The 72,089-nt window shown below is 40.3% G+C and overlaps 1 protein-coding gene and 1 pseudogene across 2 annotated transcripts; one reads left to right on the top strand and one right to left on the bottom strand.

Moving 5' to 3' along the window:
- Positions 1-30,622: 30,622 nt before the first annotated feature.
- LOC120785753 lies at positions 30,623-55,630 on the top strand (annotated as a pseudogene).
- A 1,890-nt stretch (positions 55,631-57,520) lies between these two features.
- gps1 (G protein pathway suppressor 1) lies at positions 57,521-70,046 on the bottom strand. 2 transcript variants are annotated; one of them, XM_040124123.1, is made up of 14 exons: positions 69,833-70,045; positions 67,808-67,900; positions 66,745-66,926; positions 63,246-63,410; positions 62,597-62,732; positions 62,190-62,267; positions 61,820-61,880; positions 61,510-61,595; positions 60,153-60,250; positions 59,951-60,056; positions 59,714-59,794; positions 59,190-59,327; positions 58,971-59,105; positions 57,521-57,955 (listed from the first exon to the last, which is right to left on the bottom strand). In XM_040124123.1, the coding sequence occupies exons 1-14, from the start codon at positions 69,863-69,865 to the stop codon at positions 57,881-57,883; spliced, it is 1,467 nt and encodes a 488-aa protein (XP_039980057.1). In that variant the 5' UTR covers positions 69,866-70,045; the 3' UTR covers positions 57,521-57,880. The 2 variants fall into 2 exon arrangements, with proteins under 2 accessions (XP_039980057.1, XP_039980058.1); XM_040124124.1 differs by having other exon boundaries at positions 57,881-57,955; positions 60,156-60,250; positions 69,833-70,046.
- Between the last annotated feature and the right edge of the window lie 2,043 nt (positions 70,047-72,089).

Raw genomic sequence — 72,089 nt, 5'->3', positions numbered from 1 at the left:
CCGGGGGGACCCCAAGGTTTTCCCAGGCCAGATGAATTATATAGTCTGTCCACTCAGTTCTGGATCTATCCCAGGGTCTCCTGCCGTGGGATGTGCCTGGAAAACTCCAATGGAAGGCGCCCAGGAAGCATCCTGATTAGATGCCCAAACCACCTTAACTGGGTCCCTTGGAAGCGGAGGAGCTTCCAAGGGACCCAGCTCCTTTCCCTATTAGAATGAGACATGAACTCATTTTGACCGCTTGTATTCCCAATCTCATCCTTTTGGTCACTACCTAAAGCTCATGACCATAGGTGAGGATAGGAACATAGATCGACTAGTAAATTAAAAGCTTTGTTTTCCGGCTAAGCTCCCTCTTCACCACAATGGTCTGGTACTTTGCCCACATTACTGCTGACACTGCTCCAATTCAGCTGTCAATCTCACGCTCTATTTTACGGTCACTCGTAAACAAGACAAAATACTTAAACTCTCTTGAAGCAACAAGTTACTCCCAGTCTGAAGGGAGCAATCCACCATTTTCCGACAAAGAACCATTGCCTCGAACTTGGAGGTGCTGACTCTCATCCCAGCGTCTACACACTCAGGTGTAAACCATCCCAGTGCATGCTGGAGGTCACAGGCTTATGAAACCAACAGATCCATGTTATCTGAAAAAAGCAGCGTGGTGATTCTGAGGTCCCCAAAGCGGACACATTCCTCCCCCCGGCTGCACCTTGAGATCCTGCCTATGAAAATCACCAACAGGATATATACACACACACATATATATATATATATATATATATATATATATATATATATATATATATATATATATATATATATACACACACATACAGTACATATACATATTTACAGCATTTTACACCATTCAGCCAAAACTTAAAACCAGTAACTGGTTTTACTGTTGTGACTGACAGCATATGGCCTGTCGGATCTGAACCCATGTGGTGTTTTCTTACTGGACTAGTGCTCGTCATGGATCGGAAGACCTAGTTTGAGCATAGGGTGGTTCATAAGTGTACTTGGAACCAGAACACCCTAGAATCAGCTGCTCCTGACCAATCAGTAGCACCTGACCAGGCTTTAAAAGGTCCTTTCCGCCCCCGGGCATACTGGGACAAATCCCAGTGCTCCACAACATCAGTGGGCTGGTGAACTGTCAAAATATCCATAAAGTTTTTACCAGCCCTGTCAGTCTCTTTACTGGCTCTCTCTGTGCCTGTCATCATAACATGCTGTAGCAGAATATCCTGTGCTGAGCAAGAAACAGAAAAATGTTCAGCCTGTGGCCTCTGCGAAAACACAGAGAAATCCCCTTTACATTACCCCATAGTGTGAATACTCAACCAAGCCTGATGAGGATGACCTTCTGATTCCTCTACTGGTACTCTATTTCACTTGGCGGCAGTGGAGAGAGGAAGGACAGAGGAAAAACTCCCTTTTAACAGGTAGAAACCTTGAACAGAACCCGGCTTAGGGTGGGCGGCCTTCTGCCTCTACCTGGGCTTATAGAGAGAGAGAGAGAGAGAGAGAGAGAGAGAGAGAGAGAGAGAGAGAGAGAGAGAGAGAGAGAGATTTTATTTGATTTTTAAAAAAAACATTTATTAAACCTACATCATCACCCAAAGACCAGAAAGAAAAATAGCAAAACAAACACAATGAAGCAAAGAACTGTCGCCCAAAAGAAATTTTCTCTCAGAAATTAACAATCAGCTCTCCCTCCCCCCCGACAGAACATAAAACCCCTCCGACAGCCCAAATGTGCCTGAAGTCTTGCACATTGTCCATCATTATATAATAAGCGTGTTCCACTCTCAGCCGGGCCTTCAACAGTCCCTGCAGAACCGGCACAGGTTCCACGTTGCCAGTGTTCTGGACCCGGTTCCTGCGCGTCAGCCAGATGGCCAGCTTAGCAGAACCAGATAAAAAGTTCACCAGTGTATGTGCCAGCTTCTTTTTAGTACTGTACCTGGGGCCAAAAATGAACAAATCAAAAGAAATTTTCTCCCCGATACCCTGAAACCACCTTTTTAAAAGCTCGAACAGCGTCACCAGCCGAGGACACTGAACAAACAAATGCTCCAGGGTCTCCGCCTGAGAACAGAAGACACACTCCTCCCCCAGCTCAGGATCCAGGTGCGCTCTGTATCTGTTCGTAGCTATCGCCCCGTGTACAACCCTCCACTGGAGGTCTGCTGTCTGCTTTTCAATGGGCAGCTTGTACAGGGCCCGCCAGCTGCCTTTCCGGGGAGTGCCTGGACCAAAAAACTCAGTCCCCCTCGACTCCCTCATCCACGCCAAAGAGCGCAGGTTCAGAACCTTCCTTTTTTTCCTACAGTCTGGAACTGGTCCGGGTGTGGGGTTGTGAATGTCAGCAGCTGTCCTCCTTCCTGCCACTCTCCCACAGCTGGGGTGACGGACAGAGAGGGGAAGCTGTACAGTAGCCTTCACTCCATTGTTTGCACAGGTCTCTGTTTTCTGCGAATGCTCTCAGGTTTTGTGGCAGGGCAGCACAGACCTCCTTCACCACTCTGTAAATCAGCCCGGTAGAGGTGATGTTGCTCCTCCTTCCCAGGTCTTCCACCGATGTTGCCGTCACCTTCATCAGATGTCCTAGTTTGGTGCAGCCGGCCTCTCTGAGACCGGCTCGCAAGCTGGCAGACTGCAACGTCTGGGTCTGTATAAAGTTGTTGAAAAACAACGGTTCTTCAAACAACTACTTGCCTGGAGTTTCATTAGTATGACGTGTGATCTTAAAGATCTGCCACGCCTGCAGGACAGAGCTGTAAAAAGGTGTCAGTCCAGTTAGGTCCACCGTTTCCAGTTGGAGGAGGAAAAGCTGTTTGTCGTAGCCCAGTCGACCGGCTCTCCCCTCAGCAGCAGATGAGCTGTGTCAAACCAGCTTGAGCCACAGTTGTACAGCAGCCTTTGCGCGGTCTGGAGTCTAAATTAGGTCATTTGGGACTGGATGTTGATCAATCCCTGCTCCCCTTCAGCCACAAGCAGATGTAAGGCTGCTGCTCTGACCCAGTGGTAACCAGACCAGAAGAAGTCCAGGATGGCTTTCTGAATTTCCTCTACCAGGCCCCTTGGTGGCGTCAGAGCGATAACTTTGTGCTAGAGAGTCGAGGAGACCAAGTTATAGCAACCAGAACCCTTCCCCTATATGACAACTGGGGTAGCAGCCAATTCCATTTAGACAACTGAGTGCACACTTTCTCCCTAGCTCCCTCCCAGTTCTTTCTCTGAAAGCCCTCAATGTCCAAGAACACTCCCAGCACCTTCAGCCCCTCCTTCCCCCACTGGAGTCCTCCAGGCAGACTGGGCACTGCCTGATCCCGCCACTGTCTCACCAACAGAGCTTCGCTTTTTTTCCAGTTCAACCATGCAAATGAGGCCTGTTCATAAAGAGTCAGGGTGTCCTGCAGATGTTGAACATCCTCTTGACTGGAAACTAAGATGTAAATGTCGTCTGCATAAGCAGAAACAGTGGGAGGACGATCGAGGTCCGGCAGTGAGAGACCACTGAGCCGACCTCTCAGCCTGCACAGCAGGGGCTCAATAGCTAAGCTCTGTAGTTGACCTGAGATAGGACAACCCTGTCTTATCCCTCGCTGTACAGGGATTGGCCGGCTCAGCCCCGTCCCCATCTTCACCATACATTGTGCACCTTTATACAGTAAACAAACGCAAGCCAGAAAACCATCACCAATACCGAAAGCCCGAAGTGCAGAAAACAAGTAAGACTGATCCACCCTGTCAAAAGCTTTTTCCTGATCTAAAGACAATATCCAACAATTTACAATATAATATTTACAAACATCAATAACATCTCGTATGAGAAAGATGTTGTCCATGATTGTCCTATCTGGTACACAATAAGTCTGGTCTATTTTTACAATTATTTCCAGGACGTCCTTAAGTCTGTTTGATAAGGCTCTGGAAAGCACCTTATAGTCTGTACAGAGGAGGACAACTGGCCTCCAGTTTTTAAGTTGGGCCAGGTCTCCTTTCTTGGATAGCCGGGAGAGCACAGCCCTCTGACAGGAGACTGGGAGAGATCCTATTCTAAAGCACTCTAGAAGAACTCCATGTAAGTCGGCCATGCAAGCCCTCTTCAATTTCCCTAATGTTGGCTTCAAGTTCTTGCACTGCTAACTTGATTATAGCAGTGGAATGGCAGGTGTACTGTTGGCAAAAAACACAAATTTGTGTTTTGCCAATCTCCCACCATAGTTTCAGTGAACTGAAGTCAGTTTTTTTAATTTTCCACTGCTGCCAAAATTGCTCAAAGCAGTGACAGAAAGTCCTGTCTAGCAAGAGTTTGTTATTAAAACTCCAGTAGGATTTAACCCTTTTACCCGGTGAAATATACAAATCTATGCTGACTAAGTGATGTTCAGTGAACCCAACTGGACTAATTGTGCTCTCAACCAGTCTGGAGCTGAGACTTTGGGAGATATAGTTTCTGTCCAGTCGGGCTGCACTGACCGTGTCGTCTCTGACCCTCACCCATGTGTACTGTCTGGACTGCAGATGTGTGACCCTCCACGCGTCAAGCAGATCTAGTTGTGTTATAATGCTGTTTAGGTTCTGGGATGACTACGGGTGGGGTTCCTCGCTTGTCCTGTCTACAGTAAAGTCGACAGTACAGTTGAAGTCCCCACCAATGATGATTTGATCTTGATGGTGTTTCATTAGCTCGTTTTGTAGCTTGTTGAACAACACTACTCTTTTGGCCCCCTGGTTCCGGGCATATACGTTGACAAAGCAGAACACAGATTTCTCTATTTCTGCTCTGACCATCAGCAACCGTCCCTTCACTACTTCAGTAATAGACAGAACCATTGTATTTTTGGTTGGTTTAAACAAAATGGCTACTCCTGCACTGAAGTTGGTGCCATGGCTAAGGGCATATGAACCCTCCCACCATAAACCCCAATCTGCCTCGTCTGTCTGAGTTGTGTGTGTCTCGTGTAAAAACAGTACATCAATCTTTTTTTGAGCAGAGACCTCAGATATTAATGCTCTTTTGTGCTTGTCTCTCCCACCATTGATGTTCAGAGACCCTACTCTGAGGCTCCGCATAGAGGGGACAGAGAAAAGCATCAGACCTAAGACAAGCAGGGAACAGTAAAGAGGAAAAAACACCTTGTGGTACATGATCATGTCAGCAACCTTCTAGTCCTTTTAGCAGTTATACTTTTTGCTTCTTTCCTCAAAGTTGTGATGTGTTTTTTTAGACGGAAGCGTTTCTTTTCATCCAAAATGTCAAAACCAACCAGTTTTTTTTAATATGCCAACAGATCTGATGAATTTGTCAGTGTCTCTGAAATAATCAGTCACTTTAACAGATTTTCCGAATGTTTCATCCAGGAACTGATTTATTTCCTCTAGAGAGTAGAGGTTTGTGTTCCTGTTAGGAGTCTCACCAATAGATACAGCGTCTGACTCAGAGTCATACTCCATGTCTCCTCCTGCACCTGATACCTGGCTACTGAACACACATTTTTCTTCAGTATCATCTTTGACTATTAGACTGGTGGAAGCAGCTTCTTCCGCTTTTTCTTCTGACTGTTGTTTTGCCTCAGCCCCTGCAGACTAAGAGCTGCTCAGGTTCTCTGCAGTCTCAGAAGCCTGTAGCTGGTTGTTACAGTTTGACCGTGAACCCCTCAGTCCCAGCTGCGGGCCCACCCACCTCCCGGGCACAAGACTCGCCCGCCGGCGCCCCGGCCTGGGCAGACCTGCCCGCCGCCGCTTCCACCAGTTGTTGTCTATGCGGACACGCAAATCGTTTGTGACCAACGTCTCCACATTCGAAACATTTGAGCTGGCCTGAGCTGGCGTAGACTAGGTAGTGCCCATCGCCGTGTTTCACCCTGAAAGACACCTCCAGCGTCTGGGTCAGCGAGTCCAGGAACATGAACACCTGCCGCCTCAGAGACTGGACGTGCTGGGGATAAATGGCGGAACACCGGTGATACGCATGGATGGCAGCGGGGAGACCTGTACGAAATTCTCCCTGATAAACACACTGCTCTCGGTCAGACGATGCACCTGAGGCTCGTCCCTCAGGAACACAACCACCGCTCGGTTCATTATGGAGGCAAAACACAGCTGATCGTATCCCACCAGTTGACCGGCAGCCAGGAGAACTTCCACTAAGGTCAAGGTGCTATCCGGCAGGACTATCCGCCCTCCCTGCCGGATAGACGGAGGTGGCGTCTCGGAGGACGCCATCACTCCTGAAGACCTCCTGACAAGACCAATCAGCAAACAAATCAATAAACCAATTTAGAAAAATAAAGCTCACCTGATCATGTACAGAGGAAAAGATGGAGAGATAATCCAGAAACACACACAAAACAATTCACAACTCCCGCCACTCGCATGTCCACCCTCACTCACACTCACAACCGGAAACCGGAAACGGGGGGGGGTAGAGGGGGAGAGAAAGGGAAAGAGAGCAAGAGAACATAGCACAATTCCACATAAGGATGTATAATAATAATAATAATAATAATAATAATAATAAGACACAGATCCAGACTTTGTAGCTCCGGCGGAAGAAATACCTGCAGAAAGCAACAGGACAAGAGAGGAGAAGGATGAGAAAGCACAAAAGTACGGGAGAGAAAATAATCCAGTGTTCTAGTGGGGAAATGGAGTAGTAGTAGTAGTAGTAGTAGTACTATGAAATCTTTAAGATATGATGGTGTCTGACCATTAAGGGCTTTGAAGGTGAGGAGACTTTTGTGAGGATTTTAAATTCTGTTCTGGATTTTGCATCTTCTGTTTAGAGGGACAATGGAGTCAAATGTCATTCACATTGAGCCTGCAGCACTATCAACAAATGATCAGTTTTGGAGAGACTAAAGTTAGCAGAGTCCGCTGTTAAATATGTAACGTAGCATAGAGTTAAGTGCTGATGGAATCAGCTCCCTAAATTTAGCTACAGCACTACCAGATAGAAATCTAGAAAGACATTTTTGCCTAATTGTGTGTAATCCAGCAATAGGAATTCAAAAGTTATTAAATAGTGGTCTGATAAAAGAGGATTCTGTGGAAAAACTATTAAATGTTCAATTTCCATTTCGATGCCATACGCCACAACAAGGTCAAGGGTGTGGTTTATTCAGTCATTAACAGTGAGTGGGTTTATTTACACTGAGAGAAGCCAACTGAGTCTAATAATAGGATAAACGCAGTGCTAAAACTATCATTATCAACATCCACATGAATATTAAACTCACCCACTATAATTGAAAGTACTGGCAAGGAGTGTGGTACACTATCACAAATAGAGTAGGCTGTAATGTTTTCCAGGTTGTGTGAAAGATTAAGAATCAAGGCTTTCAAATGAGTTATAATTAAGTGTAGGTTTAGGATTGATTAATAGACTTGAGTTGAAAATGGCTGCAACTCCACCTCCATGTCCAGTGCCCCAAGAAATGTGGCTATTAATATGACTGCAAGGAGTGGATTTATTTAGGCTAACATATTTCATGACACAGCCAGGTTTCAGTAAGACAGAATAAATCAATATGATGATCTGATATTAGATTGCTTACTAATACAGCTTTAGATGAGAGCGATCTATTGTACATTTAATTCTCCTATTTTGATGTTCTTTTGCAGTGATGGTCTTAATTTTAAGTTGGCTTTTGTGAATAACTCCTCTTCTGTTTATTTCTGAGTTAATTATTTTAGGTGGTTGGGGCCAGACACAGTTTCTCTGACCCGATATATATCAAATTCACAAAAGTACCAGTAGAATCGTTCATTTTCTGCCAGCACTATCTGATCACTGATGGCTTTCACCACCGACGCCTTAATTACTGACTGTTGTGAGCATGAGGTACAATTTCATCAATTAAGATTCTTGGAGAGGAAATTCTGATCTAATCTGAAAAGAATCTGCCCAGCAATTTAAAACTCTTTTACAGGGGTTCATGGTTATTAAACGTATTTTATATTCTTTGTGTGCCATTGAAGATTGAGATGTTGAATTTATTACAGTGATATAGGGATTTGGTGGAAAATTAAACTAAAATGAGAATGAATATTGGACATGCGTTGTGGTGGACAGAAACATGACACTGAAATTGTGCTAATTCAGCTGTGCTAGATGTGTAAATAGACAACTGTTTGTTAAATGTTTCTCATAACAACTTTAATCGGTGTAATGTTCTCAGCTTGTTACACTGTTCCTAAGTGGCAAAAAAAAAACAACATTCATTCAACTTTAACAACCTTGCTTCAAGACCGGTCCCTTTAAAAATGTCAATAAAAAGCAAAACCAATGTCATTCTATGAACAAAAATATTTTACTTATAAAAGCAAATATTAAAAGGTTGAGTTCAAGGTTGAATATGACCTAATACTATAGTTTTGCGGCACATGGATGCAAAGCGTACACAAAGAATGAAGGACAAATAATTTTCAACCAATAATTTCTGGCTTCAGGAGATAGCTGAAGTTTAAGTTTTGTGTTCAACCGAGGCATTTTTTTCGAAGTAACTAACACTGAGTACGACTGAATAAGCTTCAATTCATATATCCCCAATAGCGAGGAGGTCAGACTTCAGACCTGCAATGATCTGAAAATACAGGAGACATCCTCTGATAAAGTCCAAAGAAAAGAGAGTAAATAAAAACTGAGTAGAGACAAAGAGTGAATTTTAGAGAAACTAGAATGAGAAGAAAAGGAAGATAAACTTAGAGACAATCTTGTGATGGGATCACACCAGCCATGATGCCCGTCAACATGTTGACATTCCAACCCATGAGTACTCAGTGGTCATTACTATATTATTACATGGATACTCAGTAGTCATGGATTGGACCACACCCATCGTCGAATTCAGCCTTCATTTTAATCTCAACTACACACCTGTTAACTGTCGTGACTGCATCTTGCAGTGTTGTGATGCTATCGTGGTGACAAAATCTGCCACATACAGACAGACAGACAGACGTATAAACACCTGCCGAAGTCCTCTAAACCACCTCTGTGTTAGTTCTGCAACAGTAGGTTTCTCCAGTTCCACATTTTGCCAGGATGACACACACGCATGCATGCACGCACACACACACACACACGCGCGCGCGCACACACATACACACACACAGACTCACACAGTGAAAACAATACCAGACACATTATTCCAGCTGGTAATAAGACAGGTAGAAGATGATATGAGCCTTAAATAGATTTGTACTGTATCATTTTATAGTTCGTAGTTTTCTAGTTTTCTAGGACAAATAGAAGCAGCAAATGCTTCTCTATCTTTCTTCTAAACACTGTATGGGTAGATGTTCGCAGTATAAATACTATATATGTAATGGAAGGAAGCAAGCAAAATGTTATTTATATAGCACATTTCATTCTATTGAGATCTGGTGTGCTTAGCAAAAAACAAATACAGTATATACTGTATGTGTGCTTTTGGTCTGGGTCTGTTTCTCCTGATTTTTCCCCTTAATTCTTGTGAAAGGAAATATTTATGTTCGAGCATACAATTATATTTTAATCAATAATGTTGTCCCAGCTTTGTTTCAACAGTTTGTGTTTGTCCCTTTCCTGTTTCAAGATGACAGTGCCCCCATGCACAAAGTCAGCTCCATAAAGAAATTATTTTCCCAATTTGGTGTTAAAGAACCTGACTTTTCTGCACAGATCTCTGACCTCAACCCCATCCAGCACCTTTGGAATAAAATGGAACACCAACTGTTAGCCAGGCCTTATCATCCAACATCAGTGATGAACCTCACTAATGTTATGAGGTCTGAATGAGAGCATATTCCTGCAGCCAGGTTCAGAGATCTGCTGGGAAGCCTGAAACCAGAAGAGTGGAGGCTTTTAGAACAGCAGATGAATGCTCATGGTTTTGGAATCACATGTTCAACTATCACGTGTGGCTTCAAGATTCAGTTGTCCACATATATTTGGCCATGTAATGTACAGACACTGCTTTAAACAGTGTCAAATTTGGAGCATTTGCTCTTGGAACCAAAAGGCTAATTTCAGATGTCGAAGTGGTCTTATAGGCTCAGAATAAGGAATGTTGGGTTTCATAGATAATTTAAATTGTCTAATCTATCCTGAAACTAGGGTACAACTTTCTGTTTGGAGTTTGCATGTTCTCCTTGTATCAGTATGGGTTTCAGGTTAGGTGGAGTCTAAACTGACTGTGTGTCTGTGTGTCTCAAAGTATAGACGTTAGTTGTGTGAGCTGGGATACCATCCAATAATTAAACTGTGACTGAATATATTCTTTAAATGCTACAAAGCAGTTCTTTTTATGTTAGTGGTGCTGCTGAAACATACAATGGCTTCAGAAAGTAATCACACCCTTCACTTTTTGCAAACTTTATTGTGTTGTGGTTTAATTTTAGATTTGGTTAAAATTGCTATATTTGCCCATAAATCTACACTCAATAACTCATAATGACAATGTGAAAACACGTTTTAAAAATTTTTTGAAAATTTATTTAAAATCAGAAACCGATATCTCTCATTCCTCTCTCTCAAAGGTATTCAGACCCTGTGCTGTGGCTCTCCAAACTGTGGTTAGGTGCATCCTCTTTGCTTTAATCATCCTTGAGATGTGTCTAGAACTTGATTAGAGTCCACCTCTGGCAAATCAATTGACGTTTTAAACGTTAAAACCGGTAACTGGTTTTAACATTGTGGCTAAGTACAGTCAGGATGACAGTTCCCCTTTCAGCACGACCATGACCTGAAGCATACAGCCAAGACAACACTGGAGTGGCTTTGGGACAAGTTTCAGACTTTCCTTGAGTGGCCCAGTCAAAGCCCAGACTTAAACACCATAGAACATCTGTGGAGAGACCTGAAGATGGCAGTTCACAGACATTTCCCATCCAATATGATAGAGCTTTAGAGGATCTGCCAGAAAGAATGGGATAACCTATCCAAATCTAAGTTTGCAGAGCTTGTAGACTTACCAAAGAAGACTCGAAGCTGTAACTGCTGCTAAAGGGGCTTCTACAAAGTACTGTATTAAGAGTATAAATACTCCAGAATTATACTGACTACTGTGATAATACTAATATAGTTGGATATGTATAGTTAACTGACTGGTAATCAACAAATGTTATATGCAATAATGACAATCTATGATCTGAATCCTTTATTAATGAGAGATTAAAGTTTTTGGTTTCTATAAATTTGCAAAAATGTCTAAAGACAGGTCATTTCATCAGCGTGGGTTGCTGACTGTAGATAAATGGGCAAAAAATTACAATTTAATCCATTTACAATTAAATTTACAGCACAATAAAGCGTGCGAAAAGTGAAAGGGTCTGAATACTTTGTGAGGTCATCGTAATTTCATAATCAACAATTACACCCAGATTTCTGACCTATATGGTACTTCACTGGGCAATAAATTGTAGCGCTTTGACAGTGAACAGTGGGGTGCCACACAGAGTAACATATGTCAAATACACCAGTCAAACCTCATACAAAGAACACATGAATTTAAAAACCTAGCTCATGAACTATCACCAGACATTAACACACACAGACATACACATGTACATTATACATAGATAGACAGATAGATAGATGGATAGATATATAGACCACACAAAGCACAAAATTCACACAAGATTTAGAAAGCATTTACAGTTACTTCAACCAGGATTTCAAAGGAAAAATCTTACCTACTGCAGGTGGCTATTGCAGGTGTAGGCTCGGACACATACACAGACCAAATTAGCAGGGCTGACTCTGCTTTTTCTCTATAGGAAGTCTAACCATTATTTCCCATTATTACCTTCGTATGGTATGGTTCGTTTAGCCATATCAGCACAGGTGAATTGATGTTATGTTCTGGCTAATAAATAGGAGTGTACTGACAGAAATTAGCATATATTGAGCTGGAGTGGTTTGTCACATTGTCACTGCCTTCCAAAACAATCCATATGACCCTTATCAATAGGATGAATTCATTTTTCAGTGACCTCCAACACTGTTACGACTGACCATTACAAAACCGATTCACATGATTCTTTACTGGTCTGCAACCTCTTTGGCTAAGGTTAGGTTTAGGCACAAACACTACTTGGTTAAGGTCAGGAAAAGGTCTTGGTCATGGTTGAAATAAACTAATGTTTATTGTTGGTAGGAAATGAGAAGCAGACAGACAGTAGACTTATGCTTTGTTAACCAGTCTATCCAACCATCCTGACTTCTTTCCTAGGAGGACTCTACATCTGATGTCTATCTCTTGATCAACAACCACTATTATTCACATGACCACGAGATGACCTTGTCAGGTGAATGTAAACGTCAAGCCCCAAGGAATAGCAGTTGGCTGCAAACCTAATTTGATGCAGTGGCCACAGTCGGAATGGCAATTTACAGTTTGGCAATGGCAGTTTCCCCATGGCCCAAAAAGTGTTGTTTCTATACACAATCATTACAAAAGCACAACTGTTTAATGATGAATACATTTTTTGAGTTTCTTTAAAAATAAACACATTTTCATTCAGTTTGGCTCAACTACAGGACTGAATGCTATATGTGCCAAAAATGTGGTGTCCTCAGGAAGACTGAAAAACTTTATCAGCATATTTGCCCAGCTAGCAGCTTGCATTGGAATGAATAGAAGTTACAATTCTCTTGAAACAACAGAGTGTAGTTTTTGCTTGACAGTGACTATGAGTGACAGTTATAGAATAATAGTAAGTACTATAATGTAGTGTAACAGTTGCATGAGGACCTACATCAAGATATCAATCTTTTCAATAATACCATTAGCCAACATAAGCCACTGGTTATATCAAATAAGGCTGTGTGTATGTTGAATTGAACAATGGTGCATTATATTGCTTATGAATTCAACTTTTCATGATTCATGATTTATTTCTTCTTTCAAAAGTTACATAGTCTTACTTGAACACATCCATGACTAACATAGGCTGTATTAGGTATTTCAACAAACAACTAATGCTTTTTCTTAGTGACAGAGAAGCTAAATAAAAACATATGTTTTTCCTTCCACAACAGCTAAGCACCATTAACAATATTTGGTTTTGTCATCATTCAGTTGCATGGAAATGTCCAAAATCATTCTTAGTGAGGTGTGTGTATAGAGTTACATTTACATTTATGAAGGAGAGGGTAGGAGGCATGGAAGGAAAGGAAAAAGAGTTTTGCCTCTAACCATGCCATCTCAAGTCCTCCACTGAAGCAGAAATGCCATAAAAATAAATCTGTTTTCTCTCGGTATAAAAATACCAGTTATATTCTCACTGTCAGGGTAATGGCTTCCTTATCTTGCCTCTCTGTAGCCTGGAATTAAAGAAAAGTGAAACAGAGGCATATATAAAACCTCTGGACATGCGCATGTGTGCGGGCACACACACACACACACACACACACACACACACACACACACACAATTTGAATGCAAGAACAAGCACATATCACACTGACAAACTCAAACAGACACATACACACTGACAAACTCACACAGCTACATACACACAAAAATACAGCCTCAAAACAAGTCCATACTCACATTACACATAATAAATCTTCCCCCCAATCCACACACACACTACTGGCAACAACAAGACAAAGCAAATTAATGGGAAGCTAATTATTTGTGCAGCAGCAGTCTGGTGGCCTGCCATTCCAACCTAAAGCAATCTCCATCCAACAAGCCATGTCCTGACTTATTAACAAGACTTTCCACACTGCTGCAGTGGTCCTGCCAGACTGCACCACAATTTTTCAATGTGGGCTGTAGGAGTTTAAGCAATTAAAAAAAAATGTTTATTTACACATGCTGCACACAGGCATCTGAATTAAAATACTACTATAAAATGAGCTGTGGTTAGTCATCTGAATAACCACAGGCTGTAGGAGTTTCTATTCGTCCCAGCCAGTGTTGGAGCACGAATCTGATCCAAAATCAGGGAGAAATTACATGAAAACTGTAATCAATTACTCCTTACACGTTACTCATTGAAAAAGTAATTACATAACTTTACTAATTACTCAGCAGCAAAAGTAATGTTTTACCATGTGAGGCCCCCCCTCCCTAAAAGCCCAGTCTGCTCTTATTGGTCAGCTCCCACAGGCCTGAGCAGCCGGCAACACCACGGCAGCGCTACGCTACGGCAGAGCCTCTCAGTGTTTTGAAGCAAGTTTAGCTGTACTTCTACCATGAATATCACCACAATAACCGCTTCTAAACCAAAAACTTCATCATCGCATATGTTGGAGAACAAATCTGATCCAAAATCAGGGAGAATGAACATCGGCAATCAAGATGGATTCTCCGTGAAGTTTTTCCTCAGGTACATACTGTTAACGTTAACATAATTTTAGTTCAGTATTTAGGCAAAAATCTCTAAACCATTAACATACACTCTGTTTAAGGTTTGTCTTTACAGGTACATTTGTGAGAAACGACCGACAGAGCCAGTGAAGTAAAAAATATTCTTTTCAAGGAGCTACAAAGGCAACGTGTTAGCATGTGCATGAAGCACCATATGTAATGTAAACACTAACAGTAATTACCAGTGTGTAACGCTGGAAAGTACTATATGAAAAAACCGACGATGTTAAACATTAGTCAGGCAATTATTTCTGATAAGAAAAAGAAAACTAATAAACATTCGAAATAAATAACTGTAGCAACCTGCCTGGAATAGACTTTATCCTGTAAGTTACCGTGTGAACATAACTGAAGGAATTACTGATATTGTACTGATTACTGATAGTAACTTGCTTATGTGGTTGAAAAACTGCTCAGTAAATGGTATTTTAAAAAAGCATCAGCATTTACTGTGAAAACTGTACAGTATCCATGTTTCACAGATTAACTTTGATATTTTCACTTGAGAAGTTTTTAATTTTCAGACAATTATTGCCATATTTATCCTTTAAAATGTTAAAGCTGCAGATGATCTGTTTGATATCCTCTCACAATACTGTAGTGAATATAGTATAATTTGTTTGCTAATTTTCACCATAAGCAACATGAAAAAAACTTACCGGCATCCAGTACTACTCTTGTTATTTAGTTGACTTCAAATGAGACGATATGTTCACAGTTTCTCTTGACTGTCCTTCAATATTACAATATTAGTCGAACATTGCTCCAGCCTGTGACGCTAGCCACAGTAGACACACCAAATTCCAACACCTTGTTCCAAAGGCTAACCTACAAAATAAACAGTAAAACACCATAAAACATGGCAAAACTTATAGATTCCAAGTTTGAAGTTAGGTCACAGACAGTTGGTATCGATCCATCCATGAGCTTCAGTTTGAAGCAAATCTTGCTTTGTACTGGCCCTTGTTCAGAAAGCAGGTGACATGGTTTTCAGCTGTGGGGACATTTACACAAAAATAAAGTGAATTGAAAAGGTCTTGGTCTGCATGCTTTCTTCTAGCCTTCAACATCTTCGTGATACTGGAGCCAGATTTAGCAAGGAAACAATAACAGCGGACAGCTACGAAAATTTTTTATCCTTTTATATATGTATACATTATACAAACGTGTTTTAGATTGTTGTTAATTTCACATCCCAAAGATTTAAAGATTTCACACAAATAATATAATAATAATAAAACTTTGTCTATTTTATGTTCTTGCAGAATAACTGGACTGGACGGTGAGATGTGATATATACTACATATCTGTGTACCAATGAATAAACTGTGAAGATTTTTTAAAAGAATGTATAATATGATAGATGCAGGGTCAATCAATAGCATCAGAAAGTATTCAAACGCCTTCACTTTTTGCCCACTTTAATGTTTAATTCAATTTTAAATAGTTAAAATTGTCATTTTTTAAATCTACACTCAACAACCCATAATGTTTTTTTAGAATTTTTTTTTTTAATTTATTAAAAATCAAAAACTGATATCTCTCACTTACAGAAGTATTCAAGTATATACTCTCACTCCTCTTGGAAATAATACAAAATGTCTATACATACACTTTGCAGCTCCAAAACCCTTTATGTAGTGATAACCCATATACCCTATATGGATAAAGATACCTTGTTATGCATCTTTTACTCTTAAATTAGTTGTGATGAGTCATCTAAAACCTACAAAAAGCAGGCATCACAGTACACATCATAGAGTGTAACCTGTATACCAGACACTTAACAAGAGCAGCAGGACCATAACCTTACACTTAAAGTTTCTGTGATATATATTGTTTATTCAATTTTTAGCCGAATCAGGGTGCCCCAAACTCCAGCAAAGTGATGATTGACATTGCTTTATTGCTTTAAAATACCAAAAGACAAGTGAGTCACTCTGGCCCTGGCTTGTCACCCCAGTCTATTGTTAGACATTATTGTAGTTGTTTTACTTATCTCTCTCTTTCTCTGTCCTCCTCTGCCAGTGCTTTCTTTCCTCTTTTCATTTTTCTCCGTATCTGTTGTCTGTCAGGCTTTCTTTTCCAACTGGCAATTGAAAGCATTTGACAGAAGCTGGCATGACATCATTTGCTCCTGTTTCCTTGTGTTTGTCTCTCATTCTGTCTTTTCACAGTCATGTTCTTTCCATCTGTTCCATCTTTATGGTTCATCTCTTTGTCCCTCTTTCGGTTATCTCTGACAGTGAAAATTGTACATTTGAGCATTGTATAAATTAAGAGTCATCTATTATCTTTACCATGGATTTGAATGTACCTGCTAAGTCACAACCAAGTTGGCATATTAATAATTGTTCTCTTCTTCATAAGTTTGAACTCTTTGTAAAGCTTATTTTGGTAGATTCTTGAGGTGCCCAAGTGAGGTCATGTCTAGTTGGGCTGCCACCAAAAATGATGGTCTACTCCAAGATTCACCCAAAACACCTGATTTTTGGTGAGAGTGAGAGCACAGAAACAAACTAGAATTCATTGGAAGACGTTAAAACAAAAATATGGAAATTATTGATGGTTTTAAAATGGTAAGCTATCTCACTTGTTTGGTTTCATACATGAATTGTGCATTATCTGGCCTTCATCTGAACTATATAGCATGGCTGTCAACAATTTTTGGCCACTGTCGCAGATGCTAAGTTAAATATTTAAAAATGTATGTTTCTTCTTGTGTTGGATCGTCTGAAATCCAAAGGACATGATTTGACACGTACCCGAACTTGACATACATACATATTTAAAAAAATGAGACTCACTGTAAATAAACCAAAGACAGAATTTGTCGGAAACAGGTCTGAGGATATCAAGTCCCAGTCCAAAATAGGGTTGATCTAATAATGGAGTAAACACCAACACTGTCAGCAGCTATCGAACAAATTGACACACAGACCTGCAGCCACAGAACAGGGACCTGATTAGACTGAATATAATTTGGACTTGACTTGAGGTCCCCAGTCAGTTACTAGCTACAGAGAGAATCTGTCAAGACCTCTTTTTCCCACCTTGCCCACCCCAAGCTTGTAGTAATTGGAGAATGTTTGCTTTTCAAGATGGTCAGTGTGTCAGATTAGGTGATCATTAAAGTCATAAATCCTTGCCTTGACTTTAAGAGTTTAACTATCTTCAGGACTTGTAAAATGGAGACTGAATGATGGATTAGTGCAACATTGGCAGTGATGGTTGTGCTGTACCAGATTCTCATGGCAAACAATGAGATGAGTTCTCTTTCATTCATTAATGAATTCTATGGTCAAAAGCTGTGGGTCAAACATCGCTCAGACATCTAGAAGGGACTATTAGTAGTAGAAGGAGTGGTAACACTGCACCTTCACATTGAAAGGAGTTACTTGAAGTGGTTTGGGCAGCTGATTAGGAAGCCCCATGATGCCTTATTGTATTCCAGCTATGTCCAACTGGGAGGATACCTTGTGGTAGACCCAGAATATGGTGGAGATATTACATATCCCATCTGTCCTGGGAATGTTACAGGAACCCTGAGGAGGATCTGAATGATGTGGCTGGGGAGAAAGACATCTGGGCTATTTTATCTTACCTTACTTTGTGTTTAAGGTCTGGTTAAGACTGACTTCAGTCCTGCATAAAAAAGCACAGCTTCCAGTCAGTCAACAGAGGGAGGGTGCCAACAAAGAGCAAAATGATGAAAATTGAACCTTTCAACTTTTGTTGGACAGCAAGGCGCTGCAGTGGCAAATCAAATATGTGCAAGTGCACATTCCTGGTAGATTATTTTGTAATGTGATCGCTGTATTTCTCGGATGAGTGGCAGAAAATGAATGGATGGCTGGAGTTGTTAGTTTGACCTTATTGTCTGCTGGTTTCTGTCCCCTGTCTTTCATTTCTCCATTTGTCCTTGTAGCTATGTACATTCTTAGCATTCCTCATCTATCCATTTCTGTCCTTCCTCTTTCTTTCATTCTTGATGTCTCTCTTCATCCTTGTCTTTCTTGCTTTCTTGCCTTTCTGTCATGCTTTCAGGATGATGTGCAGCAGTTATCAATCTGTCTGTCTCTCTGAGTGCCCCCCATATAATCTGAGAAGTGTTTATCAATCTGTCCATGTCCGAGTGAGTCACTGAATAATATGAAAATGAATGCTCTTCCATTAAATAGTAGTAATTACCTTCTCATTTCAGCGGGCTTGGGACAAAAGCATTAACCAGAAACAAAGCCAGGTAGCAGATAAATTAAAGATCAGCAATGAGTTTCTCAGCCTCAGGAAGACACTTTAAAAAGACTTCCTTATCTCTTCTTTTCTGGTGTTTCTAAAAATCCAAGCAGCCCCTACTCCAAGAGAGGCGCATTACAAGTCAGTCCATGGTGAGTGTAATTTGATATGTGACATATCACAGGAAAATTGCAGCCACAATTCATCTTTCAGTGTCTCGAAAATCTACAAAGGATTGTGAAAAAGTGATATCATTGTCTCAGATTCTGATTTAAATCACTTATGGTCTGTGAAAATGTACCAAGATGTGTTTTAATTTTGTTATCAATCATTGTTATTATCATTGTATTTTGTTGTCTGGATGCTGCAGAATGGCACAATGTGAACACACGGCACCACAAATCTGCAGCCAGAGGCAGATAGTGTGGGGTTTTCACAGTTAATTAGTACAACTATGATAGAAATGAATAAAAAATAAAAAATAAAAAAAACAGTGGGGACTGACACATGTACAAGGTAAAGAAGGTGCAAAGGATTCAAGATTTAAAGAAAAAAATGACTGATTTAGAACCAACCCAGGAGTCAGGTGATAGAGAGAAATATAGGCTACAAACTCTGAGAGGGCAGAAAAACGGCTTTTCTTTTATTTAATCCAACCACATTCAAAACACAAGATCAGAACCTGCTATAAAATAACTGACAGATCTTTTAATACAGGGACTAACACTAACAACTATATTAATTTATTATTTTCTAACCTCAGTACAAGTACGGCAGCTGTCCTTCAATTCTTCGCCAGATTGTTCAGCTTGCTTTGTGGTAATTATACTCTCAGCGACAACTTTGCTAAAGTTGCTTTTCTTTTGTTACTCTTTGTGCCTCTCGCTAACCTGCTTGTCTCCTAGGACTACAGTGCCAGCTCTATTGCCCTGCCATTGCCACTCACGCATCCTGCAGACAACCTCCAGCCATTCCACTCTTCAGCTGCCATTACCTCCAGCTGGATTCCGCTGCCTGTCTCCTGCCATTATCAGTGCCCCTCTCATTCCTCCATCAAACCGTTTTCTTAATAAATTCACCTTTTACACCTACACCTGCTGTGTCTGTGTCTGCATCTGGGTCCCAAAGGCACAATAACCTTCACAGACACAGCAGTAAAATGGTCAGATACTTTCAGTTCCGATCAGTTGAGAAACACCAAATACGAATTTTCCATCTATAAGTCAAACTGTTCACTTACAGTATTGTGAAGTTTAAACAAATACATTTCAGATCAGTCAGTTGTTATTCTGATATATTCAAAACATTGGTATATATAAATGTAATATAGGTTGTTTTTTGAGACATATACAGGTCAATTTCATCATCATCATGGCCCTCATGGGCCCATGACAGACTAAGGTAATGTATGGTTTACCGACCCTTTATTTTACCACTACAGCCCTGGATAAATAGATAAGGTTAGGTTAGGTTAGGTTAGAAATAAAAAAATCTAAATATAATAAAACTACAAATACAGTAAAAGTTTAGAATTCAACCTACAAGTGGCAGTAATTGGTACTTTTTAACCATTTGTTTCCTACATTAGAATGGCAGAACCACAGTATGATAAAGAAAATAAAGGTAAAGCTAAATAGCAATCAAAAACTTAAAAAAGTGAACTGCTTTGTTTTATGCAAAAATCAGTTGAATTAGCTTTATTGAAAGGACATTTACATCACTGGTAGTCAGTTCTGATGCCTCAGAGAATGACCTTCCCTTAAAAGCCAGTGAATGTCTTTTTTTAAAGACATTTGTTTGACTATCTCGAAAGACATTTCATGACTGACAAAATGTACTTCTTTTATTCCACTCATTCAGAGAAAGCAGTTAAAATTGACAGTCCCCCAGTGTTTTGTAGAAAAAAATAGCTTTAATACTAGGTAAGGCAATCGTCTTTTCTGTCTTGAATGTCTGCTTTGAAACTGTTAACTGGGAATCTAGTGGCAAATGGTAACCAAGCTAAGATGCACTATTATTAGGGGACAAACTAATGTAACTAATATGTATGTAATAAATAATTTGTGCTTGGTTTATTTTCCAATCAGTACCTGAATCAAATCCCAACAGGAATTATTCTGTAAAATTGTGGACAGTATAGAGAGATACAAGTGACAAAAGTGATTTTAATGTTAAAAAAAACCCGACAAAATTAAGTTCACAAAATATCCATGCTTTAGTTTAGAAATTAAGAAACATCTGTGGTACACTTTTGTGATTGGCTGTTGATGTAATACCTCACTTGCCCACAGCTAAAAAGCAGGTCTGGTCAAATTGGCAAGAGTTCACTGTCCTGCCCAGATATCTTGAAACAGATCATTAAGTCTCCTGACTCAGTATGTGCCACTTTCTTTGCTGACCTCAGGTTTGATGACATTGAGCCAAAACTGGTAGTAGTTCTGATATCTTCTGTAGGTTTTAGAGCTTTTGCTGCAACAGCCAACAGACAAATAATTTAAGAAATTTCAACAAGACCTTGAGGATACTGCATCAGAAAGTTGTGCCTGTGTTGAAAAAGCAGGCAGCCTGTGTCTGCGTGTTGCTGTTCTTGGAGCCTGGAGACAGGCATGTATGATTTAAAACTGGCCTGAGCAAAGGCTGTGGCTCTGAGAAAGGTTTGTTACTGGACAATTACCCCGGGTGGTTATGTTATGCTGCTACTGGCTGCTTGCAAGCAGAGCAAATCAACACCATCGTCATTTGGACCTAAGTAGAGGTTCAGGACAGCTGAATGGACCATGAGACATTAAGATTGCAGACATATGCCCAATATAAAGATGTAACAGTACCACTTGGGGCCTAATGATCATGATATCCAGTATGTGATACAATATGCAGACAAGTGACAAATTAAAGGAAAAAACACCAGAAAGTGTCTTAGTAAGGTGTTGGGCCACCCTGAGCTGCTAGAACAGCTTCAATGCACCCTTTCATTGATCAAACCATTCAGTGACCCCTTGTGCCCTATGGATGGGGGCATTTTCATCCTGTTTCTCCTTTCTTTTTTCAGGTTTTTTCTTTAATTTGTCACCGGTCTGTAATTATTAAACCCTTAAAGAGTATTGAATGAAACATGAGTTCAATGACTTTTCAAAAGTTGTTTTGAATCCAAACATACACTATGTAAACATGTGTTTTGACCATTTCAATGCTGGACATATTCACCCACTCAAATGCATACATTTATGATATTCAGGTTTAACTTTACGGGGGCTAGAATGGAAGGAAATGTGAGCCTAACTGAATCAAAAGATGACTGCCACAGAGTCTGTCAAAAGCCTGCCATTTGTTAAAAAAGTTGAAAATAATTTCCAAGAAGTGGATTCAGAGTGTATTGGTTGAACAAATAGTTCAATAGAGGAGAGAAACATACAGAAAGAGGGGGCCTTCGAAATGTCTGGGGAAAGTGTCTATTAAGTGTTTGTAAAATTATGTGTTCAGACCCACACTTTAGTGTGATAGTTCCAGCCTCAGGTCTGTTTACCCAAAAGTGAAGTTGGGTTCCCTTTTCTTTTAAATCCTATCTTGAGGGACAATCCATTCTTCTATATGGAGGCTGAAGGAAAGTTGTAGAGGTCAACCAAGGGGCACAGCAAGCTTTAATCAGCCTCAGAAGTTACAATAACTATTTAGCTCAATGCAGCTGGTGACATGCTATCTAGCCGCAAGTACCTCAACGAAGTGTCTCATAATAGGGCTAACGCTATATGAGATGACACCCTCAATGACAGTCACATTTTGGGTCTAAATACTATAATGCGCAGATATACAGTAGTTCTGAACTTTAATTTAACTTTGACATACCACATCAGTGATATATTTGGATCCCACGTCCCCTCCGTTCTTATAGCTGCTAGAGGGGTCTGTGTAGTCTCAAGAATGGTCTTCAAGGGTCATTGGCAGGCACTTGTGAATCTGGTCTTATCTTCTGCTTCCTCCAGGAGGTTGTGGTAAAGGAAACAGTCCTTAAGGGAGGGTGCGTCCTTTGTGGATAGCTTGTAATGCATTACACCTAAAAACATCTGTGTCTTGTGTTGTGCTCAAAGGTACCCTGCATTCCCACGCAATTCTCTTCTTCAGTCATCGTTGGAAAACACTGGAACATAATGCAGAACTCAGAGGCACACAACCAAAGCATAGCACTTCCAATCGGCTAACCCAGGGTGGTGTTATCAAGAGAAGGGGATGAAAGTGTGTGGGTGATTTGCATTATAGTTATGTAGTGGGTGATGATTATGAAACATTAGCCTAACGCATCAATTGCACACACGGTACAAACAAAGGAACCGATTAGATGGGTTATTGCTAGGTAGACTCCACTTGGTGGGGTAGCCCAGTTTCATTCATGCCACCTGAGCCTGTCAAGCCTTCTATTGGGTGGACCTTTATTAGGGTATACCTTGGAATTGGTATTAAATCTTTAGCATTTTGTTTTCAACCTGAATATATGGTATCATTCTTTGAGACAAAACCAGAACTTGTCTGAGGCCTATACTAACTGATGAAGTGTTCTCTATCTGTCTTTTCATGTCTGTCTTCAGTGATTCCCAGGGCTCATGCAAGCCACCCCAGGTCCTCAGAAAATAACGAACTAAAATAATAAAACAAAATAACAAAAAGGGGCAGGGGCTTGCCAATGCCACCACCTATCTAATGAGGCAAGTTTGGCACAGTGGACAGAGGTATATGAGAACTGTGCAGTTACAGGTGTTGAAAGTCATGTTCTTGATGCATTAAGGTACTCTGGGTCAGAGCAGATGGAGGTTATGCCTGTGTTGTTCCTGGCTAGGCTCAAGTTCTTCCTTCTGCACTCTTCTGTAGATTCTGGTGGGTTCAAACCTGGAGAAGACATCGTTAATGAGTCAGTATGCTGTGGTTTGAGCTGTGTCATTTGGTGCAGGCAGGCTTTCTACCCATTTGGTGAATTCACACACCACAGTGAGGAAGTACTTGTTTCCACTTGATGATCAAGGTAGGGATCCACCCAGTCAATTTGCAGGTCCGGCCATAGGAAGTTGATCCCTTTCTATTGTAGAGGGGCCCTGTGGTTTTGCTAGTTGGAATGACAGCAGACCAGGTGGCCCTTGAGATATTCTGTCACATCCTGCCGCATACCTAGTCAGTATGCTACCTGGCTGAGGGCTTTGTACGTGGTGGCCAGCACATGGTTTGCTGTAGGCATACATTAGCAACACCCCCCTTTGGCTCTGAGGGGACTGCAAGCTGTGGCAATGTGCAGTCATCAGGGGCATAGAGCACCATGTTGTCCTGGAGGTGCAGCATGTGTTGAATTTGTGCAAGAACAAGTCCCTAACGCTGTGTTTGACAGCTGTGTTTGAGCAGTGAGGATTGCCGCTTTCCCCACATACTTTGATGATACAAAGTTGTTGCCGTGGACATGGGTGTTTGTTGAGCAAAATGATACCAGCACCTGAAATTAGGATGCTTGATGGTTATATATTGTCTATCCACATAGGCAGTGATCACGCCTTGGCAAATGTTTTCATTAAAATAGTGGTGATTTTCTGATACTGGAGGCGGAGTTGGATCACTAACAGTTGTGGAGAGTTCATCGTCAACATTGCAGCCATGTGGCTATGAATGAGTTGGTGACCACTCCATCTCGGATGCGTTGACTGAGATACAACAGTGGTTGATGGCATGTTTCAATAATGATTTTCTGGCTGCCATTGTAATTGAAAATTGTTTGATGGCCCAAATGGTACATAGAAGTGCTTCATACTCACAGGAATATTTGCACTCTGGGGGAAGGAGAGTTTTTCTGGTATAGGCAACCACTCGCCTATCTTGGTCATATCTCGGGAATAGTCTGGACGGGCAATGTCTGAGTAGTTTTTGATAGTCTGTCACCAGTAGTTGTACATTCCAAGGAAACTGCACGGTTCCGAGACATACATACTTGACTTTGGTCTTACACCATTGCCCTTTGTGAAGGTCGGTCTTGGTTCTGGCTGCTGTCAGGTGGACCAGGACATGATCTATCTCCTCATTAGGATTTCGTCAACATACATGAGGTTGCCTCTTGCTCTATCTTAGGGGCATGCCTTGTTCAGGAATATGTTGAACTAGAGAGTTGGCATAACCATAGGGGCACCTACTGAAGGTGTGTTGTTTGCTTGTGAAGGTGAAGGCTAACTTGTGTTGGTTAGCAGGGTGAACTGGGATGGTCAAGAATCCTGAAACCACATCAAGTATGGATAAGAACTTGGCAATTCTGACCTCAAATTGTGTCATGGGCCACCTAGACAGAGGAATCTGTTGTTTGAATTTCCTTTACGGCTCTCCAGGATGATGATGACGATGATGATGACAGCTGGGCTAAGCACACTAGCTTCATTGTTGTGGAGGCACTGGACATCCTGGACCCTGTTGAATTTGCATTTGTTAGCTGGTCATGATCACAGAAATTTTTCCTTGGTGAGGAAAAACCCTTCACAATATCTAGCTAGGTCAAGGACACTCTTGAGGAAGTAGGCAAATCATTGTCAAAGTCTACAATTAAGAGATGTCTTCCTGAAACTAAATACAGAAGGTTTACCACAAGGTGTAAAACCAGTAGTAACACTCAAGAACAGAAAGGCCAGATAAGACTTTACCAGAAAACATCTAAGAACACCTGCCCAGTTCTGTAACAGGATTCTTTGTACAGACAAAACGAAGATTAACTTGTACCAGAATGATGAGAATAGTAGAGTCTGGAGAAGGAAAGGGACGGTGGAGGCAGTATTATGGCATGGGCATGTATGGCTGCTAATGGAATTGGGTCACTGGTGTTTATTGATGAAGTCAGAAAGACCCACAAACAAGCAGCAGCTGAAGGTGTCCGCAGTAAATGCCTGACCAAGCATCTTAAGGGAGGAAACTGAGCATTTGGTTATCTATGGGTTCCAGACTTCAGGCAGTTATTCACTGCAAAGGATTTTTAACCAAATATTAAAAGTAATCCCTATATTTATAATTGTGTTAAGAAAATTGTCCAAATTCTTTAGAGCCCCTGAAAATGAGGGACTATGCATAAAAATTGCTGTAATTCCTAAACAGTTAATGTGATATTTTTGGTAAAACCCTTGAATTAAAGCTGAAAGTCTACACTTCAATGACATCTAGATGGCTTAATTTCAAATCCACTGTGGAGATGTATAGAGGCAAAATTATGAAAACTGGTTAAATTGGTTACTTGCTGGTTAAATTGGTATTGGTTTTAATATTGTGGCTGAATGGTGTGTATGATTAGAGGGTGTATGGAAATTGTGACTATAAAACAACTTCTCTGCTTGCGTAGACTACATCAAGGCTCTTTTTACTTACAGTAAAAGGTTACTAAACCCCACATCCCTCAACATACTGAGGACATGACCTTGGTGTCCTCAGTGGTCCTGGATGTTAATGCAAGGTTTTTGTGTGTCCTCCCCTGTTGCTCCACCAGATGACTTTCCAATAATCCTTTAAGGTCTCCTAAGAGCCAATGTGTCTCAAAGGCTTGGGGTCTATACTAAGGTTTTTACAGCATCTGCAGTCTTTCTTGCCTTTCTGGTACCTCTCCATTAACCAAGGTGGCCCAGATAAGATCATCACACTTGATCATGACAGTATCGTCATGATCAAGTGTAATGTGGCAGGCAGACATGCTGCTGGAAATGTCAAAAGATAAGGTATCAATGCAGGTGAGATGCACTATGACTGCAAGGAGGGAGACACAAAAGATAGCTATAACCACCTGTATCCAGTACAGTACTAATGTGGGATCAATTCAGGGTGCTTTACAGTGTATAGACAAGCAGCCCTGTCTACATTATTCAGTGTCCTTTTGGCCTGTGGCTCTTTTGCATAGTTTGGCCCCCTTCCTTCCAATGAAGAAAATCTTAATACTCCACCATACAATGATATTACAAGCCTTTTTGGCTTGTGACCCGTAACATGAAGCTTTGTTTACTTATGACGCCTTGTCACAGGTTGAGTCTGCCTATGTGTGGTGGCCAGTCCAAACACAGATTTAAACAGCATCATTTGGATACTTTTTACGTGCCTGAAAATGTAAAATAATGATTTTTAAAAAATCAGAAAAAAATAATTTTGGCAGCCGGAAATTTTTTTGTCAAAATGATTTGGATTTGGGACAAACTCATTGTGATACAGTCCAAAAGACTATTTGGACAGTGTGAATGTCTAACTGCCCTTCAGAAATGTTACAGTATTATATCATTTTCCAACAACCTTAGCTGACACTACAAAACAGTATTAGGTACAACAGGTTTGAGTTTTTATCTATCCCATGTGCAGTAAGTGCTCTAAAAAATTCTAATCTTCTTCTTGGTTCCTTACACAGCTTTTAATTTTTCTCTTTGTGTTGCTGTTCGTGTCGTCTTGCGGGCATAGTACCAGCACTTTTAATGTCTTCAGTCTTCTTATGTGTGCTTTTTTAAATTATCCAGTACTATTTTCTCTGCGTTTGGGGGTTAATGGTAGAGAAACAATGAAGAAATGGCCTTAAATTCAAGAAAGTGCAGCAGAGAACAGCACCCAGCGATGTACTGTATCATGTGGCAGTGGTACAATACTAGTACAATAATCCACTCACATTTATCCCTTTTCCATCTGCATGCACTGTACTTTTAATGATGTACCATCACTTTCTTTTCTTTTTTTGTCACATGTGTTAAACTCTCAACCTGGAGTAATACTCCACCCTGAACAACTTACACTCTGGTTATGTAAAGTTGCTTCTTCCATAAAGAACAACAACTGTGGTCAGTTTGAATTCATGTTGGTTAGAATAATGGAGGATGTAAATCCCTCTAGAAAAGCAATAATTTTATCACATTTGTTCCCCAGATCAGCAAATCCTGGTTACTGTACCCTGACTAGCTCTTCTGTCGCCCCACAGGCATCAACTGACATGACACGACCAATGCATGTTACACACATTCTTTGAGTCTCATTTTGATATTTAATTATTTCTACTTTAGATTTTAGTTTTTATTCTATTTTTTTATTGTTCATTTTATTTTTCATTTATAACACTGTATGTTTTGATATTTGTTTTATTATCTGTCTACGCTCACATTTTTTTGTATAGACAGTATGTCAAAGCAAAAGAGAGTTAGGAACTTTAACTCAACTTCTCTTTTTCACACTAATTCCCTCTGATTCAATTCTAACTCACCTTATAAATTTGAATGAATTAATGAATGAATATATTTTAAATGCAAGTGCCTAATATGGCCTTTTGTTCGAATTTTCAATATATTTACATTTGACCAAATATTCAGTGGTTCATCCACCAAATTTACAGTTCAAGATCAGTTTACTTGTCATGGTGAGTCCTACTCATCCTTTGAAATCAGTTTTATAATGTCTTTTCTGGCTCCAGAGGAGAAAATAACCCTGATGTCGTAGTTGTGTCATCAGGGTTATGTCAGTCTTCGATACTACAAATTTATAACAGACAGTCGGTGTTAAAAACTGGAGGTTTGGAGTTTGAAAGATGTGAGTCTTTACTAGGCAGGTAGGGTCTAATGAAAGATGCTTAAGAGTTTTGAAGTTTAGGATCCAGTGTTTCTGGAGCTTTACCCATACCACGCACTAAACGTTAGAATATCTTGACCTGTGCTGCTTCAATTTGTCCATTAATCTGTTATCACAAGTCCCCTAATTTTATGGAAGTCCGGCCTTTCATCCTGCTCACATATGGGTGAGAGGCAGGTTCTCCAATCTGTCATACAGCACATATACGTACAGTAGACATTCACAAATTTATGAAAGTGCAGTACTAAATCACTGCAGTACCCCTTTAGTTAGGGAAGCCTCTGAACCAGCATTTAGATTTTTTTCTTTTGCATCGAAATGAAGGAATATAGTTTCACCTGGAAATTGCTTTGGGTAAAAACGTCTGCCAAATTAGTAAATGTAAATGTAAATAATACAACCTCTGCCTGTTTTAATAAAAGAGCCAAATTAGAGCACAGTGTATCAGTGAGCTGATATAGTGAGCTCTAAACCTTGTCTCACCCCCAGTGGAAGAAGCATTGGTGGTGTGGCAGAGCAGCACTGAGATTATGTTAAATAACACTGTCTGAGTGACTGTCACAGAATGTACCTGATTCATTATTCAGCCAATGATTCTTCATCATATGATGAATGTGAAGTGATTTTGTCAGTTCATACTGAGGCAGTTGAACACAGTCTTCATCAGTGTAGCAAAGAATCACCCAGTGAATAATGTCATTGTTCATTTTTCAAGGATCGAAGCAATCTGTGATCATTTGTGTTACCATGAAAGTCATGTTCACCTTCATATTTTTTAATCATTACTCTGAGGTAAATGGTCACTTCAGGTATAGTAAATGAAACTAGATGGCTGGCTCTGCAGCAGTGGAGTTTCCTTGGTGTGATGATGCTGTAGTCACATATCATCAATGCCTTGTGCATGTGAGAATCCTCACATAGGCCTTGAGCTTCATGGTATAGGGTTGTGTAAGCCCTGAGCTCTACCTTACAGGCGATGACTACTTCCTCTGTGACTGGTGCAGAGATGACGAGCAAACCAACAGCAAGCAGTTTGTTCACTGTGAGGCCTTTCACATTAGCTTGTAAAATAAATGCATTTCCTGCACCATAACATGTTTGAATATGTATGCCCCCAGACAGCTGCTAAGAACAGTCTGTCCAAAATACAAGCTTAATGGCACATTTACCCCTACATTGACTCATGCATGGCCCCATAGGCTGTTAGCTGTAGGTCTCAGACATCTTACGCAGGAAAAACTTGTCTAGCTATTTTGTGACTGGGTACAAAAGGCTTTTCCAAGTGTAATCTTATTGGTTTAAAGTGTAATGACAGTCCTTTTCTATAAGTGCTTTTGTACTGGAATTTTTTCAGACCTCTGTGAGCTTGACAAGACCTCTTTCAGGTGATGTAACACAACCTCTTTATCCTCATTGGAAACCCTCTCTCAACAGGCAATAACAGCTGAGAACAGCTGTCTTCATTCCTTCGTGTACATCTGGGTGCCTTGTCAGTGTTTGAAAGCTGGTTAATTTTTCTTGTTTTCCTTTTACTGGATATGTTTATCTGTGATATATTGATTTATCAGCCATTTATCATCTTGAAGTTGAACTCAAAGCTGTTTAATTTTTCAGCATTTTGGTAATCTAACCATCTCTCTGTTAGTAACACTGATTTGCACACTATACTGTATATTTATTTTGTGTTACTACTTTTGGCACCATCTGCAGGATTTAAACTTGAAACTGAAAGTTCAATTGTTTTCAGCAATTACACTTCAACTTAATTTCCACTGCTTTCAGTTTTTCAACACACTTTTAATCCTTTAATTTATACATCAACTCCAGTACAATATACATGCGAAGAACTTACAATTTAAAACATTTTAAGCTTGATCATATCTGTTATTTTCAGCATAAGAAAACACACTTACATTTTCTTCATAAAATGTTGCTTTTTTCTAGTTTTTCCATAGAGACAAACATCTGATTTAGATGGGTTTTAATCATAGTCTTTGTAACCTCCCCATAGTTCGGGATGATTTGACCTGGATTTGGGTTTACCACTTCACTTAGGCCACAGTAGAATCAGTTTCAGGCAAAAAAAAAATCCACGTTTAAAAATCTGAAATTAGGGTAGGTTATATTTTATAAGGATCTCTTGAGAATGTTTGTGACGCCTCTTCAGAGCTGTCTGGCAGGATTTTTGCTCAACTCATGAACTAGTTACCTGTAAGACAAGGATAAGGGTTTTAATAATTAACATTGTATTTCAGCATCACCGTTCAGCCCGTCAGAGCCCGACGACGCACCCACAACATCATCCTACTGGATGATGCTATGAGTCAATACTAGTAACAGCTGTGTTCTGATTGAAGAACGCTCGCCGAAGCCTATCCCTTCTACTGTTGCGCTGTTCTTCCTTCTCTCCGTCTACATCTCTCTCCAGTTACAACAGCAGCTTCTTGCATGTATATGCTCCCTTTTGTCACTGCACAGAGTAACGACTTGGTGAGTTGTATTTTCTCCAGCCAATACTTATCTAAGAATTTAAAACATTAGCTGAGAAAGATGACAGCTTTACTCATATTCATTTCAGATATAGTTTATTAACCTAGCTTGTCACGTCTTTATTATTGCATTTTTTCAAGCACTTTGTAACATTGCTGTTTTGATTGATGTTGTTATGGTACGGAATAGTGTGACACAATAAAAATGAATTCGTTCCGAAGTTTTTCTGGAGGCCCATTGGTAATTGGAAACTGCCAGTAGAATTCAAAGTCATTCAGATGGCTTGACAAGGATGCGGAAGCACCGTCATGAGAGATTTGTACATTATATTAATTAATAGTATTAATTCGGCTTTTACTGTATTTGAAGTACAAGCAGAACAATGTCGTTGGCAAAATTAGTCACTTTTTGTAAAAAGTCACTTAGAAAAAATATTGGACAGGAGTTCTCTACAGTAAAGTTGTTAGAATTAAACTTTTTTTGTAAGAATGTGACATTTAGTCCTCGCGAACCATGACGCATTTTTCGCTGGTAGAAACGGTCGCAATTATCTGCATCCACTTGACATTTAAGTGGCGCCTGTAAAACCACACGTAAGTAAAAGTTACTTATAGTATCGAAAGTAAGTGTGTTTTTGTTGTTGTTGTTGTTGTCAATAGGTCACTAAAAATGTTTGGAACCACTCGTTTAATCTTAAAAAACACATTGTATCTCATAATTTTGATGTAATATTATATATATATATATATATATATATTAGATTGCATCTAACTACCTTTGTTTCATGTTTATTTCTATTCTTGTCTCCATCCCAGTCAACATGACTCATGCGTATCCCTTCCTAACTGCGGAGCAAAAGAAGGAGCTCAGTGATATTGCTCAGAGGATCATAGCCACTGGGAAAGGCATTCTGTCAGCCGATGAATCCACAGGTACAACTGAAGCAGACACAGACTAACCTTATGACCGGCAGAGAAGGAAGAGGCCTTAATGAATGGCATGTAACAGGATCACACTCACCCTGATAACTATGTTGATCATCCACAGTCCAATGCAGTAGCTTAGTTATTACATTAGAAATGTTAGAGTATCTATTTATTGTCAGGATGTTTAGAACTGAAGATATTGATTGTTTATCATATAACTTTAACTGCTCAGTGTAATCTGCTAGAAATATAAAAGCACATACAAGGTATTCTGTCTTCCATTTTTAGACCCACTGACATACACATCAGCAGGGCCAGTGTCATTGGCTGGTTTTAACTCATCACAGATATGTAGGTGTCAATGTAGAAATCAGTATTGGCATAAAAAGAAACTGTAACACAGAAATGCTCAATGTTTGAGGTCATTTAGAATTACATTGTCCACCAGAGAACACTGGCAAGTTAATTCTGACACTGTAAAATGTCCCGCTCAGTACATATATTGGTTACAATTTTTCACGTAACAGATATAAGGTATCCTCATCAAACTTACTTTGATAGGTTATGTTAATATGAAATGAATATTGGCTGACACATAATTATTGAATCTTTTTTTTAACTCTCAAATATCTATATTGGCTTTGGACTCAAAGTTAGTATCTCCCTTTACCTACCTGACCTGGTGTCAATTCCAGTTATATTCATGCGCTAAAATGTACAATAAACATTCTTTATTGTTGAGGACAAAATAACAAAAACACTAAAGAAAAAATTACAGAACTTTAAGGAGAAGTGACTGACTTAACTGACATTAAAATGAAAGTATAAAGATATAGAGGCAAGGTTTCACAACAATTGTGCCATGTGACCATAACATTTTGTGTCTGCTTGATGTTTGGGACATCTGTGTAAGGTGTTATTGATATATCCTCTCCAGCTACAAAACACAACTTCTTACAGTGAGCTTCAAAAGACACATTGCAATCACCTCTTTGATGTGTTTATGTGGATGAGAATTGTAGACCCCTTTTACAGTTTAATTCTAACAAAGATCCAGTCATTACGGCTGAGTGACAAAGCCAGTCTGAGTGTCTTAACCTGCACTTCCTTGAATGACCACTAGATGATGGATCCACAAAAATATCAGTTTCCAGTTTTCAGACAGTTTCCAATATTAGTCCATTCAGAAAGTCCCCACTTCTCTCTTACAGTACTTTAATTACTAATTTATGTCTCGGTGGAGATTTTTGACAATTTTTACATATTATTATTATTTATTATTTTATTATTATTATTATCATTATTCCCAGACTGGCCTCAGGCCCCCCATAGAGTTGCATGATAAATCTGAGAGTTTGCCAGATGATTAACAGGAGAGGAAAGAAGAAAAAAAAAAAATTCTGCGACACAAAATATAGTAATGTTTCCCCAAACCATGGCTTTTTCGTGTGAACTACTGGAACTGGTTTACTTCTTGAAGACTCTAAAAAAGTACTAAAAAGATGCGTTTTGAGAATAGAACATCACTCTTTAGTTGAACTGCTCACAGCGAATAAAAATAACCTGTGGCAAGGGGTCAAAGAAAGGCATGATTTGGCTCCAAAGGGTCAGAAGAATTCTACAAAGAGACATTTAAAAAGAAGGGTCAAACTGAAGCAGCAGAGGTGGACAGCACAGGTAGACCCTCGATGGCAGATAAATGCCCATGTCTTTTTAAACTACAGTTTGTAAACTGGCTTTTCCATTTAAAATCTTCTCCCTATCTCGTGGCATCTCCAGGCAGCATGACCAAGCGCTTCTAGAGCATCAATGCAGAGAACACAGAGGAGAACAGGCGGCTTTACCGCCAGCTCTTCTTCACTGCCGATAACCGGGTCGACCCCTGCATTTGTTGCGTTGCGTCATCTTCTTCCATGAGACGCTCTACTAAAAGACAGACGTCGGCAAGCCCTTCCCCCAGCTGGTCAAAAAGAAGGGTGTGGTGGTTGGCAACAAGGTGGACATGGGTGTGGATCCCCTCGCCAGCACCAACGGAGAGACCACCACTCAAGGTACAGAGGTGCACTCTACTACAATGAAGGCAGGAAAAAACGTTGGTATCACAAGATAGATCTGTTGTTCTGGAACATTTGTGCCCTCTTCAAATATAGCAAAGGGTATTGATTTCTGATTGGGTTTACTGTCATGTATTGTGGAGGTATGCTGCAGATTCAGACTGGACACAGAAAAGCAGGCAAAATGAGCACATTTTATATAAACCTGAGCAGAAGTTCATATGTGACACACACAGAAGAGCCATCGTACATATATATATATATACAGTTAGGTGCATAAGTATTTGGAAAATGACACAATTTTCGTAATTTTGCCTCTGTACACCACACCAACGAAACCATCAAGATGTGATTGAAATGTAGACTTTCAGCTTTAATTCAAGGGGTTTAACAAAAATATTGCATTAACCCTTTAGGAATTACAGTAATTTTTATGCAGGGCCCTCATTTTCAGAGGCTCAAAAGTAATTGGACAATTCAATGACAGTCAGTTTCATGGTCAGGTGTGGCCTATTCCCTCATTATATATAAAAGGTCTGGAGTTGATTCCAAGGATTGAATTTACATTTGGTAACTGTTCATGGTGACTCTCAATATGCGGTCCAAAGAGGTGTTGATGCAAATGGAGGCAATCATTAGGCTTAAAAAAACAAAACAAGCCTATCAGACAGATAGCAGAAACTTTAGGAGTGGCATAATCAACAATTTGGTACATTCTTAAGAAGAAGGAATGTATTGGCAAACTCAGCAACACGAAAAGGCAGAATTCTTTCCTTGGTGAAGAAAAACCCCTTCACAACATCTGGCCTAGTCAAGAACACTCTTGAGGATTTAGGCGCATCATTGTCAAAGTCTACAATCAAGAGACGGCTTCATGAATGTAAATACAGAGGGTTTACCACAAGGTGCAAACCAGTGGTAACACATAATAACAGAAAGGCCAGATTAGACTATGCCAGAAAACATCTACAAAAGCCTGCACAGTCCTGGAACAAGAGTCTATGGACAGATGCAACCAAGATTAGCTTGTACTAGACTGATGGGAAGAAAAGAGTGTAGAGAAAGAAAGGAATGGCTCATGATCCAAAGCATACCACATCATCTGTCAAACATGGTGGAGGCAGTGTTATGGCTTGAACACTTGTGTTAATTGATGATGTGACTGCTTATAGAAGTAGCAGGATGAATTCTGAAGTGTATAGGGCAATATTGTCTTCAAAGATTCAGCCAAATTCTGCAAAACTGATAGGATGGTGTTAAATCTATTGTGGTGGTGTACAGAGGCAAAATTATGAAAATTGGGTCACTGTCCGAATACTTATGGACCTAATTTTATGTATAATTACAAAAATACAGCTATAGTCAAGCACACAACCACCCATAATATTTTTGAAAACTAATATGTGTGTGTATTAAGCACAGGCAGTTTTGGGGAGTAGCACCACAAGTTTAATTACATTTCCCAGGACAGCTGGGTAGGGCAGCTATTTTCAGAATCATGTAGAGTTTCCACTAGCAAGCTGTTTTTCCATCTACATCACTAGATTTCATTCTCTTTTAAAGATTAAACAACTCAGAGAGGATTGAAATGTTGCTTCACCATTGGCACAGATTCTGCATCATCACCTCCCCGTCTTCTGATACAGGACTGACCATACTGAGCAGAGAGAGAGAGTGGAACTGGCAGCCACAATTTCAAAGCAGTATACCCCAAAACTGAGTAAAGAGCTGGAGTCGGGACATGATTAGCCTAACTTAGCATAAAGACTGGAAACAGGGAGAAACAGCTAGCCTGGTTCTGTTCTAACCTTAAAAATACACCAACCAAAGCCTCTAAATCTCAGTGATTAATGCATTGTATCTTGTTTGTGTAAGCCGCACACAAACAGAAATGTGAAAACACCTTTTTTTGGTTTTGGGGGGCAGTTATGTGTTGGAAATATTTTAATATCAATTTTCTCATCTTATTCTCAGACAGAAATGTTTTCTCCAAAATGTTTAACAGTGTCTTAAAACTGCAATATCCAAGTTGTGGAAATCAAGCTAACGTGAGCATTAGACTCAATAGCAAACCACTCTGCTCCTCCCACCCCGCCCTGCACTGTTACTCCCCGCCCAGCCACCTACCTGGCATCCCTCATCTCTTTATCCTCCTGCATGGTATTGGTGATGTCCCCTCTCTCCTTTCCCTGCTGCTGTCCCTCAGACATGGCTAACATAACTTCAAAACTATTTTTTCGCCTCCTTTGACAATTACAAATATCAAACAGATTTAAAACTGAAAACTGAACTGCATGATTCTCAATGCAGAGCTATTTATCTTTCTGTTGCGGGTGGTGGTGGTTACACAAATAACCCTAGCACCAAGCTCTTTAGCAAAGCCTCACTGTGTGTGTCTTTACCTACAGTTTAGTCTGGTGTATTGATTTAGAACCGCAATCACTTACATCATAGGTGTCTGGTTATACTGTCCAGTTATTAAAAGTAATCCACACTTACCAGCCAATCAAAATTAAGAATTCTCAGTGGCTATGGTATAAATATTTATAATTTAACTCTTAACAAAGAAATTAGATATCAAACCTCTCCTCCTATTTACAGCACATACAGCCACAGTAGCAGAAAACACTCAGCATTGGAAATGTATTTCTCTATTCTTGAAAGAAACTGCTAATATGTAGGGATTGAACTAAACCACTTCAGACTGCCTGCAGATGTCTGTTTCTATAAGTATGAACGATCTCTGTGGCAGTCCTTCCTGAGTGGAAATCACTCTCAGCCTCCTGTTCTTGCTTCCTGCCTCATGAATGTTTTTGGGCAGTCCACAGCTTCATCAATCAATTAGACTTGCTGTCTTGGTCTGTTTCAGGTCTTGATGGGTTCTATGAGCGCTGTGCTCAGTACGAGAAGGACGGTGCTGACTTTGCCAAGTGGCACTTTGTGTTAAAGATCAGTCCCACCACCCCATCCCAGCTGGCCACCATGGAGAACGCCAATGTGCTGGCCCGCTACGCCAGCATCTGCCAGATGGTTAAACAAACACACATACTCACACACGACGCACATTTACATTCCAAGCTCCACAGCTCATTCAAAGAACCTGCTTTCTCAATGCAGTGATGTAACAACTCAGCACATTTTTGGCCCATCTGGTTCTCTTCTAACTAACTTTGTAACAGTTGGTACACAAGTCACAACACCAAGAGAGGAAGTGCTATTGTCTGATGTCATGATGCTGGTTGCTGTGTTCTCTCCCATCCACCACTTAACTTTCTCCCCTGCTGACACGCTCTCAGCATGGCATCGTACCCATTGTGGAGCCTGAAATTCTCCCAGACGGTGACCATGACCTGCAGTGTTGCCAGTATGTGACTGAGAATGTAAGTGATTGTGGGGACAGATCCAGCAGAGGAGGAGGACTGACAACTGACAGCTGAAAAAGATATAACATAACAACAAACATAACAACAGCCTGTATTTGTGGTCAAGCTCTAATATGACGGATAGGAAGCAAACATGACTCTTCCTAATGCAGGAAAGTGTTGTCACCACCCTGAATTTAACATATTAAAAGAATCTGTGCAGGAATGTTGAACCATCTTGTTCAATGCCCGCGAACACACTGCCAGCCATGTCTGCTACTTCATCAATGTGGATGTCTTCAAAGGCATAAAAACAGCATTTAAACAGATAGCTTCAACCTAAGAACAGACCAAATTCAATTTAGTATACAACCATTCATAAAGCTATTTAAGAGGCTTTTCCATATGAAAAGAAAAACATTTGCCAGAAAGCACTGAATGTTTTTATTTGGAATAAAAAGATTAGTTCAGTAGAGGGCAGAAAAGCAGCATTGAGCCTTGATAAAACTGCCTACACTTGCTTAATTTTAGACACACATCAAACACTGAGTTACAAGGGTGTTCATCGTCCTCTCTCTATGCACCTGTTCAGTATCAGTGTAATATCAGACTAATTCTGTGGTGTGAAAGTTTAGATTTAGTCATACTTGAAAAACATCTTTTGGCCTAGGTTACCTGCTCAACTACTGTCAGGATCGGCGATAAACTATATGCTATTTTTTGACTGTACAATGGAAGTTTCCAGCAGCCTGTTTTCCTGCACATTTTGGACTTCAACTGAAATCTTGATGCCACTGTACAAGCTTCTTCTAGTACTATAGACACAGCACTCATGCCATGCTGCCGCTCAACTTACAGACCTTCACTTAACCAAACAAAGAATAAAGAATTACAAGATTAAGAGTCTACAGCCATGCTAGTCACTCCCTGATGTTCTCACAGCAGTGCTGGAGCTAAATGCTAACATCAGCATGCTAACATGCTCAAAATTACAATATGATGATGTTTAGCTGTAGCGCTAACCACAAAGTACAGCTGAGGCTAATGGGATCACCAAAGTCCCTAGGATTCATCCCCTGGGGATTGTGAATGTCTGGAATTTTTGTGGTAATCCATTCAACATTTGTTGAGGCATTTCAGTCTGGACCAAATGACCAGCACTGCCATCCATCTACTCTTTTAAGCCACGCTATCTGCTTGGGTAAATGTAGATACAATACCCTAGATACAGTAACATTGCACAACAGTTTTATGTAAATAAACCTTATATTTCGCTTTCAATCCATTAATCTCAGCCATATTTCATGGAGATGAAGAACCGGTAGAGAAGTACATGGCTGTCTGTCACTGTGTCTTTTTTGATACTTCTGTTCAGGGGCACCAAAGAGAAATTTTTAGTTCTTACACATAGTGATTTTACAAACCCAAAGCAGTCATCCTTCAGCAGAGTGGAATCTGTGACTGTGTTTATGAAGTAGGAATGTTTCACTGAAATTAAGGGAATGGAAATAGGTGTTCCTCTCTGTCTCAGGTTTTGGCAGCTGTCTACAAGGCGCTGTCTGACCACCATGTCTATCTGGAGGGCACACTGCTCAAACCCAACATGGTGACTGCTGGACACTCCTGACCCCAAAAGTACAGCCCTCAATAGATTGCCATAGCAACTGTCACCGCCCTGCGTCGCACTGTACCCCCAGCTGTGCCAGGTGAGATGGAGATATAGATATACACAGATCAGCCACAAAATTACCAGTTACCAGTTTTAATATTTTGGCTAAATGGTTGGTATATATATATATATATATGTAACTGGATTTAATGTTGTGGCTGATCACTGTATGTACACATGGTTATCACAAGTATACCTTATTTCCACCTGACTGTCCTTCTGTCCACTCTTTTCTCCCAGGTGTGACCTTTCTTTCCGGTGGCCAGAGTGAAGAGGAGGCCACCATCAACCTGAACCCAATCAAACAGTGTCCCCTGCACCACCCCTGGCCCCTCACCTTTTCCTACAGCCGGGCCCTGCAGGCCTCAGCATTGAAGGCCTGGGGAGGCAAGAAGGAGAATGGCAAGGCCTGCCAGGAGGAGTACATCAAGAGAGCCCTGGTAAGGAGGGAGGAGGAGGAGAGATATGGAAAGACAGTGGTCAGGCAGAGTCCCAGGAGGATGTTGAGGTGTATGGTCATATATGTAGAATATAAACCATGTGTGAAAATAGAGATATGGCTCAGAGGCCATAGGTCAAAGGTCTTCAGAAGGGGTCTTGCAGTCCCCAAAGGCAGGTAATGCTTTGTAACTAAAACCATATGTGCCTGACAGTTTTTAGGAAAACAACTGTCCTATTTAAGAGTCGGTGACCAAGGCTGAATTTCAGAGTGGTTCATTGGCTTCACACCCTCTCACAAGCAGATCTGCAGACGCTTGACTTGACGCTATTCTTCTTTATAATAAACCTTTATATGTAATCAAGACAGTGTCAGCGGAGTCTCCTTCTTCCTCTTCACATCATCAACACCCTCAAATAAACCACAAGAATTTTGGCGTCACGAACTTGGTCGTGTTGTGCCCTGCCGCATCTTCACCAGCATCAGCGCGCCGACTCCCGCTCCACGCCGGCAGTTCAGGTGAGCATTCCTCACATTTTTGGGGCGCTGGTTTGTTCGTTGTGGCTGTTGTATTTGCTGGTTGGACACACCGCAAAGAATCGTTTGTGTGTGCGTGTCATGATGTGTTGATGTTTGGTTCGGTGCTCCGTTCTAAATTTGGTTTGTTGTGTTGCTAGGGCGACGCAACAGGGGGGAGTAGTGTAGTAAAGATGTAAAGAAAATAAGAAGTTAAAGAAGGAAAGATGTAAAGAAAATAAGAAGTTAAAGTAGGAAATGGTAGAATAGCCTAATTAGTAGCGGTAAAGTGTGCTAAATAAACGCCATAAGAGATTAATGAAGACAGGGCCCTTATCTTCCTTAACGGTAAGACATGCGTCTTAGCCGCTGCGTGAAAGTTGGCTTTTAAAGAATAGTGGAATTTGACTGGAAATTAGAATCGTAACTCCGGGCCCGGAGGAATTAGGGGAAATTAAATAAAGTAAAAGAAACAAAGGAAAAAGGAAATGTAAAGGAAAAAGGAAATGTAAAGGAAAAAAGGAAATGTAAAGGAAAAAAGAAGAATAAAGAGGTCAAGCCGCAGATTTGGATGAAGCCCTTAGGAAGGCGATGTTAGACGGGCCATAACACCTGGGATGTTACTAGGAGATGTTTCAGGTCAGTTCTAAGAACAGGAGGTGCAGATGGAGAAAATTCAATTGTAAGCTCCCACTCGAACATTCGTTGACGAACGATGTCTGAAGCAGCCGCTCATTGAAATGTCTGCATCTCATTAAGGTAGCATAAATTTAGGAAAAAAGAGAAAAGTGAGCGGCAAAAATGCGCATTTAGTAGGGAAAAGTATGAATGAGTTAAAGTTGAGAAATTTGGGATGATGATTGAGTTTGTTGTGAGCTTCTGTTTGGTGTATTCTGCTCTGTGTCTTTGTTTGTTCAACGAGTGGTCTGTCGGTGTGTGTGTCTGCTCCGTGGTGTGTCAGCGGTGCTTCAGCTGGGTGTGACTGGATGTGGAAGGTTCATGTGTGAAAGCCACACATAGGTTGTGGTTGAAAATAAGTGGTCTATTGATTCATAAGGACAGATATGCTTGCTTTTAATGTTAAATATATATGAGCCTCTTTTAGGGGGACGTTTTGAAAAAAAAAAAATCATGAGCCTTTTTGAAAGGACGTTTGTAAGTAATGATCTATGAGTCTTTAAGGGGACTAAAATTGTTAAAATACATATATGAGCCCTTGAGGGACATTTGATAATATCTATTAGCTTCCATTGAGAAGACGTATTGAATCTGCTAAAATATGAGCCCCGAGAAGAACATTTTTATTGTAGAAAAAGTAGGGAGAACAACGAGGATGTTTTGTGTGCGCAGGAATGAGCAAGAAACAAGATAGGAAGGGAAAAGATACCAATATTGGAGCACGCATTTGGTTTTGATGAGGGACCGATTGAGTGGTTGATGGGCGTGTAGTTTTTCTCTGTTTTTACTTTTTGCCTCTCTGTGTGTGTGAGAGAGAGAGTGAGAGTGCTGCACCCTCCCGTCCCTCTTGGTCAGAATCTGAGAAAAAGAAAAAAAAAGGGAAAAACTGATGAGCAGGGGCTTAGAGTAAATGGATAGTCTTTAAGGACATGTGAGTCTATCTAAAGTAGAATAACTGGGAGATTTAAGATATTATTAGAACGAAATAAATTAAAATAAGAACTCTTGATGCTCTGAAGTTGGCAAATTTACTTCACTTTTTGTAACTGATTGTGGCAATACAGTGGTTTGTAATTACTTTAAATGGGAAATTGAAGAGAGGAATAATCTAAATAAACTTTTGAGGAAAAAAAGGGGTTGATTTGATTTATAATAAGGGAGTATAAGGTAATTATTACAATGCCGAAGAAGGACGCTAATACTTTGAAAACAATCACTCCGGTTGATGTTGTGCAGAAGAGTAATCCCCTAATTAAAGGTGTAGAAAAAATGTCAGAAAAGTGGCATAAGCGTTGACCTGAAATTGACCAACCTTGGCCAGTGGAAGGGACACTCAACCCAGATGTAATTAAAACAATGCAGGTGCTTATATCTACATATAAGGCGGATCAGAAGAAAGGTAAAAAGGGACAGAAACGCAAAGAAAAAAGACAAACAGAGCTTGGCATTCTCCAGTTGTTTGAAAAGGAGGGACAGAGATTATTGGAAGCGGCAAAAGATAAGAGGGAGAAAGGCACAGAAGAAATAGAGAAGAATGCAAAAGAAATAGAAAAATTAGTGGCAGACACTAATACACCATTCTCACATACGGCCCCAATAAAGAAACCCCCACCTTATGAGAAGGAGGTGAAGTTTGAGGAGATTTATCCCCAACTTCCAGTGATTAGTCAGGAGGGTAACTATCACATTACAGATGACAATGAGCGAATAATAGAAACAGGAAGAGCGGAAACAACCATAAAGATGTATCCAAACACCAAAAGTAAAAAGAAAACGGCACGTTTAGAAACTAAGGGGGGACTAAGGATCATGAAAATTAAAAGTGGAGAGGATGATCAGAGTGATTCAGATGAAAATATGGGTGGATATGACCCAGCAGTTAGACGGATGTTGGCTAAAGCGGAGAGAAAAGGAGTCAGAACGTGGAGGAAAAAGGATCAAGGAGATGACAGCTCCAATGAAAGCGAGAACGGAAACAGCGATGGAGACTCGGAGAGCAAGGGTTCATCGTTTTTAAGAGGGTTTCTCCCAAGGGCATCCAGTACCAGATATGGAGAAGACAGATGGCAGACTTTAAGAGAGGTGGAGGAATGTATTGATCAATGTCTTATTGACATAAATAATTCTACCAGTCTAGAAAGTCGGGAAGCACTGGAGAATCACTTACAGGAATTGCAGATAGCTAAGAAAGAAATACGGAAGAAAGACTCTAAAAAGTCAGACACTATGAAATACTCATTACGCCCAAGAAGGGGAAAGTCACCAGATAAGATGTGTCCAGTGGTTATTCGAGGACAGAATCTGGAGTATAAGCCCTGGAAGAATACAGATATGTCAGACATACTTGAGAAGTTACCTACTCTTCAAGATGGAGCGCATCCTTGGATTTCAAAGTTGGAAGAGATAATGGTGGGAACACAGTCAGCCATAGGAGATATTAAGAGATTCTTTTGGCTAACCTCCTTGGAGTCCCAGCTATGGAAGAGATTTTGCAGAAAGCGGGATTAAATCGATATGTGGGAACTTCTGTGAACGATCCAGAGTTGTTTGCTGCAAATAGAGGTCGTGTTTGGAGAGCTCTGAGAGATACATTTCCAACAAATGTACATCCTGAAAATACAGAAGGGGTTGCCCCTACCAGTGAGGAGCAAGCTGGCAGAGGTGGTTGGTCTTGGAAGTATGGCAAAGGGTGTCTATACGGACCATATAGCACATCAAGTGGAGCTATATTGGAAGAAGGAGCATGACCAGAAAGAACAGGACCAGGAGACTCTCAGAAAACTTACTCAAATACAGTTGGTGGACAATAAGAAGAAAGAAAAGAAGCAGGCTTTGGTTATACAGAGTCAACCTCCACCAAATCAAACATCACCACAACTGCCACCGGACCAGATCCAGTTTCGACCGGCCCAGCCATCATCTGTTGCTCCCATTGCTTCCTGCCCACAACCTGTACTTGGTCAACCACAGATATGGAGAGGAGGAGGTCGAGGAAACTTAGGAAGAGGAAGAGGAGGAAACTTTAATTTTCAACAGCCTTCAGAAGTATGTTATAATTGTGGACAGTTTGGACATTTCGCTCGTGAATGTTTTAGAGGGAATTCCAGAGGAAATTTTAGAGGAAACTTCAGAGGAGGATTTAGGGGCCAATCAAGGCCATTCCGGGGACCGGTGAACCCGTATAGGGTCCTGGAGCCTGGATTTTAGGGGTGCCCAGAGGACCCGAGAGGGGGGTGTCAGCTGGTAGTGTCAGGGCCGGAGCAAGATCCAATAATAGTGGTGAAAGTAAATGACCGACCATTGGAAGTGATGGCGGATTGCGGAGCTGCTTTCACCTGTGTTCGACCTGAAGACGCTATACATCTCCCCATGTCTGGTCAATTGATTCGGACAATCGGATTTGAGGGAGTGAAACAGCTGATTCCTCTCACGGAACCTATTGAGCTCTGTTATAAAGACCAAAAGACTATAATACCAATATTGGTGTCAGAACACACACCCATTGCACTTTTGGGAAGAGATGCTTTGTGCAGATTGAACTGTACAATAAGGTGCACACCGGACGGCTGTCTGGTGGAAGTGTCAACAGATGTTTGTCGCCAATTATCGATGATTACGGAGACTGAAGCTTCGTCGGTGTTCTGGATTGGACATCTTAGCCAGAGTCTTCTGGAACCCGTTAAACTTTGGGAGAAGTTTATTGTAGCAAACATGCCTGATGCAAAGCTTCCGGAATACCCATTTCATTGTGCACTCAAGTATTACAAGGATGTTGCCAAATCAAATCCAGAGGAGTGGCTGAATTGTCAACCAAAGCAAGTCCAGCTCAGTTCGTGCTGCATAATTTTGGGACCACAAGGAGCAGCTATGAAGATAGACAGCAATGAATATTTGGATAAAGAGCATGACATTGAGAAGAGTGTGCCACATGTGACTTTGATGATTTCTGAAGAATATAAACAGAAACACATAGGAGAAATGATGGCAGAAGCAGAGGAAGCGGTTTTTACTCTGGTAATAGGGAACTTTGCCCTCTGGAAGAGTGAAGATCAGCGGTTTATTAAGATTATGATCTCTGCTCAAGGACAGGGACAACCACAGACAGTGCAGATGACACGAGTCAATTTTCAGTGTCAAGATGGTATCAGACTCTATGAGAGAGGAGATGCTGCGACAAGTTCCAGAGTATTTGTGGTCTCAACATAGTACTGACATAGGACTTGTAAAGTCAGCCCAACCGGTGAGAGTAGAGCTCAGACCAGGGACCAAACCACCTTGGAAGAACCAGTATCCATTAAGAGAAGAGGCAGCCCGAGGGATTGAACCACAAATTGAAGGACTCTTGAAAGCAGGTGTTTTGAAGACAACCCGAAATCCTCAGAGCAATACGCCTCTATTGCCTGTGAAGAAACCAGATGATTCTTATCGTTTGGTACATGATTTAAGAGCAGTGAATGAAGTGGTGGCTGATTTTCCAGCAGACGTGCCAGATCCTCATACTTTGTTGGCCCAAATTCCGCCAGAGGCTATATATTTCACAGTGTTAGATCTGTGTGGGGCATTTTTTAGTGTTCCACTTGGTATAGAAAGTCAAGGTTTATTTGGATTTACATACAAGGGACAGTTCTATGAGTACAAGAGATTGCCACAAGGGTTTAAACATAGTCCTCACATTTTTAATAAAGTATTGACAGATGATCTGGAAGGAATAGATCAGATACTGACAAGCACTGTTGTTCAGTATGTGGATGATATAATCATCTGTTCACCGGATAAGGAAACATGTCACAAGGATTCAATTAAAATGTTACAGATACTGGCGGAAAAAGGGCATAAGGCTTCTCTGAAAAAGTTGCAGTATTATCAGGAGAAGGTAGTTTATTTGGGTCAAACAATAACGCAAGGACACAGAGGTATTTCTGAAAGTCATTTGGAAGCCATTCGAAAGGCTCCAAAGACCAGAACAGTTAGAGAAATGATGATTTCTTGGTATTGCTGGTTATTCTTCAGCATGGGTAGAGGATTATGCTAGCCTAACAGGGCCTTTGAGGGCTATGATTAAAGACACCGGAAATGCCCAACTTCATTGTAATCTTTCCTGGACACAGGATGGCCTTTTGGCATTTGAGACTATTAAGCAAAGGTTACAGGAGGCTCCAGCGCTGGCGCTTCCAGACTACTCTAAGAACTTTTTCTTCTATGTGTCTACTTCCACTGGGGGTAAATATGCATGTGCAGTTCTTTGTCAGCCGACAGGTATGGGGACGAGTCCTCAACCCATTTCATATTATTCCACTGCCTATTCAGAAGTAGAGTTGGGGTTGCCATTGTGTTACAGAGCAATGGTGGGAGTTTCTTTAATGTATGACAAAGCATCATCTGTTACTATGGGTTATCCGGTGACAATTCTTACTCATCATAGTCTCAGGAATCTTTTGAACTATGGCAAATGCACATTGACTATGCCTAGACTCAGGGATTATCATAGGCTCTTAGAGCAGGAAGATGTTACCCTAGCGAGGTGTGCCACAAAAAATCCAGCTGAGAATTTGCCAACTCCAGAGGATGGTGAACCACATGATTGTGTTCAAGAAGCAGAGAAATACTCAAGACTCAGGTCAGATTTGCAAGCTCTCCCATTGCGTGAGCCAGACTTGGAGTTTTGGACTGACGGATCTTGTTATCGTGTAGGAGATAAATTGAGTGCTGGCTATGCAGTCGTAAGAGCTCAGGGAACCGGATTTGTTGTTGAAAAAACCGAAGTAATACCACAGCCTGCGTCTGCGCAGCTTGCTGAACTTGTGGGGCTGACTGAAGCGTGTCTGTTGGCAGAAGGTAAACGGGTGACGATATATACAGATTCTGCATATGCACATAATGTGTGTCATTTGTTCGGATCGGTATGGAAGAACCGGGGCTTTAAAAAGACGGTTCCCCAATACAACATCATGCTCAGATAATGAAACTTTTGCATGCTATGATGAAGCCTAGAGAAATTGTAATAGCTAAGTGCCCAGCACATAGAGCGGATTTGTCAAGAGTCACCCAGGGTAATAAAGCAGCTGATGAAGCTGCAAAGGCAGTCATAGGAGCAGACAAATTGGGCAAAGTTCTTCTGGTTACTCATGAAGTGGACTTGGAAGATAGAATCACACTTAGAGATGTGATCTTAATGCAAGAAGCAGCTTCTGCAATGGATAAACAGTTGTGGCTGGACCAAGGTGCTATCCAAGATTCCACTGGACTGTGGCGAAATCATGAGGGGCTGATGGTTGCAACTCCAGATCTGCTAGGTCTGTTGATTCAGGAACCACATGGATTAGCTCATGTTGCAAGGGGGGAAGTTAGGAGAAAAATTACAAAAGAGTATGGGTTTTGGGCTCCATACCTACTTGAGCAGATTGATTATGTCATAGGCAAGTGTGTCATCTGCCTGAAGAACAATGTTCGAAGGGGTGTGACGGTTCCTCCTGGTCACATTCCAACTCCGAGAGGTCCCATGCGTGAATTAGTTGTGGACTTTGTTGACATGATAAAACCAGTGGGAGGTAAGAGATATATGCTAGTCGTTGTGGACAGATTCTCACGGTGGCCTGAGGCTTGTCCAACCAAACGGAAAGATGCTCAGTCGGTTGCCAAGTTTTTGTGCAGAGAGGTCATAAGTAGATGGGGACTTCCAGATCGGATATCTTCAGACAATGGGAAAGAGTTTGTGGATAAAACAGTGAGATTAATTTTACAAAAATTGGGAATTAAACAGCGTCTAGGAGCAGTTTATCACCCGCAAAGCCAAGGAATTTGCGAAAAAATGAATGGCATTTTGAAAAACCGAATTGTTAAAATTTGCCAGCACACGGGTCTAAATTGGGTAGCGGCACTTCCGCTGGCGCTAATGGTGTGTCGCTCGAGTGAGCTGCGTGATTTGCGTATGACACCCCATGAGTTGGTCATGGGCAGGCGGATGCCGACGCCTTGTTTGCGAACAAGCGGAAAGGGTCCGAGTCTGGCCCTTTTGGAAGATGAAATGCGAGCATATGTAACATATATGGCTACTCTGCATAAAAGAATATCCGCGTATGTCTCTGACAGGCAAAGAAAGGAAGAAGTGCAAGAGAGGCTTGATGAGCAAAAGAGGAACACAGTGCAACCTGGAGACAAGGTGTTCGTGAAGGTGTTTAGAAGGAAGTGGTTTAACGAACGGCGTGAAGTACCATTTGAAGTAGTTCGCAGTACCGGAACTGCGGTCCAGGTTAAAGGATCTCCAACGTGGTATCATTTATCGCATTGTGTCAAAGCGCCAAGTGAAGAGGTGTCGCCCTCACATAGCAGAAATATTCATGGCAAAGTTCTTGATCTGTTGGGAGCATCACCTCTAGGGAAGTATGTGTTAATTAATGATCAGAGGAGAATAAAGATTGAAGGTGACTGTAGCCTTTATGTACGAGGGCTTCAGCAAGAGGATCAAGGTGACTATAGGTGTTCTTATTATGATCCACAAGTTCAGAGTGAGGGGTCAGAGACAGGGTTTAGAACTAAGATAGTGACTTCAGTAGTAACAAATGCAAGTAAGATCACACACCTTCAAGTTGTTAAAGAAGTGGGAGAATTAACAACTATAATGTCAACTCTCCGGCCGGAAACTGGGAAAAAGGAACAGAAACCTATTCTTCCAGTTCTGCAGCTTACAAATGTATCGCACTTAACAACAGTTGCAGTTTGGACGACTTCACCGACACCAACTGCTTCGAACTCTGTGATTAGGGTAAATTTAGGCAGTGCGGCTCATCTTCCATGTCAGTGTGGTAAATGGAACGTTGGTGGCAATAATCCTCCTAAGTGGAAAAATAATCGCGGTGAAGACGTAGTGTGAATATGTCGACATTGTGCCTCCTGATCGAAGGAAATATGTATTGTACAATGACATGTAGAGGATGAAGATAGAGGGTGATTGCTCGCTTGTTTTGAGAAATGTTACTTGGGAAGATCAAGGGGAATATACATGCACCTATTATGAACCACACTTAAAATTTGTATCATTTCGAAACTATTGGATAGAGGGATATGTAACTCGCAAATTGACACTTGTGATAAGAAGTTTTAGTCCTGTTCAAGTTGTTAGAAAAGTTCAGGAGCAACTTACTACAGCAACTACAAAGGGGATATATAGGGACCAGGTGATGTATACTACTGTAGCTCCAGAAGTGACTAAGAGTGTCAAGAAGACAACTCCGGTCGATGCTTTAGTTACGACTCAGAAGGGGATAAATAGTACAACAATGGTGGGGACGACTCAAATGTCCGTTACTTTGGGAAATTCAACTAGTAAGGTTGTGACAGGGGCTGTCACAAATAAAACATAGACTGAACTCGAAAACAGGACAAAGACGCCTGTTATGGTACCTTTGCCACCTAAGGAATTTGTTAATGGGACTCAAAAGCCAATGTTGCAAACAGAGGTTAGCTTGAACAGTAGTAGTAAGAGAGCTGGAATTCGGGAATCAATAGTGGACAACACTAATGTAAACTCATCTGAAACAATTCAGAGGACTCTGTCAGATATGACCAATGACCTCGATGACCTTGACTGGACACCAGACGACATGATTGAATCCTCTCGAGCATTACAAAAGAGAGAAACTACGTGGAAGGCATATGGATTTGACTCCTTGGTGCTACAAATTTCAGACCCATGGGCAGGTAGAAATTTGTGGTTTCAACAATTGACTCATTCTGTAAGATCGATTAAGGACATGAATTGCCCATGTGTGGTGAGAATGGCCAGGCACATGGCCTGCAATAATGGAAACAGTACCAGAACCGCTGCTTCCTAAGTGTCAATCTTATGCACTATCATGGCTGTTGTATCAGCAGAAGTCAAGAGAAGATAAGGTTATGGCTTTATCAGTACATCTGTTTAGACCCAGATTTGATTGCTCTTGGTTGAAAAACTTGCCATATTTAGATTTACTCGACAAACACGAGGATGTGACAACAGCAGTTCCTGATGGACAGGACGTGACACCTGTAAAGGCTGAAGACTGTTTTTGTTTGAATGAAAGACATAATGGCCCGGGTATGTTTATGGGAATAGCAGACTGTGATAAATATATGATGCAATTTAATGGGCGTGAACACAAGACTGTTGATGGGTTATATACAGTGACCTTTCATACACCGCACCGCAAACAGAGTAAAACTGAGGTAAAGGTGAAGAACCAAACTTTGCCTGCGAATGTGACTATAGGGAATTTTAGAGATGTTTGGTGGATTTGTGGTGATAAAGCTTACTTATTTCTGCCATATGGATGGACCGGATGCTGTTACATGGCAAGATTGAAGCTTCCATATGAAGTTTTGGCGGTCCAGAAGGGACAAGCACCTGATGAGGTCAAATCTACTGCTGTTCCTGGCAGTAGGAAGAAAAGGGAAATGGCACAATTTCATAATCTGGAGTCCTATCATTGGAGGATTAGTTTTGGAGGGAAATGGGGTATAGGACTATTTCCATGGTATGGTGTAACATTTTTGGCCGATCATATTGATAATATAACCTACACCTTGCAGGGTTTTGCAAATGAGGCTATAAAGGGGTTTGAATACTTGTCAAACACCCAAAGGAGTCACAGACTGACATTGCTGAAACATGATATGGCTCTTGATTATATTTTGGCCAAACAAGGTGGCCTATGTGTGGCTTTGAATTTAACTGGTGATACCTGTTATACTTTGATTCCTGACAGCTCTGATAATATCACTAGTGTTGTAGATGCATTGAAGAACATTAGGGATGCGTTTGGCGCATCACAAGGAGCTGGATGGTCTGCTAATGTTTGGTTACGAGACAGATTTGGAGTCTTAGGTGCGGCATTGATTCAAATTTTGATAGCAGTTCTTATATCACTGTGTGTGATGTTTTGCTTTTGTACGCTGCTACTGACCTTTGCGAAAGCGATGATATTAAGATGGGTTGGAGTGGTGATGCCTGGAGATCAGGTACAGATGCCACTACTACATAAGAGTTACCCAGACGACAAAGATGAGGAACTGGTGGTGGAATGCAAATTGATTGAGAAATATCCTTTTTGAATATGATTTCATTATTCTTTCTGCATTTATTTTTGGTATTATTTAGTTAATTTGTAGTGTCTTACTATGGAGAGGTATAATCGAAGGGGGGAAATGGAAACGTGAATATTAACTTGAGATAATGTGATAATCTGCATCTGATGTTTTTCTTTTTGCAAGATACTGGTTGGTGTTTTCTTTCTTTTCTCCCAGAATGTTATTGGGGAAAAACGACTGTGAGGGTGGCTGACTGTTCGGGGACCCTGATGTTCCCAAACATTCAGAACAAGGAGGGTGAAAAATGGACGAAGGGCCCTGAACAAGGACACTGTGGGACAAAAATATCTGGACTCAAAAGACCATCAACACTACAACGAGAGTCGACACTGCTGAGGAGCTGCAGTGTGATACCTTCTTATGTCTTCTCTTATGTATATGTATACATTTTACAGTGTGAAATGTAATCTGTGATATTGCTAATATCTAAAGTAGGACATTTATATGCTGAGTCCAAAATGATGATGTGCGTTACTTGGGAATCTTTTTGTTTTCCTTGCCTTAGGAATGTTGTTCTTTGTCAGTAGGGAAATACACTGGGACCTCATTTATTTTCTTTTTCTCGGGGGTTAGGGAGATTGGTGCTAGGCAGGGAAAGGTCCATTGGAGGGTCAGATGGGACAACCAGCCTGAATTTGGACATTATTTCATTTTATTTTCTGAGGTTTCCATATGTATTTGCCTAGGAGATATCTCTCTCTATATATATTTTTTTTTTTTTCCCATATTCTTCTTAATTGGCTTGGAGTACTAAATGTGGTCGCTTAAGACAGCAAGGGCCGTGAGAAGAATTTCCTGTCTTGATTGATTGATGATATTTGTGAAAAAAGGACAGCTGCCTGACAGGTTGTTGCTCTCACACTCCATAAATTTGTTGTTTGGCTAAGGTTAAGCTGCGACAAGCAGTATAGGAAGAACTGTCTTTCTTGGTACATTTGTAAACATAATTCTTTTCTTTTTGAGGCTCTGTAAGCCTCAAAGGGGGGAAATGAGGTGTATGGTCATATATGTAGAATATAAACCATGTGTGAAAATAGAGATATGGCTCAGAGGCCATAGGTCAAAGGTCTTCAGAAGGGGTCTTGCAGTCCCCAAAGGCAGGTAATGCTTTGTAACTAAAACCATATGTGCCTGACAGTTTTTAGGAAAACAACTGTCCTATTTAAGAGTCGGTGACCAAGGCTGAATTTCAGAGTGGTTCATTGGCTTCACACCCTCTCACAAGCAGATCTGCAGACGCTTGACTTGATGCTGTTCTTCTTTATAATAATCCTTTATATGTAATCAAGACAGTGTCAGCTGAGTCTCCTTCATCCTCTTCACATCATCAACACCCTCAAATAAACCACAATGTATACCAGAAAGGAAAAAAAATCAGTGAATTTAAAAGTATCTAGTAAAGAAAGGGAGTAAAATGAATTTAGAAATTGGTCACTCTCTAGGCAATTGCCTATTTTGCTTCTTGTTTCACTCTTTAATTGCATTTGGAGGTTTTCAGACCACACAAGCAAAGTTTACACAGGCTCATAGCCAAGGGTTTATTTTAAAGATCATGGCTGATTCTTGATCTTGCAATTTTTTACCTAAATTTTGATCTAATTATTTGTAACTTTTTTAACCTTGAATAGCACAGACCTTAAATTGAATCCTTTCACTGCTACTTCTGGGTTCTTTACACTGTGCCTGCATACCTGACAGCCAAGTGTAACAGGCTCAGCTTCACTCCTTGCTCAGTGACTTGTGTGAGCAAGTCTCGCCACTTAGCAGCCATTTTGGCAGTGCCCTTGGGCAGTTATTTCACTTACGTTAAATTTAGTTTGGACTTGATAACAGCACTAAGACAAGAGATATCCAACAATTAAAAGCAGGTTTACAGTGATGAGGTTATGGGGAGTTGAGTTAAGAGAGGAGACCATGTTTCCTTCCAGAGCTTTCAGTAGCAGTGGAAATTTAACTGGACTGAAGGAATTGCTGGTCAGGGAGTTATGGGCACATTCAATCCAGTCCAGATGGGTGCTACAGGGAAAGGGGTTGGTGATAGTAACGCACTGAAGTGCTGCCTCCAGGTCTTGATTTGATCTCTTTGTCTGGCTGTTGGTCTGTGGGTGGAAACCAGAAGAAAAACTGACAGTAGCCTCAAGAACCTGACACCCTCCAGACCTGAGAGATGATCTGTGGTCCATGGTCAGAGACGATGTCTAGTGGAATGCCATGGAGGTGGAAGACATTGTTAACAAGTAGTCAGCAGTTTCGTGGGCTGAGGGGGAGCTTGGGAAGAGCAACAAAGTGGAAGCTTTAGAAAAACGGTCAACAATGGTGACAATGACTGTGCTACCTTAAGAGGCTAGTAGCAAAGTGACAAAATCCAGGGCAGTATGAGATCAGGGACGATTTGGAACAGGAGGGGACATAGGAAACCAGCAGGTGGGCTATGTGAAGCCTTTCCCTGAGCACAATCTGTGCAGGCAGAGACATAAGCATGAGTGTCTGCTTCCATGGTGGGCCACCAGAAGTGTCTTTTAAGTAGAGTCAAAGTGCAGTTAATACCCGGATGACAGGCAAAACCGGAGGTATGCACTCACTGGAGAACCTGGGAACGAGCTGAATCAGGGACACACATTAGGTTAGGTGGGCCGTTACCTGGATCGTGATGTGTCTGCTGAGCCTCCTTTTATGAAAGACTCGATTTCCCAGGTCACAGCTGGTGCCACACAGGTGGAGGAAGAAAGATGTCAGGGTTTGACTGGGACTCTGACTCTTCAGGCACCTGCTGGCGGGAGAGAGTATAAGGTTTAATGTTTTGCAAACCTCGTTGATAAGCAAGGATGCAGTTAGATCTACTGAAAAACAAAGCTCAACCTACTTTAAGGGAGTTCAGACCTTTAGCAGATTGAATTTAGGCCAGGTTTTTATGATCTGTCCACAAAACAAAAGGTAGCTCAGCACCTTTAGCCAATGTCGCCGCTCTTCAAGAGCCAACTTGATAGCCAGTAACTCCATATTCCTGACATCATAATTACATTCAGCTGGTGAGAGCCAACGGGACAAGGAGGCACATGGATGGAACTTTTGATTGGGATCAGAGCACTCGGAGAGAACAACCCCCACACAAGTGTCAGAAACAACTTCCACAATGAATTGATGTGAGGGATTGGGCTGGACGAGGATAGGTGTGGAAGTGAAGAGATTAATGAGCTATATATATATATATATATATATATATATATATATATATATATATATATACACACGTGTGTATGTATATATATATACATATGTGTGTTTGTGTTTGTGTGTGTATATATATATATATATATATATATATATATATATATATATAGGTTACAGCTGGTGACCTATATATAAAGCCCTTCATCAATGAGAAGCAAAGAAGAGCCAGGCTAAGGTTTGCAAAAGACCATAAGGATTGGACCATAGAGGACTGGAGTAAGGTCATCTTCTCTGATGAGTCCAATTTTCAGCTTTGCCCAACACCTGGTCATCTAATGGTTAGACAGAGACCTGGAGAGGCCTTCAAGCCACAGTGTCTCGCACCCACTGTGAAATTTGGTGGAGGATCGGTGATGATCTGGGGGTGCTTCAGCAAAGCTGGAATCGGGCAGATGCATCTTTGAGCTGAGCTGCTTGAATTTTTGAGCCAGGAGTGGCATAAAGTCACCCAACAGCAATGTGAAAGACTGGTGGAGAGCATGCCAAGACGCATGAGAGCTGTGATTGAAAATCAGGGTTATTCCACCAAATATTGATTTCTGAATTCTTCCTTAGTTAAAACATTAATATTGTGCTGTTTAAAAATGATTATGAACTTATTTTCTTTGCATTATTTGAGGTCTGAAAACACTGCATCTTTTTTGTTATTTTGACCATTCGTCATTTTCTGAAAATAAATGCTCTAAAGGACAATATTTTTATTTGGAATTTGGGAGTAATGTTGTCAGTAGTTTATAGAATAAAACAAAAATGTTAATTTTACTCAAACACATACCTATAAATAGTAAAATCAGAGAAACTGATCATTTTGCAGTGGTCTCTTAATTTTTTCCAGAGCTGTATATTTTGAATGTCAAATATGAATCTACAAAGTAACTAGTAACTGTAGATGACAGATATATGTATACAAAAGACTTAATATTAGCTACTATGCACCAACGGTTGTTACATACCCCTACAGTGAATTAAAGAGCCATTCTATCTGACTGCCTAGTCTCACCATATCCAAACATTTGATTTAGCTCCCATGTAAATTTTTCTCAGGAATTATTTGTAAGATTGGTCATATTTGGAGGGAAAACAGTCAGCCATGGAATCACAGGGGATGGACCCAATAGCTATAGTGCTAATTTTTGTGCTTAACCCGTCATTTCAATATCATAGCCAAATGCTCTTAAAGACAGTAACAAGAGACCAGCTGCTACAGGAAAACCAGCTGGATTACCAGCCCTGCAAAGTGGGCAACTGCCATCAGGGCAGAGAACCTCAGGTTTACTATGTGGCACTTACCTTGAAGTCATTTGATTAATGTCTGATTTATTTGGTTATATGCACAACTAAAGCATGCTATAAACTGAAATGATAAGGGCCTTAAGGTGCCTGCTGCAAACTTGCCTGATCTTTCAGCTCATCTTACTAAAGGATCCTATGTCAAAAGTACTTTTAATGCCTTTATTATTTCATTTCAGTGTCCTTACATAATGAATATTCCTTGTATAATTTTATTGAATTTTATGTATAATCTTAATATGCAAAGTAACTAGTAACTGCAGCCATCAAATAAATTTAGTGAAGTAAAATGTTCAGTAGTTTCCTCCAAATAGTAGCTGAAAACTTTACTTAAATACAGTTCATGAGAAAATGTGGGTCTCTCCTGCTACAGTATACAGTATTCTGGTTTATTTGGTCACACTGTATAAAAGCAGCAGTTCATACTCACACCAATTTTTTTAGTCATACAAGAGTTCCAGGTTAGTTATATAAAATCATGACAATGGCACTGAATGTTTCACACATATAATGAATAAACTTAACCCAGATTTGCTTCGTGTTTCTCCCCAGAATAACAGCCAGGCAGCTCTGGGGAAGTACATGTCCTCTGGAGAGAAGGGAGCAGCAGCTCAGGAGTCTCTGTTTGTGGCCAGCCATGCCTACTGAAGTCAGCCAAGCTGTTTCCCCTCAACGCACTACACCTGCATTCCACCCAGTCAATCCACTCCTTCCTATCACACCCAGGGGAATCAGGCTATAAGCTCCTAAAAAACCATTCAACATTATTACATTAGTGATGAGAGCCTAATGAGTTCCTGGATTTAAAAAAAAAATAAAAAAAATAATAATTCGAAAAAGAAGACTACAATACCCATAAACCCAGTATAAATACTCAAGGTCTGTCCCACCTTTGAGTTTGACTTTGGACTTATAATTTGGTGTTACTGTCTGCCTGATTCTAAAATAAAGTGACAACAGAGTGAAAGAGAAGAGAGCTCCTCTACAACGTTGTCCTCCTTTTGTATTTCCATCTGTGGATTCTGACGTGGTCTTAATTCTTAAGTACATGTGCCTTCATTTCTCAACTGAACCAACTGCTGAAGGGAGACTTTGTAGAGGATGTTATAATGCATATACAGTATCAGAGTGTAAACACTGGAAAGAGGTTAAAATTAAAATATTCCACGACTAGTGGCGTCTTGTGTGGTTTTGATCAGTTTATGTATATTTATGTATCATGTATATTTATTGATTTAAATTATTTATTTCATACCTGTTCAGAATGCCTTATATACTGAGGGGGCAGTGGTGATGTACTGTATTCTGATCCTTTACAAATACTTAGTGGAATAAGTGCAGCTCTATCCTATCCCATCTTTGTCTTTTGTAATGGGGCTATTGGTGACACGAGCTTAGGTTTAAGAATGTTTTAAAAATGAACCCGGAGAACAGGTTCAACTAAACCAGCATTTGCAGGGATTTTAAAACCAATTTTGTGATAAGTTAGACCTGATTGTTCTGTCAAAATGAGCTTAGGTACATTTAAAGTGTAGCTAAACCAGACGTATGATGAAGTTACCTTATAAGTTCTGCCCGATACAAGTGATTCAAAGGAACTTTGTATAGCATGTTAATCATATCAATCATTTGCAGAAAATTTAGCCCCTAGAATAACTCTTGTATCCTTGCACCCTAGTGCTGTATCAATGATATGTCAAATATATTAGTTTACATTAGTTTTAAGTTGGAATCACCTTACATCTATGGTTCTTTTTTCTGAGACTCCCAGCCTCAGGTGACTGAACAATTCACATCACACCTGCCAACATTACTAAAGCAATATTCTCCTTGAAGGCACTAGAATTGTGCTCATGCATAAAAAAATATTATTTACCAGTGAGGTGCTGTAGCAACTGTGTATCATTTTATATTATACATGTATGAATTAACTGAATAATCAGTTTGTTAGATAATCAATAAGCCTCTTATCTGCAGTCAAAAACGACTGAAGGCAGATGTGACACTTTTTAAATGTGATTACACAATTGCATTAGTTTGACATCTAGGCTGGTGTTACTTTGATACGATTATACATGGTGAAAAATTTAAACTTAGAAATTAATTAAATGACTTGAGCTGCTGAAATATGTCCTTATACTAGCCTCTTTGACTTTAAACATCAACTGAACAAAATGTGGAGCAGGTTTAAGCTAGACCTCAAATACAGTGACCTCTAGTTGCATTGAGGTGATTTCTACAGCCACAGGTAGTTTCAGCTGCAGTGTGGAGGACACAGCAGTGGTGTTAAGAGACCATGCGATCTTATTTCAGACAACACAGGTGTAAACCCAGCTTAAACCTTACACCACAGCTGAAGGGTCTGACAGAGCAACAGTACATTTTACTTTAAGCACAAATACATTCTGAGGACACAATGGAGCTCCATCCAACTTCTTACTTGGCCCAAATCAATAAATTCCAGCTATTGGTCGAAAATTACACAGACAATGTGGTACTGAAAACAGGGCTAACATATAAAAACGACCAATACGTGTATGTTTTTGTAGGCGTTTTTATTTTAAAACCTGTTTCTGTTAATGAGGCCTCCATCATCTGTAGGCAGAACAAATTGCATCTCCTACCAGTAATTTACAGCATAAGTGCTGCGCTTTCATCAAAAAACATTTTCATCTTGTCCAAATCATTTGACTAACAAAAGGTTTTATTCCCCATACCATCTCACAGGGATAACAGAGATCATTTGAGAACATTAAAGTCTTTACATTGCGTGTCGTTTCTGTCTTTAGCTGAGAAAGAGTAGGTGGGGTTGTTGGTGTTGATGCATGGGTGATTCTTCCCCTCCAGTCTGCAGCTGTCAGCAGAGTCAGCGTGCAGACTATCAAGAGGACTTCTTCCTCACATGTTGGTGCTCATCCTGGTCTGGCTGTTGGCTGGTGTCAGTTCACCCTGGCTGCCTTCTCTGGGTGGAGACTTGGGGGGGGGGGGGCAATTCTATTAAGGCATTCACACTATGTGTTTGCTGTTTAATATCAGTGCTTTGTCACTGAGTCACTATAATTTTTAAATCATCAATGCAGTATTTAAATTAACTGGTTTTAGTATTTTTGGTATAATTACAATTCATAAATGAGACCATGTGGAGAAGACTGAAACCTTCTCCTTCACACATGAAGTAATGTGTTGTCTCAAGCACATATCATGTTTTTTTTTTCTCCTGACTTTATGAATTGTGACACTTCAACATGTGATGGGACGACTGGCAAACAATGTACCAAGTTAATGATAAATATATATTCATAGAACCATAAATGTTTTGTTACAACGTTGAGCATCATGGGTTATTCCTGAACTTGGTCATGGTCCACTTACTGGTTTCCATGACCACTGAGCAAACAACATGACTACAGCAGTCTACATATAGTGATGGACTACAGATCCAGATTGCAAAAACAAACAATGTTCAGAGCCGTTTTCCACATGCAGCAGTTCTTTTTCCACTCATGCCTGTTTTGTTATATACACATAACTACTGACCAACCATTTGTTAACAAATCACTGTAACAAGCAAACACAATCATAAACATGCATCATTTACTCATGATAGAACTTCATGTATTTCAAGATCCAAATTGAAATAGGTCACTGATATTGGTTGCATTTCTTTTGAAAATGACTCTATTCTTTTTCATTTACACAGTATAGTTTCAGATTTTTCAGGACAGCAGACACAGGTGTCTGGAATTTCATGAAATCCAAGTGAAGACAACAATCAGAGACAGAATTAAGAGAAGAGAATTTGTGTTCAATACTTACCAGTGAAATTCTAAGTCATAACATGTGAGTTACTTCACTACTTTGGCAGGGTGGTTTCCTAACTGTTTAATATTTAACTGCTGCTAAGAGGAATAAATTCAGTACAAGCTTGGATTAAGAGAAAAAAAATTTGATATTTTTTCTCTTTTTTTTTGTTTTGTTTATTTTTTACCTTGACATGGATCTGGTTACGCAGCACAGCAGCTCGGAGGATCATGGCTTTTGCTCGTCTCTGGAACTCTTTGCCCATATGGAGTGACTTCTCAAACGTGGTGCTCCTCTGGTCCACATCCCTTGCATAAAGAATCTACCAATATGTCAGAGTACCAGTTTGTAGTGATTCAAAAGAAAAATGACTCATTTCAACATTTCATATGTGTGGGTTTTTCACCTTGCTATGGGAGTCAATCCGTGCGTTGATGAGACCCTCCAGTATGAGCTGGGTGAGCTCATCTTCCAGAGCTGCTACTGTGGTGTTAAAAGCCTGAGCCATCTTAGTCATGTCTGCTGACACGTAGGGGCTGAAATACTGAACACACACACACACACAGGCATATACACCCATAAGAAAATCCAAAAACACACACACACATATTCATAAAAACACCAAAGTACACACACACACACACACACACACACACACACACACACACACACACACACACACACACACACACACACACACACACACACACACCTGTAATGCTATAGACAGTTGTTACTTATTCTTCAAAACCTACTTTGTTTGAGAAATGATATCAGACAAACCCTTAAAGAACGAAAAAAAGCTTCATAACATTAAATGTAATATTAATACTGATTTAAATCCATGTGGATGTGATTAACTTTCTCATGTATCACTGTATATTTCATGGGTAAATGGTAAGAAGGTAGTATACACAGCATCTGTCTCACCTGAATGAGGGCTCTGTTCCTGATCTGGCTGTACAGTGTCTTGACATGTGGGGCTAGGTACATGTCCAACAGCAGGTTATCCTGGAGAAAACACCAGTCACTCATCTCAATACACTAACTCAAATTTATGACATAATATATTGCCTTGTCAGGTGCTCCCATAACCTCTATACAGTCTCAACTGCCAAAGTGAGATTATTCAACCATAGCTATACTTTGTATAGTCTTAATCCAAACCTTCATTTCATCCAGTAGTTTGAGACAAGACGCGTACTTTGACTCATAGAACTTGAAGATGATATCACGGATCTGAGGTTCCAACTCTAGAAATAACTTAAAGGAGCTGAGGACAAAAAAAAAAAAGATTATGAATACAGATTTCTATTCATCAATTATTCCAAGACATTTTTCAGTTACCATTTACTAAACTACTACCTACTACCTGCTGGAGATGACGTTACGTTGGAGCTCCTGTCTGTCAAATGTGGCCAAAGCGCACAACCCCCCATACACAGCTACATTACTGGGTGAGAGAAGCTGCAGGGAACACACACCCACAAACACGTTTAATTAGGTTTTTAAGAGTACAGCACAGTGGACAACTTTGTAAACTGAATATTATCCAGGCTTTGTAAGCAGAGTTTTACTTTTTTTAAAAGGTGGGGAAAAAAGAGTAGTGGGGGTGGCTGTGGCTCAGGAGGTAGAGGAGGTCATCCACTAACCAGAAGGTTTGTGGTTCGATCCCCAGCTCCTCCAGTTTGCATGTCGAAGTGTCCTTGGGCAAGGTACTGAACCCCAAATTGCCACCGATAACATCGGTGTGTGAATGTGTGTGTGCGTGTATAGAAAAGCGCTGTTTGTATAGAAAAGCGCTGTATGAAAGTGTATGTGAATGGGTGAATGTGACAATAGTGTAAAGCACTTTGAGTGGTCAATAAGACTAGAAAAGCGCTATGTAAGTGCAGTACATTTACCGTTTACCATATTTCAGCATGAAAATGGTTATATAAAGTTACACAATACAATAATACAAAGGGAGTTCAATAAACTAAATATACACGCAAAAACAACAGTACTTGGAACTGAACTTTGTGTCAGCAGTGTCAGGAAATAATATTTTTCTATATAATATCACAGAAAAGAGCTTTCAAAACATACCGGAGGACCCGTACTACACATTTGTGAGTTCTGTCTTGAGGTCTCTGATCAAATCTATCTTCTTTATACTTTAAAGAATAGGTTCACATTTTTTCAAGTCTATCTTTAAACAATACTCAAATGACCATACATATTTTACCGTAAGTGTTTCCCCTGTCTATACTGGAGCAACACCAGCATAAGTCATCAGGTACAAAATCTACAGTCCTCATTCTGTACGAAGGTAAGGTCAGGCTTAAGCAGTCTGAGTTAGAAAAATCACATGGATATGTAACATCCTTTTCAGTACAAAATTCATGGGCAGTATTTCCCTGCTGTGGTGGAATAGGAATGACTCTAACTTGATTTGGCTAACAGACACTGCTGAAACCTCATATATAACTTAAACCTCATATATAACTTCAGTTGAACTCTGGAATGCATTTTTGCACAAAACTGTGGATTTTGTCCTGCATTATTTACACTGAAATCACTTTGGGAACAGATTTCTTTGTGGCCAGTATGGACCTAAATGAGCATAAATATATTGCTTTAGATAGACTTGAAAAAATGCGAACCTATCCTTTAACATTTCTAACTGCATTTTTTTGGTAGGTCAAATTGTAGTACCATAGTACCAGTGGCTGACATCAACTCACCTCTGGACAGTCACAGTGGTCAAAGGACGCCTGCAGGAAGCACTTGGCAGCCGGTTTGTATTTTCGGGAAGCCAACTCTGCAAGGCCTGAAACACCAACAAACAGAATAAGAAAATAATACCAACCACTATATCCTCCAAAAATGATACATAATTGCTCTAACTAGACAGAGCAGCTGAGGGCAGCTGTTACTGGCTGCTCTCTTAAGTTGTTTCATATGAGAGTCTGAGAAATCAGTTCATATTTATCCAAACTTGGAGAAAACATCGGTAGCCATGGCTACCAAGCAGCAACATCTCAGCTGCCTTACCTGCAGCGCACTTTAACTTGGTGAGGACCGCTTGATTTTGGCTATCCCGCTCTCCTCTTTGCTAAAAAAAAAAAAAAAAAAAAAAAGAAACAGATATAGCATCAACTGAAAGCATTTGTCATCTCAGTAACAAGCTTTGAGAAATTAAGAAGGGTTTGAAATAAAACTCAACCTTGTTTAAAAAAAAAAAAAAAAAAAAGTTGCATGGAATAGGTTTCTCTCTCTCACTGTGAACCACTTATGGTCTATCTAGTAACAATACTCACCCAAAAAAATTAAAGGCTGCACCCAGCATATTAAACAGTCTGGACACTGGAGTATAAGATGAAAGTGAAAACTCTGACCTCTGCTATTAGAGTGTGGTGCTCACCTCTGCTATTTCTGGCGTGGATTCTGCCTTGTTGACGTAGCTCAGTACATGGGACCAGTTCTGGAGGTAAACACTAACCTGTGGGCACAGCAGACTGAATTTACTTGTAAATATACTCCGTTTGCCGATGGTGAATTATTAAAGCCTATCCCAGTCGATTCTACTCCACTCTGTTTTGTATATGGCACAAAGCCACTGTTATACTCGAAACCACATGCTGGGTTTAACTTATGAGATCCACAAAAAGCCCGTCCATACACACAAGTGTAAGGAATGATATGTTTATATGGAATTTAAACCAGTGACACATAACAAGCCTTCATAACTCTAATCACTAGTTGATACAGTGGTTACTGCCATATGACATGAAAACAGCAGAAGAGCATTGTGGTTCCATTCTGCTGTACCTTGATGACATTCAGACACATGTTAATGACATGCTTAGCACTGGTGCAGTAGTCTCTGGCTCGGGAGTAGCACTTGAGGGCGTTACTGAGGTCACCACAATCCAGGTAATGGTCTCCCAAGTCATCATGGCCTCTCCTGGGGAGGAAGAACAGGAAGGAAGGTGAGAGGGAGATAAAGAGTTGCTAACTTTAGGGGAAGTGACGGAGGGTCACTTCAAGCAAAGACTGACCGGTAATCAGTCAGGATTTCTAAGCAGTTTTTTTAGTGACCAAGCTAGCAAAACTAACTGTTACAACCATGAACATCTTGTTACACACCATTTGTCTTTGCTGATATCTTTAATGGCTTGTTTTTGTTTCAGTAAAACCTACTGTACTACTTTACAGCCACTGCTATTATTCTGAACACACACAGTGCCTGTGTGGTGTTGAAATGGTCATTTACTGTTGTATATCTAACCCCATTTTTATTTTAATCTTCAATTCTTGGCTGTATCCCATTAACCTTTACTAATTTCATTAAACGTTCATTTTGTTGTAAACTAGAAAATTCATGAAAAGTGGAGACTTTGAAAATGAATTCCTTTGGGTTTTCTGTAAGAAAACTGATGCTAATAAACTCAGAAAACCACAACTTTTGCTATCATACCTGATGCTCTCTTTAATGGAGTTCCCCTTGTAGTTCTTGAGATCAGTATCCAGTTTCTCCAGTTTGAGCAGAGCCTTTTTCCTGGTGGACTCAGCCCACGCTGAGTCCAGGGGAGGAGGAACAACACCACCTTCAGGAACAGTGTCTGGCACACCTTGTAATTCCCTTGAGGTTAAAAAAAAAAAAAAAAATCATATTAGATGTTGACTAATTTATTGACAAGAGTGAAAAATTAATGTATGAGCCATCAGACTGTAATACAGTACATAGTGGCTACCCTAGTTTAAACCTACTTTTTTCCTGTTTTACTTTTTCACATTTGCGTAGTGCTCAGCTGGGGTTCGAGGAAATGGCAAAACATTTTATCCTGATCTTTCTTTCATATCAGTTGATATTGATGTACGGTTAGGTACATACATATTTAGACAGTGACACAATTTTCAGAATTTTGCATTTGTACACCACCACAATAGATTTGCAATAAAGCCAACAAGATGTGATTTAAGTGTAGACTTTCAGCTTTTATTCAAGTGGTTTTACAAAAATATTGTATTAAACATTTAGGAATTACAGCCATTTTTATACAGTCTGTCATATTTAGAGTCTCAAAAGTAATTGGACAGACCAATATAATCATAAATATGAGGATTATTTTTAATGCTTGGATGAATATCCTTTGTAGTCAACTGCTGCCTGAAGTTTGGAACCAGTGGACTCATCACCAAATGCTCAGTTTCCTCCCTCTGAGATGCTTTGCCAGGCCTTTACTGCAGCCACCTTCAGCTGCCTTGTTTGTGGGTCTTTCTGCCTTCAGTTTTGTCTTCAGTAAGTGAAAAGCATGCTCAATTGGGTTGGGGTAGGATCGCTGACTCTGCAATTGAAGAATATTCAATTTCTTTGCCTTGAGAAGCTATTGGGTTGCTTTCGCAGTATGTTTTGGGTCATTATCCATCTGTACTGTGATGCACCGTCCTATCAGTTTTGTAGCATTTGGCTGTATCTGAGCAGATAGTATAGCCATATACACTTCAGAATTCACCCTGCTACTTCTATCAGCAGTCAAATCATATTCTCCATACTCTTATCTGCCCATCAGTTAATTTTGGTTTCATCTGTCCAAAGAATCTTGTTCCAGAACTGGGCGGGCTTTTTTAGTAGGTTTCTGGCAAAATCTAATTCGGTGCTTCTGTTCTTGAGTGTTACCACTCATCTGCAACTTGTGGTAAACCCTCAGTATTTACATTCATGAAGGTGTCTCTTGATTGTAGACTTTGACAATGATATGCCTACCTCCTCGACTGTTCTTGACCTGGCTAGATGTTGTGAAGGGGTATTTATTCACCAAGGAAAGAATTCTGGAATCTTTCACTTAAGTTGTTTTCTGTGGTGTTCCAGGTCTTTCAATGTTGCTGAACTCACCAGTGCATTTCTTTTTTTTATTTCTGTTTTTTCAGGTTATTGTTGGCCTCCTTCATTTGCATCAACACCTCTTTGAACTGCATATTGTGTTCCCCTGAACAGCTACCTAAATTATATTGAACAATTGGAATCAACACCAAACCTTTTATCTGCTTAATTTGTCATTAAATAAGGAGAAATAAATGATTGTCAGTCAATTTTCCAATTATTTTTGAGCCTCTAAAAATGAGAGACTATGTATAAAAATGGATGCATTTCCTAAATGGTTAATGCGGTATTTTTGTTAAACACCTTAAATTAAAGCTGAAAGTCTACAGTTCAATCATATCTTGAAGGCTTTATTTCAAATCCATTTTGGTAGTGTACAGAGGAAAAATTAAGAAAATTGTGTCACTGTACAAATACTTATGTTCCAAACTAACTATAACTAACTAACTATAAAAACTAAGCTTACATTAATAAACAATATCAACTGAGCCTGAACTTTCCTTTAAAATTAAAATATATCTATAGTGAAAGAGTTATATGAGCTGCAAACAGAATCTATTTAAATAAATAAATTCTATAAAAATAAACAAGTCTCCAGTCTTGTCAGTGTAAACCTATGAAATAATATGAAACATGGCAGACTGGGAGCTTATATACTGTTGTTTATCAGTGTGAATCATTTTCACTTCCAATTGTGCAGATCACCATGTTTTCTACTGTTATAGAAAAGCAACAGCATGTGTGATGTGTCTATTAACAATAACATCTGCTAATCCAACCAACCCCACTGTGCCTACTTCAGGAACTGGCTTGTCCATTCCTAAAGGACTGCCATATGACTTGTTAGACATAGCTTCATTTCTGTGATGTGATTGGTTATTGGTAGATTGCAATGCATTCTACTGATTGAGTTTTGACATAGATCAATTTGGAGGTTTCTAATTTTCTTAATGAGGAAATCTTTCTATATCCTGATAAGTGTTTCTACTGTTCCCATAACCTAAACTTTTGACAGCCTATAACAATTTGCTTCTAGGTTCTGCCCTGCATTTCCACTGTTTTACACTCCAGAACATTTTTGAATATATTTCACTGAAACAGCTATTGATTTTCTTTTCACATTTACATTTAATGCCTTAAAACATCAGTATAATTAATTTATAGAAGGCCCTACAAGCAATAGTAGGTCAATAGAATGGAAAAAAGAATACACAAGGACAGAGTACACCAGCTCCCACCCTGTCAACCAGCTCTCTAGTGCCAGAAGTGTCCTTTGAACCACATCGAGCGCAAAACCCACCCTCCATACCATCAGATCTGCCCATTCCTTGATTCTCTACTAAATCAAAGACTGGGAGGTGACACTGAATAATCTGGTGGAGAACAAACTGCAGGATGCAACGCAGTAATTTCTGAGATCTTTTTTTTCTTCAAGACAAAATATAATCAAATATAGCAATGTAGCGTTTGGTCACACTGTCCTCCTACTTGGTGGTCATATAGCTCACTACATGACTTTGAAAATGCCAACGCTACCAGAATGTTACTTATAAATGTAGCTGAAGCAATTGTGTACTTTCCATTACCGTGCACACGGGCTAGTTTACAAGGACAGACGCAGCACAAGGCAGAAAAACACACATCAGATATTCTGAATCAGAATGTTACCTTCCAGTGTTTAGCAAAACAGGTCCCGCAATACTTGCCATGTTTGCCATATCGAAAATGAGCTTTTTCATTTGCCCCTCCCCCCAGCCCACCCCATGAGTACCTTGGATTTAGTACAGTGCCAAGCAGTGAGCAGTGCTGAAATTTAGGTTCACCAACACAAAGCGTGGAGAGTACAAAAGCAGTGCCACACAAACTGAACTGGTGATAATGGCTACACATTAAATTAAACATCATTAAGTCTCTGTAAGATTAAAGATGTAAATGTTAATTTATGATAAAGAGAGGGCTAACAAAACATCAATATTTTTTGTAAGAGGACAATTCAAGGTTGCTAACATGACCTGTTTTTCAAATCAAGCCAGCGCTTTTTCAAAAGAGGCTCTCTCCAAGACTAAAAGCTCAGGGTCATTAACTATATTACCGTGTGGCCTCAGTGAGTTTGCGGTGGATCTCTTCGTAAGTGTCAACATTGAAGGTCCTCTGGACGAAGGTAAGGGCCATCTTCAGGGCTTCGACTCGGAGCTGAGGGCAATGCTCCGCAATGAACTGAAGCCTCTCAATGCGCATTAATCCACTGTAGCTGGTTGCATACTGCTCCAGATCCTACACAAAATGAGGGACATGTGAGCGATCTCATGAAAACAATGTCAAAACTGCTCCACTGAAATGTTCAGGTGACGACATGATTTGTACGGGCATTCAGAACCGGAGATGAGTTTGTGTGTCAGCCTGCCCTCTGTTTTCATCACAGCTAGTTTTGTAGTTAGGCTCAGTAAAAGTTTATAGCCTGCCATGCTGTTATCCTGCACTGCTCTTTGTACAATGATGCAGCTGAAAAAAAAAATGCAGTGATTCAACTGACAAAATGGAAGCTGACTCCATGGCTTCACGACTGATTATTCAAATCATCAGTGTTTAGGGTGCACCTCTAGACCTCAGTGACCAGTTTTTGCTATGGCTATATAGCCAACGTTAGCATTAACAGCTGCTTACCTTCAGGTCTAGGAGAAACATTGTGAGTTCAGTATCAAGCTTCATTCCTTTATTTGCCGAGAGCTGTCTGCAGCATTGGAAGCAACGCCAATTTTAACTCTTGTTTTGTTTTTATTTCTATCACTTCTCCTCTTCTACTGAAGTTAGCATGCTAACCAGCTAGTCCCAGCCCTGCCCGTCTCGTAATGCTACTTTGCCATAGTGGGTCACTGTAGCATCCAGTCTGCCTTCAGTTCAACATGAAAGGATAAAGAAGTAGCTCTGTTCAGAGGGCATATTCAAACCTCTAAACGCAATAATGGCTGAAGCTCTTCAGGAAACCATGTTCAGCGGCAGAGAAAACTTACATATAGCACCTCTAACAAAAGGGCTTTACATCACTGCCACAAAGACATCAAGTAAATAATTATTGTAAGTGGACAGTTACATCACTGGTTTACCAACATCAAGGGTTAGTGTTAGGCTAAGTGTGCGCATATTAAAGTCAATACCAGTGTTGGGTTCTCCACTATGTAGTTGGTGTCTGGAGCATTCTGCTGGTCCTCCTGGGGGTCTGCATCAATCTGCATGGGCTCCACAGACCCCTGAGAGAAACAAACCAGGCACAAGGTTTAGCAGACATCACAGTGCAAGATCTGATCAACATCATAGTTCCATAACATATGAATAAAATTAGAACAAATAACACTGTAATAAGAGGTTTCATAAATTTATTAAGCATTGAAAAGATGACTAGTGTCAGTTTTCTAATAAGTGGTTCCTTTTTGTTTGCTCTAATGTTGTAAGATTGAATAATGAAGATTTTAGACTGCTAATCAGTGAACTACAACAATCACAACAAAAAATTTGCAGCAGCCCGTTCCAGCAGCTGAGTTCCGTAAACTTTATCAGGCTGAAATTCTGTGATATACCTGGCGGTAAGCTGGTTTCAGTGATAGCAGAAACTGACATTCAACAACATTGTAAACGTTTTTGTCTAAGTTGGGATCCTGTAGGAATGATGACTTATCCCTGTGTTTCCAGGGATGTGATAAATTATCAGGTGGGACTTTTGACAGGTTTTAATCTGATCCTCTTAAATTAACCTGCTCCAGAGCAGCCTAGCTCTGCCTCATAGGTTACCATGGTGATCTACCCCAGTTAAAAGTGCGCCAGCTTTGAGTCACCGGAAAACCTGAGACATGCCCAAAGAGAGCTGGATAACCCACTAATCTCACTTCATGGTACGGGCCCCTGGAGCTGCCCAAAGTATGAGCTATTAAACAAAATGGCACATAAGAAGTCACACTATCAGTCTGCTGTCCACAGAAGTTATTATCGGTAGATGGTAAATTTGTAATGTTCACTGGGGCTAAAACATAACACAAAATTAATTTCAAAGCAATTCAGTGTTCTACCTAATAACTGTCCAGATCTTATTTAAATTATAAAACATCTTAAAGATTTGCTTTGCTAGTTAGTTTGCATTGCTGATCATAGTTGTCAGTGTAATGGTTAATGCCGATGTGAGAATCAATTGTACTGGAAACGTTGTCCTGCACATGGATATGCAGTATCTATGCTACTTTCAACAGTGAACAACAACTACCCAGCAGGTCTTAAGCCTTATTCTAAAACAGGATGTATGATTGGCAACAAGGAAGGTAAAATGTCCCAGATGGATTCCTAGAGGGACGTTAACATTAATGCAAATGCTGAAGAGAAACTTCTTGCAAAAGTAGTATGAATGGCTACACATATGGCAACACTAGCTGCCAATGAGAACTGATGTCACAAACGGCTAACAGGAAGTTAGCTTGGCAGTGCTAGCTTCCGTTAGCTGCAGGCTACAATGATAAACACAAATCGTTCTTCCGTCTCTGGTGTGTTCTGCATTGGCTGAAGACTCCGACTAACTATCTCTAACTCCGTAACAGCTAACTACTACCGTAATTTATTGTTTTGCCTGTGTACGTTACCATTACAACAACGCCGTTACCGTAACTGTTGATGTTACTAGTCAATGGAGGCCTTCAACCAGATGTTAGCCTTCAGTTCCAAACTCCATTAAATTAGTCTTTCAATTTCAAATGGTTTGGCTTAGTGGCAGACTTTTATGCATATAAAACGTTTTATCAAAGTGTGACGGCCATTCTTCTATACGGCAGAATGCAATGCTCCACGCAGTAATAATCTCAATGAACATCTCATAGATTAGCTATTCGTGTTCTTTCACTAAAATGCACTGTAACTAGGGTAGGGAAACACCTTTAGCAAAGAATGTCTATACATTTTGAAACTGAATTTTTAAGGCAATTCTTCGTAAATGATTCATATGCCTCATACAACATAAGGAATTAATAATGCTGCACGCTCTTAAATTGCTATCTCCAAGCATGACAACCGTACTCTCTGTAGTTTACCTTAGCTAACTTACTACTAGCTAAGGTTATTCCACTGGTACTGAAGATAGATGTTCAGTTTTCAGCAATCTTCGCTGTTGGAAATTGACATAATCAGTAGTGGCTAAGACTTACCTGAAAGTTAAACACTTGCACGGGCAAAGGCATCTTATTTTTTCTGACTTATAGAAAAAAAATATATAGCATAAAGATGATGATGTGCAGCGTGTACTCCAGCAGCCGAACCTGGGTAGGTTGCGTCTGACTAGCTCCAGGTCCGAGGAAAGACGCTTCGCTACGGCTCGCGGGAGGGCGCAGTTTGGCCTCTCGACACAGTGCTGCATACTCACTGGGACGTGGGTTTCCGGGCCTCCAATAAAATCCTGAATCGCCCACATTCTTTGCATTGTTTTTCTATGATAAAATAATTTTCCAGATTTACCGTAGTTATTTTATTAAGCGCATTTATTTAGGAATATGTAACATTTAAAATAAGAACAAAACAGACATAAAAGAATCCCAAAACAGGATCCCTTTATGTTGTGGTCAGGTTTGACGGAGAAGGTGGAGTAAAGAAAATAGACCCTCTAAAACTAAATTAACTAAAATAAAATAATCAGAGCACAAGTAGGTGAAGTTAAGTATGCAAAAGTGCTAGGGGATGGTAATTTGCTATTTTAACACAGAGAGCCAAGTAGAAAGGGCAAGAAAGCTATTGTGTGTAGGAAAAGTAAAAGTCACAAAAACAGTGAAAGTTGGAGAGCAGAGACCCAGTTTGGGTCAGGGAGTGATAACTGGGCCCCCCCTTAGTATCATTGCTGTATGAGGACGTTAGTTGAAAACCTGAAATTGGTTAACAGTACAGTAAAATGCAAAAAGAATGACAAGAGTTTATTTTGGATTTATAAAATATAATGTGAGCGAAATTGTCCCAAAGCTGATGAGATATTTAAGTTGCCAATACTTTGGGCACATAGTTAAGATGTGCCCAATCAGAATTGAAATAACAGTTCTCTAAAACATTATATACTGTGTTGTATGATTTAACATGACATTGCAGATCAAGGACATTGTAAACCTCAATCATAATCCTTTTTGGTAGACAACTCTCTAATGTGGTAGGGAAGAATGACAAAAGTTTGCAACCTAATAGTGGAGAATCCTCGAGTATGAGAAAAAGTTAAAACGATCCCTGAAACAAGCATCAACATAGGGAATGCTTAGCATACCTAAGGGAATACCCACCAAGGTATATAAGGTGAGAAGGGTTTAGCTCAGATTCAGTGTCTGTGTTCATGAACCAGACAGTAGCTCACTGTCTGAGTAGATTAACCATTGATTGCTTATTGGCTATTAATAGCATTACTAATGAGGATTGTGAGCTGTGACGTGCAGCAAAGGATAGTGAAGTGCCTGGTCAGCATCTGCAGGATAGGATAGAGAGAGATTAAAGCGATTAAAACCGTATTTCACACAGATCTGTTTTGATGACATGGACTTTACCTATATACACCCCTACCAGCCACAACATTAAAACCAGTTACAGTATATATTCACCATTCAGCCAAAACATTAAAACCAGTCACTGGTTTTAATGTTGTGGCTGTTCAGTGTAGTTCATGGTAGATTTTTTGAAGTCTGCTTTCGATCTGCAGTAGAAACCAACGTCTTTTCACTTACACTTTTTTAGACTGACTGCAGGACATTCCAGAATTGCTGATATTTAGTGGAATCCATTCTTCCCTCTGTCTGTGCAGTTTTTCCTCTGCCACTGGCTGCCACACAACACCAAAGCAGAATATTCAACCCCATGTTGAACAGTTGATTCAGGCTTATCCAGCTGTTGCTTTGCAAGTTTCAGATGTTGACTTTTGTAATAAAGTTGAAGGTAAGGTTTCCCTCTGATGACTCTTCCATGTTGACCTTTTGTACATCAACACAGCCCCGTGGAACAGTGCACCACCACCACTCATGTGTCAGTTAAACCTTCCTGCTGGTCTGAGGAGCCCATGTTTGTTGTGTTACCACAAGGTTTCACGAGTCAGAAAATTTATCAGCTCTGGAATTTCTATCAGCTGATGATTCCTAATGACAATTTTTGACCTGCCTTACAAGTACTAATGAGTCAGTTAAGCACTGTTGACTTAATGAAGCTCTTAGTTCTTGTACGATTTGCTTATAACATGCATGTGTGGCAAAGTTAATAAAATAGGAATCATGCAAGAATCTGCCTACAAAAACCAATGAATGTAAACGTGTAGAACGTAAACAACCCACAAATTCACAAAAAAGGGATTAAATTAATGGGTCAGTATTTGAAAAATTACTACATTACAATAATAATTGCTTACTAACGGATTTTGATTAATCTCAACGACTCATTAACCTATTG

Source organism: Xiphias gladius, chromosome 3 (genome assembly GCF_016859285.1).
Source record: "Xiphias gladius isolate SHS-SW01 ecotype Sanya breed wild chromosome 3, ASM1685928v1, whole genome shotgun sequence".
Lineage (NCBI taxonomy): Eukaryota > Metazoa > Chordata > Actinopteri > Istiophoriformes > Xiphiidae > Xiphias > Xiphias gladius.
This window is presented reverse-complemented; position numbering and strand designations above follow the sequence as displayed.

Excerpts from the sequence above, each read along its gene's own strand:
- gps1 (XM_040124123.1), bottom strand. The coding sequence starts at position 69,865 with ATGCCTTTGCCCGTGCAAGTGTTTAACTTTCAG. Across the intron at positions 62,733-63,245 it reads TCCATTAAAGAGAGCATCAG|GAGAGGCCATGATGACTTGG; the intron begins GTATGATAGCAA and ends CTTCCTCCCCAG. Across the intron at positions 59,795-59,950 it reads AACTACTGGATGAAATGAAG|GATAACCTGCTGTTGGACAT; the intron begins GTTTGGATTAAG and ends TGTTTTCTCCAG.